Here is a 72,089-nt window from a genome sequence, read left to right on the forward strand (position 1 = left end):
TCCTAATGTTTAGTACTACCGCTATCAGGCTGTGCATTTAGGACTTGCTATCTATTTCTGCATTTCATTCTTTGGAATCAGATATCTATATCTATCATCGCCTACTTGGCTTTGACTTTTCTTTGACATAATGTGTTCCCAGATCGATCACGCATTAGTCAAAGAGGGGCAAATGTAATCACCTAAAAATGGTCATCTAGACTATTAGCCCCCTTCTCAGCATTTTGGCTAAATTAATTTAATCATTTACCTAGACCAAATTGCTAATAATCAATTTATTTGATTATAACTTATAGTTTGACTATGCTATCCTAAGTTCATTATTTGATTAAAAGAACATGTCCCCTTTTAATTAAATAAAAGACCCCATTCTTCTAAACCACTTAAAGTGCACACATAAAGTCTTTTTTCTATTTTACAATTAAAAGAAAAGGCTTGTGAGACTTTTGTCTTATATGACAAGTCAACTTATATTCTATTGGTTGACTTGTGTGTGCACATGGATCACACCTATTTTCGAATTCCACCATTGATCATCCACCATCTTCATCTTGATCTCTACCATCCATACAACTTTAAAAGGGAGAGAGCTTTCCCCCTCAATCGATCCTCATTTTGAATATTGTTATGCTGCAGGTTTTCTAACAGGTTTCTTTGGAGCTTTGTGGAGAACTTCTCTTTCTTGTCTACATTCTCTCATCCATAGCATCATGGCATTCTAGCTTAGCTTAGCTTTCATTTTTACATGTAGCTTAATCTCACATAGCTTAATAATGGTATTGTAACACTCTCATACATGTTTTAGCATAGCTGCATTTTGCATCTTCATTCTAGTTTAATCTTCCATCTTGCATTACATACTTGAGGAACTCCTTGGGACATTTGCATTCTTGCATCTTGTCTTTGGAACCTCCCATTGCATGGTTTACTAGCAAGAAGAGTATCTCTAAGGCTCATCTGAGAGCCTTCTTATTCTTGAAATATACTCTCTTGCACTCCGTGGATAGGGAGCTCTAAGCCGGCATTCGAACATTCCAAACTCATGGAATCGTTTGGATAGAAGGGTTTAGAGTGGGACACTTTCGAGTGTACACCTGTGACTCACTTTCTGTCATACCGGCCTTAGTTAGAGCTTTCTTCATTATTATCTCAATCTTCTTGTGAGATGCTCTCTCTAAGGATGCTTGATGGGCTGATTGGATAATTTCTTCATAAGTCCCAAATTTGTACTCAGCTTGGTCCTTCTCAGAGTTCAACAATAGATCAATATATTCAATTTCTACATCATCACTTAACTCATAACCTAAGGGATCAAGGAATGTCTCCTAAGGTTCTATTGCTTAAATATGAGTTAAATTTGTATCAACCATGACACATATATCATTTTTTAATATTTCTACAATTGCAGGTGCAATTCTAAATTTTTGTCTCATCCCATTCTGAAATGTTTTCATGATCAAATTTTTGCTATCCAAGATTTTATTTGTTGGATGTCTTCTGCATACATCTGTAATCTTTTCCATGGTACATCTCTCACTACTTATAATCTCTGTGACTGATAAGTATGGAAATCTCTTAAGTACATAAAAGAATATATGATTGATCAATGATTGAAATCTAAACACACCATTCTTGGTCCTTGTAATGTTCCCCAACTGGGACATTAATTTTTTAATGCAATTTCTCTTCATAGATCAAATATCTCATTTTTCCTTTTGCACTTCTCTACAATATTTTTTTACCCATTGATCCCTTTCATTTTCCTTTATATTTCTCCATATTTTTCAATGATTATCTCTCAATGTAAGAATTCTATATATAAAGTTTTTTTAATTCTAAGAGTCATGTCTTTTAATTTATTATATAATTATATTAAATTACATTAATGATTAGATTATAACATATATTGTATTAATAATATAACAATTATATTTCTTATATTAATATTAATACCATTACATATAATACATTAGTTTATGTATTATTAATCTAAATTTTATATTTTATTGCTTAATATAACATTTAATTCTCATATTAATATATCATGCACTATTATAATATGATAATATATGATTATTAATATTGTATTGATTATTATTTAATGTTTAATATCATACTTATCAATAATAGTAATAAGGTATTTAAATAAAGTGTATGTATTTATTTAAATATATATATTTATATTGTTCATGCCAATTAGGGCTCATGACAAGTCCATCCTTCTCAAATTTGCTTGTCCTCAAGCAACTAATGTGGTTCATAGCTGAGAGTCATTCTTTTTCCTGCATATGTATTGTACACTTGCAAAGTTTGTAAGCTGGTAACCAATGAAAGAACGTATGAATGAAGACACAAAGTAGACAAATTGATGCATGCAGACACAATGCAAACATGAGGTAGACACACGAATGCAGGAAGACACAAAGAAGACACGAAGCAAACATATTAATGCATTAAGACACGATGTAGACACATAGTATAGATGTTAAAAAAATCATTAGAATCCTTCTTACAATTTGAAATAAGTAAAGGTAAGGAAGTTTTTTACTACTTTGATCGTGAATGTCTCACTCCTTTCCCTTGTCTCAAAATCAAAAGTTCCTGAAAATGCATATTTTTAACAACTTTTCTATAGCTAGTAATATAAAAGGGTGTATAATTCCATAGTGGATGGTAGATTTATTGTTGCTCAAGTTTGGACATGCTCAGCTTGGGGCTCCCTCAAATTTTTATCCATATTGGGATTCTCTCACCCCAATGAGACCAATTTACTCTTCCCCCTATGCAACACTCCCTACCCACTAGGAACATGTTTAATTTTGATATGGATGATAGATTTATTGCTTCTCGAGGTTTGACATGCTCAACTTGAGGCTCCCTCAGGTCTTTATCCATATCGAGATTTTCTTGCCCCAACACAACTGATTTACTAATCCCCCTATGCACACTCCCTACCCACTAGGAACATGTTTAATTGTGGTGTGGATGGTAGATTTATTGCTTCTCGAGGTTAGACACACTCAACTTGGGGCTCCCTTAGATCTTTATCCATATTGGGATTCTCTTGCCCCAACGTGATTGATTTACTCCTCCTTATGTGCATACTCCCTATCCATCATGAACTTAAGCACAAAGGTTTTTAATAATGTCCCCTTCAGAGACCTTTCTTTATAATTCCAATCTTTTTGTTCCTCGAGTTTACAACTTCTAACTTTTCATGCCAATTTTTAGTATCGTATCCACTTGAGATCTCCCTTTAATTTGATCCTGAAATAATAATTTGACCTTACAATGAAAATCTAAATACATTTAAATAAGGAATCTCATAAAGGTAATCTTAAAATCCAAAAATAAATTAATTAGAAGAGTGATGGAATGAATTTCATCTGATGGAGGAAATTGATGGATTGATCATGTTAAGAAATTAGCTCTTTGTGACTATGCTCAGTCTTCAATCCACATCCTCTCTTGTACCAATATGATGTTCCATGATGACATTGTTTCATATCCCCTATGAAGTTTTATGATTTTCTCTCTCCATTTCAAGGGCAATGCCCCAATTTTTGGGATTGCTCCATTTTTAAAATTTTTTTTTCCTTTTTGATCTAATGACAGCTCTACAATATTTGTCATATTTTCCAAAGATATTTTTCCAAGGTAAACATCTTGTAGGAATTTGGATTCTGATATAAGCTTCTTAATATCCATCCCTTTTGAATCTTCTTGGTTGTTTTCTCAAAACAACCTTCTTTCATGTGATCTATAATGATGCATTGTTGTTTCTTATTTATTTCTTCATTTTATTGCTAAAGATATATATCTATATTCTTGTGCAGCTAGTATCGATTTTCTATTGCATTGTAATGTCGATCATTCTTACTACCATATCATTGGTAATTTTAAATAGGGACAAAAAATACACTGCAACCTCTTGTAGAGAGGCTTTGAGGAGTTCAAGCTTCCCCGCACTATTCAAATTTTTCCTTTCTAGCTAATGATCATTTTATGCATTCTTTCTAGGATTGTGTTCCATAATTGATTACTCACTTCCTTCATAGTTAGCAGGTGACCAAGGTACGTATCAGGAAGACTAATAGATTGATAGCCAATCATCTACTGTCTTTGAAACTAGAGATCTTGATTAGTGTTAAACAAATAAATTTTACTTTTACCAAAATTTAAATGTTTCTTTGAGCTTTTAGCACTGTCATCCAACAAGTTTCTCCAAATTCTAGCTTCCACAACTCAAGCATATCCATATAGAAAGGTATCATCAATGAACTGTTGTATAACCTCTAGAGGGATATTGGTAGTAGTTGTACACTTGAAAGTGTTCCACTCTAAACCCTTCTATCCAAACGATTCCATGAGTTTGGAATGTTCGAATGTCGGCTTAGAGCTCCCTATCCACAGAGTGCAAGAGAGTATATTTCAAAAATAAGAAGGCTCTCAGATGAGCCTTAGAGATACTCTTCTTGCTAGTAAACCATGCAATGGGAGGTTCCAAAGACAAGATGCAAGAATGCAAATGTCCCAAGGAGTTCCTCAAGGATGCAATACAAATGAAGATTAACCTAGAATGAGATGCAAAGTGTAGCTATGCTAAAACATGCATGAGAGTGTTACAATCCAAATATTAAGCTATGTGAGAGATTATTGCAAAATAGAAGTTAAACTAACATGCAACATGAATCTAAGCTAAAATGCCATGGTATGAGAGAATGTAGACAAGAAATAGAAGTTCTCCACAAAGCTCCAAAGAAACCTGTTAGAAAACCTGCAGCATAACAATATTCAAAATGAGGATGGATTGAGGGGGAAAGCTCTCTCCCTTTTAAAGATGTATGGACGGTAGAGATCAAGATGAAGATGGTGGATGATCAACGGTGGAATTCAAAAAGAGGAGTGATCCATGTGCACACACAAGTCAACCAATAGAATATAAGTTGACTTGTCATATAAGACAAGTCACAAAGCCTTTTCTTTTAATTGCAAAATAGAAAAAGGACTTTGTGTGTGCACTTTAAGTGGGTTAGAAGAATGAGGTCTTTTATTTAATTAAAAGGGGACATGTTCTTTTAATCAAATAATGAACTTAGGATAGCATAGTCAAACTATAGGTTATAATAAAATAAATTGATTATTAGCAATTTGGTCTAGGTAAATGATTAAATTAATTTAGCCAAAATGCTGAGAAGGGGGCTAATAGTCTAGATGACCATTTTTAGGTGATTACAGTAGCCTTGACACCAAAAATAGTTCCCAAATCAGCCAGTTTAGAAAAGAACCTACCCAAAACATTAGCAACTATGATAAATAGATAAGGAGAAATTGGGTCCCCTTGTCTCAAACCCCTACCAAACTTTAAAGATCCCCATGGAGTACCATTAACAATCACAACATAATTTACAGTTTCCACCATTATTTTGTTCATATTCATAACTTTATAATTAAAAATAATTCTTCTCTGGACCATATACATAAATTCCCAGTCCACCTTATCATAGGTTTTTGAAATACCAAGTTTAAGATCCATACTAGGAATTTTGCTTTTGTCCATTGAGAGGATTACCTCATGTATGGTCACAACAACATCTAGAATCTGTCTCCCTAGGATAAACCCCTTCCGCGGGGTACCAATATAGTTCTCCATCAATTGCTTAGTTCAATTTACCCAAATATTAGATATTTTTTTATACACCATATTACATAGGCTAATAGGTTTGAAATTAGAAAGACTCTTAGGATCATAAACCTTTGGAACAAGGAAAATAAAGGTCTTTTGTAATGTTCCCCAACTAGGACATTAAATTTTTAATGCAATTTCCCTTCACAAATCAAAAATCTCATTTTTTCCTTTTGCACTTCTCTACAATATTTGTTTACCCATTCATCCCTTTCATTTTCCTTTATATGTGTCCATATTTTTCAATGATTATCTCTCAACGTAAGAATTCTATATATATAGCTTTTTAATTCTAAGAGTCGTGTCTTTTCATTTATTATATAATTATATTAAATTACATAAATGATTAGATTATAACATATATTGTATTAATAATATATCATTATATTTCTTATATTAATATTAATACCATAACATATAATACATTAGTTTATGTATTATTAATCTAAATCTTATATTTTATTGCCTAATATAACATTTAATTCTCATAGTAATATATCATGCACTATTATAATATGATACTATATGATTATTAATATTATATTGATTATTATTTAATGTTTCATATCATACTTTTCAATAATAGTAATAAGGTATTTAAATAAAGTGTATGCATTTATTTAAATATATATTTGTATTGTTCATGCCAATTAGGGCTCATGACAGTCCTCTTGATTTTCTCTAGGTTTACAAGAAGTTGCATTCTCAGAATTTCACTTAGGTTGACTTGTTCCTTCTTAACACAAATCTTATAGGCTGCATAGATTAATCCTGCTAACAATTCATCAATCTTGGAACTTGCACAAATAGAATAGGTAATGGTTCTGCTTAGAAATCTTACATCATCTTGTTTGATGGTGTTGATCACCATGGCCTTCCCATTATAAATTGATTTTGTGTAGCTCTCAACCTTCTTCTTAACAAGTTTCTCACCTATAGATACACTGCCTTGTTTGCTAAGACTAGTTACCTCATGAATAAGGTTGGCTGAAATGTCAACTACATTGTCTTCCATCCACAAATTTTCATCATAAATTTTACTTAGTATGATCTGAGTCCACTCTTCGATGTCCACTTCTCGGTAGAAGTGATATTTGAAAAGGTCTAGTTCTTTTAAATGTTCAAATCTAGGCTTTATAATCATATCATAGTAAAAGACAAATTCGATATCTTTGTTCATATACTCACTCCCAATAGTTTCAAACTTGTTATTAAGATTACTTCTTATGTCTTCCAAGTACACTGCATCGTTCAGAGTAATAGATAATGTTGAATTAGGATTTCCTTCGACGGGTTTCACAGAAACAACCTTCAATTTCAGTCTCTCCTCATTCTCAACATTATGAACTATTGACATATCCATGATTTTATCAAATATAAACTTTATCGAAGAAATTATGTAGAGAAATGATAAAATACCTCTTTCCAAAAATAGTGTTTAGTTCAAAATCGTCTTATCAAGTCGCTTCTGTGCTTTATGCTTCTGATGTGGTTGCAATGAAGTGGTAATCAAGTCTATACTCCATTTTATTCATTCAATTTGAACTTGCATTAATTGCATACTTTGCAAACATGGAAAAGCTGTCAATTACATTTTGAAATCAAATATCTGCTCAAAATCTTTGTTCAATCTTCAAATGCTACCCAAGGTTTACCATAGCTTCCTTGCATCATGACAATGCTCCAAAAATCTTTGCTCCATGAAATTCTCTATAAAAACACATTTTTTATCTTCTGCTATAGAATTAACTTTCTCTTAAACAACAATAACTCTTAATTCCTTTGTAACTAGTTTCGATAAGCTCCAAATTGCAAGCGAGCTTAGCTACAATCTAAACTTATCTCAATACACCTTTTCCCAACTTCACTACCCATAATTCTATCTCTAAATGAAGTTTCAAATTCTAGTGTTGTGAACAAGCTTAATTCAACTTAGTTGAATTAAACTAAATTATTGACTTTGATCTTCCTATCTCACCATCTTCTAACTTTTCTTCTAAGATGTCTAATTCTTTTGCAAATGCCTCATTAAGTTCTTCTTAAAGTTCGCTAACTACATTTATTTGTTCCTCATTGTCTTTCTTAGTTTCAAAGTTCCTTTAATGGTTCCTTCGATCATTTATGACGTTTCTTCCATTGTTCCTTTTGTTTCCAAAGTTTCTTCCATTATTTCTTCTATCTCTAAAGTTTCTATCCATTCTACAATACTTTGTTGTATGTCCAAAGTTGTTGCATAACTGACATATTGGAGTTCTTTTAAGATTCTATTGATCAACAGGTGCATGACAATTCCAGGCTATGTGTCCAAAATTGTTACACTTATAACACACAATTTGCCTTCTTTCTTCATAAGGTCTTCCTTCTCTCCATGTCCTTTCATTAGATATTCTTCCATCTATAAGGTTAGTATTTCTAGACATTCTACTATTCCTTCTATCATTATCATATTTAGGTTTCCTACAATCAATTGCTTAATGACCCATACCATGACAATTATGATAATAAGAATCTATAACATGATTAAATGATCTATTTGTGCAATTTCTTTTCATATGACCTATTTCATTACATGAAAAACACTTACCTCTAAATTCATACTTGGTTTCTTTAGGAGATCCCACTTGTTTTGGCTCATCCAATATCTCAACTTCCTTGTCTTGTCCAACTTCTTTAGATTTATCAGAAGATTGACTAGATTCAATCTTATCATCAGATTTATCTTTCTCTTTCAAATCTAATATATTTTTAGGTTTCTTTGCAGACGTGTTAAATAGATAACCAAGATTAGTCTTATCATAGGTAGGTCTCTAATTGACATTGAATCATCAAGCTTTTTTCTACTATAATAAAGCTTTTCAAGTTGTTGCTTGCATCGAGTTAGTGTACCCTTCACAGTAGTGTTGTACTTATGAAGTTCTTCACGATCTTCTTTCAATGTTTCAAATTCAGATGTCTTCTTCGCTAGACTCGTTCTAAGATCTGTGTTTTTGGTCTTCAAATCAGATTCAACTTTGCTAGTATCACTCTTCAAAGTCAACTTTAGATTGATAATCTTCAATTCATGCTTCAAGATCTTGTACTCTGTCTTTAGTTTTGAATAATCATCATCACTAGGTTTAGATTTAATAGATTCAAGTTTGGATTTGAAATGTTCAATCTTGTCCTTCAACTGTCCAATATATACTTTGGAATCTTCATATCTATCTTTCAACTTATCTCTTTCTTCAATAAGGAGATCAATTTGTTCAAGTGCCTTTTCAAGGTTCTTCATCAACTATTTCATATACATAGGGATCTTACTCAAGTTGTTAAGCCTCTTATGAGTAACTATTCTCTGATACCAATTGTTAGAAATAGGAATTATTGAGCGGGGGAGGGGTGAATCAATAATTTTGAAAATTTAGTCACTAACTGAATATTATTTATTATTTTGAACCATACATAAAAAGTAAATAAGTAATGCTAAACAATAACAGTAACCATGCATAAAGATAACTCATAACACCATATTTTGTTAACTAGGGAAACCCTGGCCAAGGGAAAACTCTGGTGGGGATGATACCCACTAGATAATATACTAATATATATGTTCCTTGTTAGAGGATGGACCCTGATAGGAATCAATGAGCAAATTATGTATAGAGAGTCCTTGTTAGGAGACTTTGAATCGCTATTAGGAGATTTTAACCCTATTACGAGTTGTAGTACAATAGATGCAAGATGAGCCCACTGGCCAAATATGCACTTACAATGATAAGAAGAGCTCACTGCCCAAACAAGTAATTAGCCCTTTGGTATATAGGTGCAGTAACTTCTTTCTTTATTGATCTCTGACCTCAGCTAAATCTCGGATCGCAAAATCAACTTCGCATATATCGCTTCACAAAAGTTCACACATCATTTATCCCAATACAATTGCTCAACACAACACTACACAACTGAATTCTCAAGATTTCCTTTGCATAAATACCATGCCTTTTCACAAATTGCTGCTAGGTCAGTTAAGACCATAATATACCTTTTCCAACTTAGAGTAAACATCTAGGATGTCGGCCCTAATTGGTTAAGTAATTATTTTACCTTTAATTCTATTGTAAACAAACAAATAATTCCTTTACCTTTAATTCTATTGTTTTGTTTCATTGGTAAAACGTGAATATCTCTTTTCCGTACAGTCCATATTGATTTTTGAGGTTATACACGTCATCATAAACATGTATACTATCTCCATCTAACTTTGCTAATCATAATATAACGTGAGTAACAAGTTACATAAAAAATAATACATTGCTATAAATCAATTTCATACTTAAAACAATTTTCTGAGTACCAAAAGCTAAGTATCTTTGTTTCCAAGGTTTTCTACAAACATGTACATCATGTGTTGCTATAAATGACAACAATTACATATCTTCATTAGCCAATTGTCAACATTTTACAACTGTAGTAGTGAAGATTTGTGGGTGTCATCCCCACCCCAATTTTACTTTCTCATTGGAGGGTTTCTTGGTAACTAAATATCTTGTGTCATATATGTGTTGAATGTTATTGTTTTCATGCTATGGATGAACATGTTTAGTTTGGTATTTCAATTTATATGCAAATTGTGAGATAGATGTGCGGTGAATGTTTTAATAGATAAAGTTTGAAGGACTGATTCACCCTTGCCCCCCACCCTCAGAATTTACTTTCCCTATTGTCTTTGCAACAACCTCAAATACATTTATCTATAAAATATTGAGAGATGTTAGTCTTTAACACTTAGAACTATTTTAGAGATTTATACTAGTAATTTTTTTAATATAAAAGTAAAATTAGAATATTTTAACATATTAAAACTAATAAACTTCTTCTCATGTGATAAATGATTTAAAAAAGATTCAAATATAACCTTATAAAGAGTGAAATTGGAAAACAAAAAATAATTTACTTCTAAATTGATTTACTTTTAAGACATCTTCAACATATCTAATACACGCTAAACCACGGGGTTAGACAAGTTTGGCCGGTAAGAAATAAAAATAAAAAGCAAAAGCAGAAGTTGGGCACTGAAACTCAAATGCGATGCAACGCAATCTAGATAGGTAATGAGATTTTTTTAATACAACCCCAGCGGCAGATGCTCGAGAAAAACACAGACAACCCTGAGCCAAAAACTAAACCGCAAGAATGACTCAGGACATGGAGATGAAGACGGAGACGGAGACGGAGATGGAGACCGATGCGAAGGACACGCCTGCGCCAGGCAACTCCAGTTCCTCCACGCCTGTGGTCACCCGTAAGTATTTCTCGCTTTGTTTTGCTAGGGTTTCTTTTTACAGATGGTATAACAGTGGGGATTTGTCGAGGCAGATCTGAAGAACGTGGCCGCGTTGATAGAGAAGGGAGTGGTAACAAAGGAGGTCCGCCTCATGTTTCGCGCGATACGGCTCGTGATGACGCTGCGGAGGAAGATTAAGGCCCCTCACCTCGCCACTTTCCTCAACCATCTTCTTCCTCCCGCCTCCGACGCCTCTTCTCGCCTTCTGCCCTATTTTCCTAAGGTATACTTTGCACGCATCCTTCAGAATCGTCTTATTGAACCATTACTACTGGGAACAATTTGGGTTGAATAATGCTAGTATCCTACATATTTATCATCAAAATTTCATTTTCGTTGCACTTGGTTTTTGGCAGACTTAATCATAGGCGTGGTTGGTTGCACATAATCAATTTAATAGCAATGCTATTGTTCTCTAACTTAAGATAAACCTCCACACTCCAGACTTGCTCGTACTGTTGAACTATCTTTTGTAAATCATTTGGGAAGGAGTTTCTCTGGAATCTCCAATAGTACCATTTACCCTATGATTGCAGGAAACTATAACCACTTACCCCCTTTTAGGACTAATTCAAGAGTAACATGTATGTTGCCAGATGTCTAGGCCTATCATGTATATTAATTTTTTATTAATGTAATAGCTTATGATAGGCTACATTACAAAATTGGAAGATGAAGGGATGACATCGAATACAAGAAATACAACTGTCCATATTCTAGTACTTAATACCTATTATATCGTGTTTTTCAGAAATTCTGCTGAACAGTTCAGTGAAACAAGGTTGGAATTGTGCAGTTTTGAAAATTTTCAATAAGAATAGTTTGGGCTTCATTTTATCAACTTGTATGTCGGGGAAGGTCTTGAATCTTTTAGTGAAGGGTGCGCCACAAAATGGAAAATCGATCTTTGACTGGTTAGTTCTTTTTCTGCATTATTGGATGCATTGGTGATTGCATCTTTCTTGAGGATGAGGTGATTCTCTGTACTGCTGCACCCAATTTTTTTTTATAATGGATGACAAAGTTATTAACAAAATTTGAGCATGTACAGAGCACACCTTTTCACTTCTTACGAACCTATTGAGGAATGTGTAAAACAAATCAATATCTTGCCTACTGTGAGGTTGGAAGTATTCTTATAAGTTGAACCTACCACTTCATCAAATTGTTCCATGCCACCTCATTCAAATTATCAAACCCTTGAAATTAAACCTCTAGAATTTGTGTCTGGGGAAGTGGAGGTTGATGTTGACTTGAATAGATAATGTTGGTTTGCCTTTAGAAGAATTGGCATCATTATTTGCAACAAAGTGGTAGCTGATAGTTTCCCTAGCTTTGAAAGACGTATCAACATCATTTGTACGGTTGTCATAAATGTAATCTGTTTTTGCTTGTGAGCTTGTTGAGGTCCTAGGAAGTGGTTTACTTCAGTTGCTAAGGTGCCTTCATTTGTTTCCTTTACTAGTTCTTATCCATCTCCCTTTAAGCTATGATTACCTCTATCTGCTCCCATTACTATCATCGGCATACTCTCTAGCTTTTGCAAGAGTGCCATTCTAGTTCTGCAAATCACTCTTTAAGGTTTAGATGCAGTATTGGGTATAACTATACATGATGTTTTCCCATCTTGATTTTTGGAGGTTCCAACTCTTACAGTTTAGTTTTCCTGAATTTCAAGGTAGCCAACTATTTCATACTTGAACATAGGAATGCAAATATTAACTTGCTCACCAACTCTGCTGGGTATGGAGGATCTGATATTTCTTTCATAACTAAAGTTTTGGACAGATTATTTTGTTTTCTGCTGAACCACCCATTTGCCTCTGCCTCCTTTCCCCACCCCCCACTCTTTTCCAAATTTGATCAGCCTACAAGAACCTTCTGAGGAGCTGAATGCCTATTCTATTCTCACCCGTCATTCCTTCCATCCCACTCATCCAATGAATTTCAGATTTACAATTTTTACTTATACAAACATAATTTGCAAAGATAGTATCTCTGCCACTTGCAAAACAGCATGCAAAAAATTTAATCTTAAAACCTTTCTATCTCTTAGGAAGCAACAATAGCTGTTACCTCAAATGGAACTGCTGGCTAGTTTTTGCCCCCATGCCGCCCATCACAGATAACTGATCTGAGAAATTTTCAATGGGCTGGAATCTGTCACAGGTGGGTTAACACGTCAAGTTCGCAGCTGACCTTCGTGTTATCCCTTCCTACACTATTGCCACATGTCTCCATTCCGTTCAAGCGGTGGTAATGCAGCGTTTTCTCAAGGTTAAAGTCCTAGAATTGCGCTATGTGGCGGGGAGTTAACTTTTCGTGTTATCCATTCCCGCACTGTTGCCACGTGTCTCCGTTCCGTTCAAGCAAGGTAATGCTGCGTTCCTTAAAGGTTAAAGTCCGGCGCTGTTGCCACGTGTCCCAACTTTCACATCATGCATCTTCTCGGTGGCTAACATAAGTGAGCTATGTGGCAGAATGTTAGCATTTTGTTTCTTGTGTTTTCTTCTACCACGTCTCCATTCTGGTCAGCGGTGATAATGCAACATTTTTCTTATTTTGAAGGCCTATAATTTTGCCACATTGCAAGCTGCCATTTTTTTTGGGTTTCTTATGCCAACAAGTGTTATAGGCCCATGCCAATGTCATGTTTCTCAAGGTTTTATGGCGTGCATCTTATTTATGATCAATGACCAATTTTCTTTCGTATTTTCACAACAGATATTTGCTTGCGGATTGTTGAAGGTCAACGGATCAACTCTACAAGTGTGTGCAAGTGGGTTAACACTTTGTGTTATCCCATCCCGACAATTTTTTGATAGTGCCATGATTTGATTTCTTGCGGTCACAACACATTGCCAGGGCCAATTCTTTAATCTTGGGTGACTTTTTCAGCCTTGCATACACGACATCAGTGCAGTTCATGCCTTTTTATTGCTCGGAGGGATCAAATCTGTTAGATTTATTCTTTTATTAGCTGGATGCTTTCATTTTAGCTCTCTCCTGTCACTTCCGAGAGCAAGTTGCACACAAGATTAGATTTCTTTCTGATTTTTATTGACTACTCTCCTCTGTAATCTAACAATTCTAACTCCACTATGGTTGGGGTTTGAATTTGTGTAAAGATCCGAGTTATGCCTGATATATAAAGGCAAAGTTTGTAAATTTTTTTGGGGTTCTTCTCCATTTGCATTTTGCAGTAGCATTATGCTCTGCAATTGTAACTTCCTTTCTCCTTCTATTAGGGCGTGTTTGGTTGCCGGAATTAGACACAAATTGGCATTTGTAATTCCTAAAAAATTCTAATCCTCTGTTCGGGTGTGCAAAATCAGAATTGAAATAAGAAAAAATGAGAAATTGGTATTGCCCATTTACCCCCAAATCTAGGATTTGGCATTCCATCTAAATAGGTGGAATTGCTCCAATTCCCATTTTAATTTCAATTTGCCAAAAACTTGGATTACATATGAATTGAAATGAACAACTTTTAGAGTCTGCTTGATAGATGTGAGGTATGAAGCATCCACTTGGAGGGCACGTTAATTCTTGCGATTTTTTTCCCGAGGGTTTCATTGAAGAAACCAAAGATAGGGGAATGGTAGGCCATGGTTGGGTGCCTCAGCGTTTGATTCTATCTCATCCTTTAATTGCTTCATTGTGGATGGAATTCAACATTAGAGAGTATAAGTTCTGGAGTGCCGATGGTGGCCTAGCCAATGGCGTTTGATCAATTTGCTAACACCAAATTGATAATTGAGTAATTGAGGGTTGGATTATGATTTGTGAGGGATATGACATCATTCCCAGTAATGATGTTGAGGAAAATATAGTGAAGGAAGCCATGACAACAAAAATTGGAAAAGATATATGTCAACGAAGATTAAGGAATACATTAATGAAGTGTCCTTCAAGTCACGTGTGAAAGTATTTGTATCTTACACCATTAGTATCGGTGTCGATGAAGATAATTGAATGTATTTTATTCAGGGTTAATGCTTTCCTATACCATTGATTTACATCTCTACATCATCTCAGGACATTAGTAATATCCGTTGTTGACTTACTAGTGAAAGAAATCATAATTTTTTTTATTGTAATCATTATAGACCAAAATCATATTTATCTGAGCAATATGGAATGCCAATTTAAAATAATATTCTGCATGCCTAGTGAAAAAATCTAGGTGACCAATTTGGAAATTAATTTAATATTTGAAAAGTGAGACTAGTTTATCTGTTTATTTGGAATTTCCTTGCGATTTCATGTTTGTGATGATAAATTTTTGAATTAGGATTGATCTGGCTATAACATAATCCGATTGGGAAGCAAGCAACAATCCATAACTTGAACAACTCATCTTCGAAATCGTTCCACAAGTAGGATATCCTTTCATCTATTTGTATTTTTGAATAGTTGAACTTCTTCATCTTTATTAGTTGAAATAGTTTAAGAAATAAAATAAAAGAAGTAAAATATGTTTATTCTGGTTGGTATTTCAAGTCTAGAAATGTGCAACCAAACAGAGGAAATGTGTATTCTCATAATGAATTCTTGGTGAACCAAATAACCCAAATCAATTTCCCAAAACCATAATTGGATTTCAAATTCCAGAATCCCAAATCAAGGATTTTGAATGCCAATTCTCAGATTTTATTCTAGCAACCAAAAGGGCCCTTAATGAGCGTTTTCCTTTTCTTACCATTAAACTATCTTGTGCATGTTTTGCCTTGCGTTGAATGTTTCTAGTTTATCTTCTAAGTTTGTATGTCGTGTTTAAACTTCGCATGAATGTTGCACTATGAATATCTCTTTCCTCACAACATTTCATTTGTTCTAGCCTGCATACGAGTCCTTGAAAGATAGTTTAGAGTTTAGAACTGTTTAGTTGGGTGTTTTATTGATGTTTAGTGCATTCATTGGCAGAGGTAGTAACCATGTATTAATCTGGTGCATCACCCCCTTTCCCTTCAGCATTTTAAATTCATTCAATCCTTCTCCCTTTTGCTCAAAAGTTTTTAGTTTAGATGCATCCTGATTGTAAGGAAGCCGACCTTCGTTGGAGATTCAACCTCAAACCACAAGTGCCACATTTGAAGATTGTTTCCATGATACCCAAGGTTGCCCAGGATAACATGTCGGGCATGGATGTAGACTTTTGTGTCAACAAGATTCCCCAAAAGACTTTTGTTTTTTTATGAATGGCATAGAAGAGTGTGGATGCTAAAATAAATATCCCTGATTTTTATGTTATTGGTGCTTTCACAAGACTTAAAACACTAAGTATAAGAAAGGTGGAAGGCACTAGGATAAGTTGAATTATGGATAATTTGAAAGGGATACGTCATAGGCCCTTTCTCTTCTAAAAATACAAAAGGCAGATCTTCTAGTGAGGCTTGTGAGCTTCAAATTTGCTTGCAAGGCTTGTAATGTACCAAATATAGAATTTTCTGATTTTCTTGTAAATATCTGATTTTTGTGGTGGTGTTTTGTGATTTGAACAAAAGAAAAAAGATCATAACGGAAACCAAAAGCAATATCTGATTTGTAAACGGTAAGTGATAAAGAGAACCCTTGTATCAAGCCTTTATTTAGAGATTGCCGAAGTTAAGCCCCCTAACCAAGACTAGATTAAATAAGGACCTTCTAATGTTTTAACAAAAGTGTATGGATTTAGATTTGGCATTCACATGTTTATTTATAATTCTTGCTTTCTTCCCCTTTTATTTAATTTGGATTATAAGCCCTGAATGAACTTATTACAATAATAGATAAGTTGTCTATTATTAGTTAATGGTTATCTATTGTAAATATCTAATAAGCTTTAGTTTGCTTTCATATTTTGCTTTCTCTAGAATAGAATGTTTCAATTCTTTACGATCGTTTCCTAAGGAAACATCGTCTTATTCTTTTGTATAAATTGACCTTTCGGTCTCGGTTAATATCAAGCAAGTATTTACCAATTACTTCGTAATATGATATTAGAGCAAATACTTCAAATTTTTTCGAAAAATTTATAATTTCTATTGAATTTATTTGTTAAGATTTTTCGAAATTTTTTCTGATCTTTCAAAAAAAACCCGGCTAGGGTTTCTGTTCGGACAACAAATCATTAAGCTGAAAATTGTGAGCTGGGAAAACCATGAGCAATTTGTTTGCAACTTTCTCTACAACTTGTTTAAGGTTTCAGTTTTGAGAAATTTGACTGTGATAAAAATCGCATTTTTTTTTGAGAAATCCGTTTGAACCAAAATTGGTTTTCCTTGTGCTGCAATTTGGTCTTCAACCGCGGATTTCTATCATCATTTCTTAGCAAGATTGTGCCCTTTTTTGCTACAGACATCCTAGCAAGCTCACACGTAGTCTACAGAGCTTGAAGTCGTGAGTTTTTTGGCACTTTTTGCAACCGTTTTTTGCAGACGGGATTTGGCTCTTTTGTACGCCTGTAACAACGAAATCGTGTTTTTTTGGCTCACACTCCCTCTTACACAGTCGTCTTTGGTTGAGGGTCTCTTTCTGGAACAAAAACTGACCATTTTTATCAACAATCTGCCATTTTTCTGCAACTTCGATCTTCCAAAGCTGCCGACTAGGATTTTGGCTGAAACCCTAATTTTTGGGTTCGAAGTTTTTTTGTTTTTAGATTCATTGTGGGTTTTTCGAGAGCTCAATTGGGTTGTCCTCCGTTTTTCTAGGTGCCTCGTTTTTTGTGCCTCAATTTTCGAGCCAGCGGATCCAAAAACCGACAACATATTCCTTCTGGGTTTTTCGAGCTCTTTTTTGGGTCACTGATTCTTTTGTATTTTTGCCTCAAAGAATGTGCCTTCATAGATTTTCACAAAAAATTATTGAAAAATGTGCCATGGCATCTTTGACAAACATTTTGCTTGAGCATAACTCCAAATTCAATGGTCGAAATTATGGCACCCGGAAGCAGCGGATCATTGCGATTTTTAAATCTCGGAACACCGATCAACTTGTTCTGGGTGTTACGAAGCGTCCGACTTCTTTGGGTCCTGATCAAGATACATGGGATCTGAATAATCGAGAGATAGTGATGCTTCTCAAATTATCTGTGGCTAATGATCAACTTTCTCATATTCCATCTAGCAAGATAGTTGCTGAGATCTAGACACATCTCAAAGGCCTTCATGAGACTTTTGACAAAAGTAGAGCCTTCTCTCTGAAAAACACTATGTTTTCTATTGTCATGGATAAGCGCACTTCGCTCCAAGCACACTTGAATCAGAGTCAGGAAATTTGTTATTAGTTACTTGCCATCGGTCGCAAGATGCAAGAAGACAATATTATGGTTATCACTCTTCGGGGTTTACCAAAATCCTATGAGCATTTTATCGAGACTCTCAACATCACATCTTTTGGTGTTGATTTGAAGTTCACTGATCTCTGCGCCTTGCTGCTTCAGCAAGATTGGTGGAAACAACAGTTCGGTAACAGCTCCAGTTCCACCTCCATAGAGCAAGCCTTTGCTGCGAAATCCTTTTAGAAGGATAAGAGCAAGTTTTAGTAGCCCTCTTAGCATAAGTCTTCTGCTCCAGCAACAGATGGTTCCAAAAAGAACATTCAATGCAACTATTGCCACAAGTTTGGCCACATGAAGGTTGAATGTCAGAAGCGCTTAGCTACACAGTCTAAGCAATCATGTTCGCAACCCAAAGCGAACAGTGCAGAGCACACTGAGTAGGCGAAATCTGCCTTTTACGCCTTCATGGCTAAAAGACCTGCAGATCATGTGAAGTCATTTGCTTGGTACATTGATTCAGATGCCTCTCGTCATTTCACTCACTGCAGAGATTGGTTTACTGACTACTAGCCTTATTCAGACCTTATTTATGGTGGCGGAGAAGAGTACATGGTTGTTGATAAAGGCAACATTCAGATTCAGTATGTTGGGAGGAATCTCATATTCCTTGATGTGTACTACGTTCCAGGGATGGAACTAAATCTACTCTCAGTTAGTCAGCTGCTGCAACATTCTCCCCACTTGGCAGGCACCTTCAATTCACATCAGTGCACCATCACTGATCGGGCGACTAAGTCTATTGTTGCAGTGGGTCTTGAGGATCATAGTCTTTTCCAACTTACTGATTTTGGTGATTCTCAAGACTTAGCTATGTTTGCTCCGCGATCTTCTGTCAGCACACTTTGGCATTAGTGATATGGGCACTTAAATGTGCTATATCTCTCACAGCTTGCTTGGGATGAACTTGTACTTGGATTGCTAGCAATTCAGACTCAACACCTTGGAGTTTGTGACTCATGCCAGGCTGGGAAGCAACATTGCACACCTTTCATTGGTGGCGATTCATGGCGAGCTTCTCAGGTACTTCAGCTTGTTCATGTCGATATTTGCGGCCCTATGGCCACTCCTATTCTTGGATCCAGGTGTTTTTTGTTGTTTGTTGATGATTTCAGTAGAAAAATGTGGGTGTATTTCCCTAAAAAGAAATTTGATGCATTTCCTGTATTTTAGAAGTTTAAACCCTTAGTTGAAAAAGAGTATGGGAAATCTATTATTACTTTTAGATCAAACAATGGGGGGGAATTTTGTTCTAATGCTTTCTCCAGCTTCTTGGATACACATGGCATCAAACGCCAGTTAACCACACCCCACATGCCACAACAGAACAGTGTAGTTGAATGTCGGAACAGGACAATCACCAAGATGGCTTGTTCCATGCTCAAACACAAACATGTTTCGAAGCAGTTTTGGGCAGAAGCAGTTGACATTGTAGTTTATTTGTTGAATCGATCACCCACAGTGGCGATCAAAGGTAAAACTCCGGAAGAGGCCTGGTTAGATCACAAGCCCAAAATCATTCACTTGAAGGTTTTTGGCTCCCTTGCTTTTGTTTGGATCCCTGATGCCTCATGCACCAAGTTCAGAAACTCATGCTTGCTGGATATAGTAGTCTTCACAAAGCCTACCCCCGGATCGATGTTGAGACATCTCGTCTCATCTATAGTTGAGATGTAGTCTTTGATGAGCAACGAGGACCATTCATGCTAGCTTCTCCTGTTCCTGATCTAGCAGACCAGCCTATGATGGCGCATGATTTGGGAGTTCGGCTTCCATTAGGTCCACTTGATGGGAGGGCTCCAGTAGCTCCTATAGCTCCAGTTATTCTAGTGATACTTGTATAGACACCTCCAGCTTCTCCTGCAAGATCAGCTCGCTTTGTAGATGCTTCACCTGAGTTTGATCCTGATTCTTTTGATGAGGATCCTGTTGATCAAGCATCTCCTAGTACTAATGTTGGTCATTCTCCTATCTAGCCTAAGTGGTGGGCTAAGGCACGTGCTAATCTTCGTGATAATGAGCTCATTGATGGGAGCTCTGCTCGAAAAAAGAGCAAAACTATAGATTCTGTTAACTTTGCTCTTATGGCCAACATTTGCAGTGTGTTTGAACCTCAAACATATTCCGAGGCTAAAGGAATTCCAAAGTGGGAACAGGCCATGACATCTCAACACCAGAGCCTATTGAAGAACAACAGTTGGGTCCTTTCTAATCTTCCACTAGGGAAGAAGCCCATTGGCTGCAAATGGGTCTACAAAATCAAATACAAATTAGATGGTACTTTGGATAAGTACAAAGCTCATTTAGTGGCGAAGGGCTTTTCTTAGCGTCAGGGCATTGATTATGAGGAGACCTTTGCTCCTACGACAAAGATGAGCACCATCAGATTAGTCCTAGCCATGACAACACAGTTTGGTTGGAAGGTCCATCAGATGGATGTCAAGAGTGCTTTTTTGAATGGTGATCTCAATGAAGAGGTCTACATGATGCAGCCTCCTGGTTTCAAGGTTGCTAGTAAAGACCATTAGGTTCTCAGATTGGTAAAAGCTCTCTATGGTTTGAAGCAGGACCCTCAGGCATGTTACATCAAGATTGATAAGTACCTCAGTGATCAAGGCTTCAAGAGGAGTTTTTTAGACTCAAATCTATACATCAAGACTATTGACAGTGACATCATCCTTCTGGTCATTTATGTGGATGATTTGATCATCACTGGTAGTTCGGCATCTTTGATTCAGGGAATCAAACAAAATTTATGCTAGTCTTTTGATATGACTGACCTTGGGCTCATGCGTTATAGCCTAGATGTTGAAGTTTGGTAACAGTCTTCTGGTATATTCATCTCTTCGTCCAAATATGCCAGGGCACTGTTAGACAAATTCCATGTGTAGGATTGCAAATCTGCATCTACACCTATGGAGAAATGTCTCAAGTTATCATCAAAGTCTGATTCTCTTTCTGTTGATGATACTACATACAGACAACTAGTAGGCTGCCTCATCTACCTCTTTGCTACTAGGCTTGATATCAACTTCGCAACTAGCTATATTTCGCGCTTTATGAGAGCTCCTAACGCTGATCATTGGATGGCAGCAAAGCGTGTGCTTCGTTATGTGAAGGTCACTTCAGATTATGGACTTCTTTACTCTTGAAGTTCTAATCCTAAACTCAACGAGTTCACAAATTCAGATTGGGTAGGCTCTGTTGATGATAAAAATCTCTGGATATGTGTTCAGTTTGGGATCCGGTGCAGTCACATGGACTAGTAAGAAGCAGTAGGCAATTTCTCTCTCTTCTATAGAGGCCGAATATTGAGGGACTGTTAAGGCAGGATGTGAAGCTGTTTGGCTTCGTCGGATGCTTGGGGATATGCAGATGTCACTAGCAAGACCGATTGCTCTGTTTATTGATAACGAAGGCGTTATCAAGTTAGCATGAAATCCAATCTTCCTTGAACGAATTAAGCATGTCGATGTTCACTGTCATTACAGCTGGTTGAAGACGAGACTATAGATTTGCAGTATGTTCCTACCACAAATCAGATTGCAGACATTCTCACCAAGCCTCTTGGTCTTGATAAGTTTGTCAAATTCAGAGGACAGCTTGGTGTGTAAGATAGATTAACCATTAAGGGAGGGTATTACAATAATAGATAAGTCGTCTATTATTAGTTAATGGTTATCTATTGTAAATATCTAATAAGTTTTAGTTTGCTTTCGTTTTTTGCTTCCTCTAGAATAGAATGTTTCTATTCTTTACGATCGTTTCCTAAGGAAACATTGTCGCATTCTTTTATATAAATTGACTTTTCGGTCTCTGCTAATATCAAGCAAGTATTTACCAATTACTTCGTAATAGAACTTAATCAAATGACTGCAAGTTGCTCTTATAAGTAGCTCATACCTCATCAGGTATTTTACAATTCATACATATGAATTTAATCAAGATTAGATTAAGGACTTTCCTTGACAAAAGTGTATTTAGATCTGACTTGTACATGTTTACTTTTAATTCCTGCTTTCTTCCCAGTTTCTTTAATTTGGATAATAAGTCCTCAAGGAACTGAATCAAATGACTGTAAGTTGCTCTCATAAACAACTCATAGCTCATCAGGTATTTTCAATTCATGAATATAATCTAACCAGCTTTTATCTCATATAAAGCTTAGATTCTATCAGCCACATACCAGTTTTTAAGCATAGAAAAATCTATTACTGCTGTCAAATGGACTGTAAATCTGTAAAAGTAGGGTTCAAATGCATGTACATAATTGTGCATCACTCGGAACCAGATAAACCCAGGGCTTGCAACCCCCCCTCTTCCCAACTTCAAAGTAACTGTCCCTCGGATGTCCCCACACCAATTACTTGCATTACCTGAATACCTCCGCCTCCGTCATTCTGCAGCCATGTCTCTGTCGGGACGGGTACTTGATTTTCTATTTAAAATTGGGTATGTACTATGTTGAATGTTTAATGGTTTTGGTTCATGTTGCAATTTTTCTGTTCATGTATTTCAATTTGGTATGTTATACTGAAACATCATTTAATGATTAGCATTTCAAGTTCTATATGTATAGTATACAAAACCCCCCTACCCATCGCCCACTGTCCCCCAGCCATTCCAAAATTGAGACCCTTTGTTCCCCTGTCCTGGAAAGTTGTCTCGATGTCCTGACGAACCTCAGAGCTGGTGTTTCACTGCTCAGAAATGTACCTAAATGCAATAGCTCCCTCAAAGTTGGTGTGTTGTTCACATGAATGGAAAGGTGGGTCTCACAATGTTGCAACAAATGCCTTCAACAACCTTCAACAGCAATCCAGTTTTTTTCTAATCTGAGTTGCCTTCATGGTAGTGCCTTATCCCTTTAGAACAGGTTGGACGAATGAAATCCTTCAGTCACGGGTTCCTTTGGATTTGCAACTTTCCTTCACTGACTGTAGATAGATAGTGTGCTCTCCTCACAGCTACCAGTGATGGATGCAGTCTGCCTGAGATGGATTTTTCCCTGAATGGCCTTCAGGTATGGACCTCCCTGAAATTAACTCCTTCAAAGATGGCACTCGGAACTAGTGATAGGAATCTGCTCCTATAATTCTATTTATCTTTAAATAAGTTGTACAGAAAACAGCTTTACAGAAATGCCTTGAACATACTTGCCCAGTTTAGTTCAGCTTGTAATCCCTTTGGGGAAATTGTCAAGGAAAGGGGAGGGTTTTTGTCCTAACCTCAAAAAGTGCCGTTGAGGGGTTTTGCCCTCTTGTGCACAGCAGATGAATTGAAAATTGATTAATTGCGACATGAACTGGATGCTTCTAGTGTTCTTTCAAAGCTTGTAATTATGCATTCTTGTTTAGATCCTATGGACTCAAAACTGGGCACCAACATGTGAAATATTTTATTTAAATTTGTATTTTTATTATTAATAATATTTGTTATAATTATATAATAATAATATTATATTAATCTAATAATATCACCCGAAGTAAGCAGAGGGGACATGACAAATGTTTGATATTACGTTAAATCAAGAAACAGCTAGAGTGGGTGCCTTCAATAATGCCCACTACTAAGGAGTTTGTAGAGCTAAATAGCTCATAGACTATTACTTTATGATACTTCTAAATGTTTATCAAAGTCATATTTCCTTCGAATTGGCAATTGTGGAATACCTTTTCCTCCTCATATTGTTAGTACGTTTATGCATTGCTACCTTTTAGGAACTCCAATACTGCAATAATAGGTTTCTCTTAGAGTTATGCAGTCTCCGATGCTCAAATCAATGTTTCTGTTATAGACTTTGAATTCTCCCAAGGAAACCTCATCTAATGCAAAAAAGGTATTGACTTGTAGCAGAAGAACTAGATAGAATCACTTTCATTGAAGAGGCCATACCTCCATATAAATACCAGAGTGAGTTAAACAACTCTCTCAGATCAATGATTATTGCCATGAAAAGCAGTAGTGCAACCAACATGACAAGGCATAAAGAATTTATATTTGAGAAGATATGCCACCTTCATCCGATTACAGGAAGGACTGACATATTCCTCCTACAACAAACAGCAAGAACTCATACATGTGAGCTAGGTGTTGCTAGTTTTCTAATCGAAAGAAGACTCCCTAGCAAGCCTCTATTCAAAATGAGACATTTGCATTTGATGGAGATCTGGATGTCGTGAACATGACAATTGGATCACACAGCTTGAGGTATGTTTTAGTTTAGATATCTCTACTTTAGATCAAAAGATCTCATTTGCTAAACTAAGGTTGGCAAGACATGTTTTGACTTTGTTTGTGTCTCTTAGAGCTAAGTCACAAGGTTCGAGTTTGAGTTTGAGTTCGACAACTATAAAATTCGGATAAAATTCTGCACGGCCAAAAAATTTGAAAAAATTTGACATTAAATTCGTTTTATATAATTTAAAAAAAAATATAATTATATAAGTATATCTAGTAATTTATATTTTTCTTTTGACTCAAATAATACTATTTTTCATATTAAAAAACATTAAACTTTAAAAGCAAAATAAAATCACTAGACTATATCTTTTAAAACATAAAATAGAAATATATATATATTTTATATTAACTTTACAAAACAAAATACTAAATTAAAAAATAGAAAAAGATCAAAATTATTGTATTTGACATATTAATATAAGAAGAAATGAACTAATAATGATAACAAATAGTTTATATACTAGATATTAATGTTTTAATTAAAAATAATATTCTTAAACCTATTAATAATAAATAATCTTAATTTTTTTTAATATTAAAGAAGTAACATAATTATAAATGTAATCTTAAAATATTAAAAAGTAAAAACTGAAACCTAAAAAACAAGATGAAGTATTAAATTGAAAATTTTTGGCGGCCTCCCTCTATTATTTCTTTGCTTGGTGGTGACAGGAAAGCTTGGCAAGGCAATGACGAAGATCGCTTTCAAAATCAAATTCGTTGCAAGTGAAGGGAGAGCTTTCGAGATGCACAATAAGCTCCTACTGTATTGAGATGATCTCGAAGTTAGCTTTAGATTTTCTGCAATTTTGGAGATTTCGATGAGAGGGAGATCGTCTTTCAAAACTTTGAGCTACAAATGGCTTCAACGAACTATTATTTTACTGAATTGAGGGCATTATTTACAAAGAAAATGAGTAGAAAACGTATAAAAAAATGCTTGATAAAATATGTTTTAAAGAAAAGTAGACGTGATTTTTCTTGCCGTACGAATATTAATCGAATTTATACAGCTTTTTTTTAAAATTACAGGTTCGCTGGATTTTGAATTTGAAGCTGAAAATTCGGCGAACCTTGTGACTTAGTCTTAGAGTATTCTATGGCTTTGAAAAAGACTTTTTAATAAAAGTTCCTTGGGAACATTTTAAGCAATTATTTAGGAAATAATTCTATCCAATATGTCAAAAGGAATAGAAGAGTAGGGATTTGCCCTTTTTAAAATAAAAAGGGTACACAATGTACAAGAATATGTAAGTAAATTCCATATAAGGATATTCATGTGGGTAAAACCTAAAGGTGTGTTCGAAAGTGGAAATAATAATGAAATACGTAGGGGGCCTTCATAATCATCCATGTAGGTCTATATTCCTTTCACACTGGGGGACATAGATGGAGCATGCTCACATGTTCATTATCTTGAGATAGATGTTTGTGTTCCTCACTGTGTTGAACCAATTAAACATCGACATAGAAAGATTTATTCTACTAAAAGTCTAAAACTGAAATGAGATCAGCACATTGTGGTAAGTATGGTCGTAAGGAATCATCCTGTTTGAAGAACATCCTTAGAACCTTAATAATCAAGGGAAGAAGGAAGGGCAAGCTAAATTTTATGATGACCTTGCATAACAATCTTTCAGCAATTTTTTTCTAAAAAAGTGTCTTGTAAACATTTTAACATGACTGGTGATGCTGGGAACACAGATCCTCTAGGGCCATGTGAGAAGCTTTTGACTTGGAGCTATGAACTAGTGAGGCCACAAACGGGGACTCTTGTCCCCTTATTACAAAGCTCAGGCCCAAACCTGCGAGCACATTGGATTGATGAAGATACAATCCCACGATGAAAATGTCCTAGTAGGGTATGAATCTCGGTGGGGGCAACACCACCACCACCACTTAATCAACACACTAAATGGTGATTGTGAACAATCTTTCAGCAGTTCATATTTATAAGGGTGAGGATGTTATACATATTCCCTGTTCTTAAAATTTGGTCACACAATTTTATACTCTGAGATCATCAAATTGAAGTTCATTTTTCATGTAGCATTTTTGAAAATAGTGAAGGTTCTTGTAGTCCAAACATGACTGTGCTCTGTAGGCACTAGTCATAATGGCCTTAAATGTAGGTGATTGGGACTGGGAATTGCCCATTTTGAAGTGTTGAAAAATTGTTAAGATTGTTCTAATAGAAATTGCTACTAAGAGGGATACAAAAAACTGCTAAGAGGGTTACATATTCATTCCATATTGCTCTTTTAGAGATTGCATTAAAGCTTTATTCGGGCTGCAGGTGTAGTTTGGTCCTATAATTAAAGGATGGGGATTATTTGGAATGCTTTAAGTGACAAAACTATCTAATGCATGGTATTGCTTTCATTAAAAGGCAAGTGATGTTTATCTCTAGGATTCTCCACTATGTCATATCAGTAGAATCCCTTTAGCATTGTTCATTGTCTTGGCAACAGGATATCATGCCTTTGTATGGAGTTTGAAATAGTTTTTGTTGTTTTTGTAATGCATAGTGACTTTCTATTAGCAACAATTACTGTATCAATAGTTGTGTACTAGACCAACACAAGAAGGTTTTCTCTTTTATGAGGTTTTTCTCTTCTCAATACAACCTTTGTACATAAATTGCAAGGAAACTTTGCGTTCCATGTGTGTCAATTATTCTTCATCAGTTTCAGTTTCTTTTTTATATTTGATTTGTAATCTTTTCTTCATGTTTTTGTAATGCATAGGAAAAAGGCAAGTGATGTTTATCTCTAGGATTCTCCACTATGTCATATCAGTAGAATCCCTTTAGCATTGTTCATTGTTTTGGCAACAGGATATCATGCCTCTGTATGGAGTTTGAAATAGTTTTTGTTGTTTTTGTAATGCATAGTGACTTTCTATTAGCAACAATTACGGTTTCAATTGATACTGTTGTGTACTAGACCAACACAAGAAGGTTTTCTCTTTTATGGGGTTTTTCTCTTCTCAATACAACCTTTGTACATAAATTGCAAGGAGACTTTGCATTCCATGTGTGTCAATTATTCTCCATCAGTTTCAGTTTCTTTTTTATATTTGATTTGCAATCTTTTCTTCATATTTTTGTTATGCATTTGGCTGCATAAGAAATGGAGCAGAGACATTATGCTTTCATTTGAAGGAATATGGAATAACATTTCAGAACTTCTGTTTTATGTTTTTTCATTTATTGCACATCATTCATATGTCTAACGTGCAATTTTGAATCTCTCACTTGCTGATGTCATAGCCATGTCCTGGGGAACTTCGTGTCTTCATTAGTTGCTGCACCTTGTTTATTCTTCTCCCCTTCTCTCGTTACACCCATGTCTGAGGAGTTGTACTTATAATCTTGAAAGAGCCTATCCAGGGTTTCTCATTCATCCTTTTCTTTTCCCCATTTTCATCTTCCCTTTGTTCTTTCAGTTTTAGAGTATGCATAAGCCCCCAAAACCTACAGTATATGAGGGAGTTTCCTCTCACAACTGGGAAGAATTATTGCCAATCCAATGACAATTTTTTGAACTATTGCGCATTTTTTTTTACAGTACATTAAGCAAGTCAGGCTGATTTTTAGTGAAATATCACAGTGAGAAATTTGTCCACTAACACTTTGGATGTTAAATTTCAAACTTTCTTGCACTACTTAAAAGGTTGTTCTGATGGGTGGAAAACGCTTAATGTTAAGGTAATCCTGGTAATTGTCAATGGTGTCAAGTTTGATGCTGTTTTGGCTCATGTTCACAAAGTAACTTGATTACACAAAGTTGGTAGGTAAAGTTGGTTTGAAGATTTCTCAACACCCTAGCCCTATGGTTTGGGATGGAATAAAGTTGCAGAAATGCTAGTTAATAAACAATACAATTGAAGTTTGCTGCTGGTTATAATGTTGGTGAAGTAGCGTTAGATCCTAGATGTTGCTCTTGTGGACATCTTTGGAGTTGTAATTGATAGCTCCTACCTGTCTGATCAAATCAGTCTTCTATAGGAGATGTAACAAATACTGGGTTAAATCTTTGTTGTATGCTATTCATGGCTAGAAGCAATCTTTTAAGATCATAAATCTTCATGGCAAGACGAGTGCTCGAAAATTGAATGTATTGAGAAAATAATTGAAATAATTACTCCACGTTCAGATGAATTTTCATTGTATCATTTGGACCCTCAAGGTAAAGATGTACCAAGTTTGGTTGACTTTTTGTATGTTGTGCAAGTTGAGATGTTATGCGTGTTGTCAACTGTCTTTACCCATCCTCATCCGTTTAGTGTTTTAATTTTTTGGGAGCAGAAGCCTCCATATGTGGGAAGTGAAACCCAAAAAGGATCCATTTTTAATGCTCATTGGCTCGTTTTGGAACTAGGAAATTCTCTTGAATATTAAAATGTAGGTTTTGGTGGGACTGGATATAGCAAATGGAGTATTTGCTCGTGGAGAAATTCCTGGATTCAATTATTGGGAAAAATGCAACTTACTGATGAATTTGTCTTGAAGTGGCAAGAATGCAAACACCTCTCTGTTGGAAACAACAAATTTGTCACGTTCATTTGTGTTGTTTAGTTATGTTCCATATAGTGAATTTTTGCTCTCAACTCTTCCTCATGGGCAATATTTTGAGCTTCTGGCTGGTGGAGAATCATCATGTATCACATTTGCACCCAACAATGAATCCTGAAGTATTGGCCCATGTGTTATTGCTGTTTTGAGATTTTCCTCTGTGAGGATCTCATGTTCATGACCATTTTGAAATACGGAAGGCAGCAAGAGTTTTGATTGGTTCAAGAGAACTGAGAAGTTAGATATATTTTTGAAGGTGTTGTAGATAGTAGAGATTTGCCTTTTCTAGAGTTATCACTTAAAGTGGGTTTCTCCAGGGTATCTTGGTCTCATTCATGGTGATTTTTCTCTCATATGTTGTTTTTTGTTTTATTTAGTTTGTCCAAGTTTTTCCAGTCAATTTGCTTCCAAGTTCTAAGACAAATATATCTATAATAGGTGAGCTATTTGAGTGATATCTTGCTAGTTTAAGGATTAGCCTTGGAAATATATTTTTGTTCAAGATGGATATTCTCAATTTTGTCTTGCCAAGAATCACATAAGGTGCACTTGCTTTGCCTAAATTGGCAATAGCCCCAACTCCTTTGAAATAAGGAGAACAAGTATGTTAAAACAATTAACATTGGAGAACATGCACTGTCATCCATAGTTGGAAAAATCATATATATAAATGCATAGTGGGTACAAAATTGCATTCTCATGCGGAATGCTGATGACAAGAAACAAAATAGTAAATAGTTATTGTCAAACTAGAAGTAAATACATCATTCCAATCACATCTTTCTCTTCCCAACTTTACTAGCATAAATGTGAGAGGGTCTACTCCTAGAAGAGGAACCCTGCATTGGGCGTGACAGTGAAGTCTATGACTGTGCCTCCTCGCTCGGTATCCCTACTGACTCTTCTTGTTTAAGTGTTGTACTTCTAGCTTTTAGCCATTTTTTCATGTTTCTTCTGCTTTTTCTTCATAGACATTAATGGCTTCTTTTCCATCTCTTATACTGTAATTATCTCTAATTTATATAAAATATATAGGCTTCTTGCCTTTTGTTTTTATACAAAAAATATTAAACAATTAATTTAAAAAAAAGAGTTTTTCTTAAAAACTCACTGAGTTCTTCTCTAAAAACTTGTCGATTACTCAGTGAGTTTTCGACAAAAACTTGGCGAGTTTTGTCTGAGCTGAGTTGTGAGTTATTTCACGAAAAACTCCACGAGCTGAAAAAATCGGGGAGTTTGACAAACTCAATGACTACTTGGCTAGTCTTCCAATTATGATATCATCATTTGCTTCCTCACAAGCATGCACATTGAAGAAATCTACATTCAGGTTTGCATTTGAACCTATGGTTTTTCCTTTTCTCACATCTACCTTATAATTTGGAGCTACAAGATTGTAGAAATATACCTAGAAGCATAGAAATGAGACTTGGGAGTCCACAAGGCTGACTTGACTTGGGACTCGGCAAGACTTGGGAGGACTTGGTAAAATCTTGGCAAAATACTAGTTTCTAGTAAGTCTCGCCTAGAGCAATTTTTTGGAGAGTCCTGGGATAGGGTCACTTGGCTTGGGACTCACTACTAGAATTTTGTAGGGGTGTTGATGTGTGTAATAAGTCTACTAATGCTTCTCTTGCATTCAATTGAAAAGTGTAAAAGTTGTATATTAACTCTAGTAATCCATTTGATAATGCGTTTTATAGCCATTACAAATTGTCGCAAAGGAAACCTCTTGTTTAGTGGTTTCTTTACATGTTTGGCCAACAGCTTTAAAGTTCTGTAAAAATTCGAAGCACTAATTTCAGTGGAATCCTCTCTTTCTATTCAAATAACTTCCACTGTCCTTTTCTCCCTATCTGTCATTCTGTTCCTCATCATTGTCAGTTATGTCATCTTGACACTGCAACAAATAAATAGTCTTAATTAAAAAAGTCACCAGTATAAGCAAAAATGAAATTGTTTTTCCTCCATTGAGAGCAACAAACTGTCCTTTTAGCTCATTGCAATGACCAAAAAGGAATACTTCTATAACCAACTGTGATTGCTGAAAATTAACAGCATTCTTAGGGCCGGTGCAAGAAAGTTTCTGATTTTGAAACCAAACAGTAAATGTTTAGGGTTTTTGACACATTGAGTCAGTAGATAAACAAAAAGTTATAAGTTATTATTGATTTCCTATGTTAAACCTAAACCATTTTTTTAATGCGTATTCAACACAGTGAATCAGCAGATGATGGGAAAGTTCATTGACTATTGATATAGTGTGTTGAATACATCAAATTAGTATGATCATATATGACATATGTTCATGTTAAACAATCTTGAATCTACAAATAAATTACAAAAGAACAAAATGTCAAGTATCAAGAGGCAATTTACGTCAGGAACTATGAATTACAACTAGCCTTGTATTTTGGAATTCTTTGCTAACATTGGACTATTGAATCTCCTACGTATCAACATTGCATTTGTCTTTAATAAGTTATTCACTATGAATTACATTCTAGATCAAAAGTGTGATAGGGAAGAAATTTAACCTTTTTGAATTGAGATGGAGTCTAAACTTATGTAGAACAATATGTTCAGGGGTTAGACATTACATTAGAGTTGGAAAGAGATTAGGGAAAGACAGCACATGACAAGGGCAAGGTCTTTATATAAGAAATTCTTAAATGAAACTGTCTCAAGAAGTTTTTGATTAAAGTGGGAAATAGGTTCTTGCAGAATAATTTAAAATAGAAACTCGTCAGAGGGAAGTAGAAAAAACCTTTGTTATTTCTAAAACAATTTAGGGTCCGTTTGGTCCTTGGAAGATGACAGGAATTGGCTTTTTCAAAATCAGGATTTGAATTTTTTTGCATTTGTTTCAAAATTGGCAAAATGGAATTAGCATACCGGACTTCCAATTTTGCCTCAAAACCAGGTTTTCCAACTTCCTACTAGCAAGTAGGAATTGAAAATCAAAACCTAGTTATGTTTTTTAAGGAGTGTAAAAACAATAGATTGGACTACTTTTTGAAATTTTCCTTCAACTCCAAGCTTATGTATAAAAATGTGTCTTCACACGCATCTATTGAGTGAAACAAACGGCTCAAGTGAAATCCCAAAAATCGGAATGAAGATTTGCAAAACCTTGATTCGGCTAAACCAAGGTTTGTAGAAACCTGGTTTTTTAAATTCCATGAACCAAACGGACCCTTATTGAATAGCGAAGATGAGTTAAGGTTTAGGTCTTTTAGAGAGGGAAAATGGATTAAGGTTTAGGTCCTATTTAGGGACATCTTCATGAATTGGATTTGACCTTTATAAATTGACTTACAGTTCTCTATGCTCTTAAAAATGAGGATTGTGGATGAAATCCTAATGCAAGAACAGAGTTAGGTTGTCCAAAGTAGTAGCCTTAAAGAATACAATCTACTTGGTATAGATAATATGGCTTTTGTGTTTTGCAAAGATCTTTCCTTGTTTCTCTTTGATAAGATCCACCATCCGTTTCAATTGTGGTTTCTTCCCTCCAGATCGATAATTCTTTATTTGCCATGGTTGGCCTTTCTTTTCTCTCAACTTCCTCATTTCTTTACTTCTCATATTTTGTGGTTAGTGTTTTTTCTCCTTAAGGCCGATATTGCTCATCTAGCTAATTTCTTTAAATATCTTTTTATCTCTTTGCAACAATTTCTGTATGATTAACTCAGTTTCCTGACTTGTCCAAGTTGTCATGCTATTTTTCTTTGTCATCTTATACCAAAGTCAGGTGCCCTAAAAATGTTAGCCACAAGGACATTTTTTTATTTGTCATGATCAGTATATGGAACCTATTATGATTAACTCAGTTTCCTGACTTGTCCGAGTTATGCTGTTTTTCTTTGTCATCTTGTACCAAAGTCAGGTGTCCTAAAAATGTTAGCCACAAGGACATTTTTTTGTTTGTCATGACCAGTATATGGAACCTATTATGATCTTGCGCGCAAAAGGTGATCAGATAGAAACAACATGAAAACAGAACACGATGTCCAATGGACACAAAGAATAGCTGCAAATAGCCAAATGGAATTACCAAAACTCATAACATCCTCTATGAGTTCTAAGCTATCCTAGACATATCTTCTATGTGAGCCAATCAGGTGGTGGCCAGACTGTAGGTCTAACATAGTGAAGAAGCAGGCTCCATGCAATCCATCTACTGGTTCATTATTATAGAAATAGGGAACTTGTCCTTCATAGGAATTTTATCTAGTTCTTGAAAATTCACACAATTGACCTATTTTTCTTTCAAACAAGGAGCATTATGGAGGAATAAGTACTCACACTTTTTTAAACAACCAATGTATCAAGCAATTCTTGCACCATCTTCTCAATTTCAGTTTTCAACATAAAGGGGTATCAGTATGGTTGAATGCTTGGATGCTGATCACTGGAACTTTGTTTTCATGATCTTGTGAGCATTGATGTGCTTAACTGTAAACCCTTGAGGTTCTGCAACTAGCTTTTCAAGGATTAGGTGCAAGTCCAAGGATGCAGCCGATCCCACCACATTGGTCATTTGTAGAGACTAAAGTTGAGCCATGAAAGCCAAAGGACTTTTTTAAAGTATCTTTTCCATGTGATGTGAACTAATATATTGGGTGGGTCCTAGTTTCATGGCTTCCTGTACACCTTTCTCTTAGCTGTGAATTGCTTTTTAATTTTTGTGAAATCTGGCAGGGTGGATCACCATATGTGAAGCTGTTGAGCTTCCAAAACTGTTGCAGTTTTTGAGCAAAAGTGCAAACATGATCAAATTTCAAATTGTAATAGCCCATTGAAACATTGTCATTTCTACAGTTTCTCTGGCAAGTCAGTCTGCCTTCATTAGCAACTGTCGCATGAAAGATCTTGCATGGGTACACATAAAAACCTGCCTACTTGGCCACTCAAGGATGAAATAAATTATGGCTGTTGCTGTTGCCAGAGTAGTTGTGAATGGTTAAGTGGTGCTCTTGAAATAGCTCAACACTTTCATAGTTTGAGTCTTTAGTTTACCTACTAATCCATGCATATAGAGCTTTTGGTGTAGAGTCCTCACTAAAAATAGTTGGTTTGGGTTGTTCCTCATTTTGGACTTTCTTTGAAGGCAACTTAACATGTTGACACGGCAGGTGACTCAACATGGATTAATATAGTCTTTCTTTTGTACATTAATGATCCATGCATATCTCTCATTAAATTGTGGCAGACTCCTTTTGCTTTGCAAGATGCTTTGTTTTGATGACTGAGGTGCTTGATTGGTGGGTGATCAAGTGGTTTGATTTGGTGTTGGTCAGAATGTTTGGGGGTGATGGTTTGTTGTGGTTATATGGAAGACAATGGGTGGCATATGACAGAAAAATACTGTACTGCTCAAAACAAGCATCTCGCAGGGACATCACCGTCAAATTTAGGGAAATCTGATTTGATTCTATCCTTTGTCCCTCTAGTATGTGGTCCACTTGAAGAATATTTTCTTGTGTTCAAACTTTGTTCCATATATAGTTGTCCACCTGTTTGAATTGTTGGCCTATAGAGACTTTCTAATGATCATTTCATTTGCCAATAAGTATAGTCAAATTACTGTAAATTTCATGAATTTTATTTAACTTGTCCAACTTGGACAAGAGTTAAGAGGACGCAAACAGACAGTTTTATTTTAAATATTCATCCTACTTTTCCACGGTAAGATCTAAGATTAAAGGTCCTGAGATTTGTCACTCAGTTATATTGGGCAATTTGGAACTTGGCGATTCATTTACCGACTGTTGCATAATAGTAATCTGCCCTTTTCTGCCCTATGTTAGTGCTGTTCACTGCTTGGAACTAATTGGATCAATCTGCTTGAATCTGTCAATATTTGTTGAAATATGCCCAGATCTGTTTACAATTATGGGGGTGTGCAGGGAACTTCTAAGTGTGGGTGTTTGGGCTATAGACTCTTTGATATAATTATCCCATTCATTCACAGTCAACTAACACAATATTCCAGAGCTATAACGATGGAGGATTCCATCATGCTCATTTCCACATTATCCTATCCGAGGTATGCTACGAACTATTCTTCAAGGTTTATCCATGCACACCACAAATTTAGAAGGCCACCAGTTTCTCATGGCAATGCTTCACCCAAATCTGAAGTGCCGTCCAAAATTCAATACACGGTATTTTTTAATGAATCTTCAAAAGGGGATATTTCTTGTATGATTAATGTGAAAAACCATAAATGATGACATCATCTCAAAATGAAGTTTAATATTTTCAAATCTATCATAGTTGACTTAAAAAAAATTCATAGTATCTAGTCTATTGTTTGGCCGAGAGACATTTATTGTGGCAGCAAGAAGTGGATTGTAATGGCATGAGCTGACAAAAACCCTTAAATCTGATAGCCATATATATGCCAAATTATAATGTGGTAAACGCTTTTGACCTGGACCTATGAGCTGGCGATGTCACAAATGGGGGACATCATCCCCATTTTCACATTCAACAATATCACCCCAGTAGGGTTTGAATACTGACGACAAGTACATCAAAGCACACCACTACTGGCTATATGTCAAATTATTAATACTTGTGATAAATTAAAATATAATATTTTAATTTGCCGGTCCTGATATGAGAGTATGTGTGGGTCTCGGGTTTGGTAATGCCGGTTCAGATTTTGTTTGTTTGTTTAGGTATGGGTACAGGTTCTTTTATATATATATATATAGTAAACTTGTAGTTTTGAGTAAACAAAATACCACATAATATACAAAAGGAAAAGTACTCATTTCACAATTCATTGATTTGTCAAATGTCGATAGAAAATTCAAATTTCAAATTATTATTAATTACTTATGCTTTTCTCTTTTGGTACCTGAATTATGACAGGAAGAAGAAAAGGATATGGAGGTTGATACTCCCTCAACCACAAATCAAGTTGTTTCTTCCAAGCACAATATTCTTCCAGAATTGGAGATATTTGCATACTTGCTGGTAGTGATTTATTTGATTGACCAAAAACAATATCACGAGGTGAGTTGGGCACAAACTAGTATAAATTGTTGTTTGTGTTCTTTTCTTTTTTACAACAGTTTCTTTTACTGATGCGGATCATGGACAAATTTGCAGGCCAAGAAATGTTCCTCAGATGCCATTTCTCGTTTGAAGCAATTAAGTCGAAGAACTCTTGATGTTTTGGCTGCTAGGTTGTACTTTTATTACTCATACAGCTATGAGCTGACAGATTCTCTTGCTGAAATAAGAGGGTAAGAAGATGGTATTCGAATGCCTTTGTTGTAGAAATTCTAATTTGTAATTTTTGCAGCAAACATTTTCATGTAAGTTGTATCTTGAGTTGCAGTACTCTTCTTGCCTTGCATCGAACAGCAACATTGCGACATGACGAGCTGGGACAGGTATTGCTCACTTGTAGTATATGTTTTCTGTATATGATGATATTGTTGGTGTGAACAATGCATTTAGCTATTTGGTTATTTACCATAATGAAACCCATTAAAGCAGGGGTTTATTCTTGTAGGAAACTTTGCTGAATCTCTTGCTTCGAAATTACTTACACTATAATCTGTATGATCAAGCTGAAAAACTGCGCTCAAAAGCTCCACGATTTGAAGCCCATTCAAATCAACAGGTGTGCATTTACTGCCTTGTAATATTCAGTGGCTCATGCTATGATCAATCCCAATATTTCTCTAACTTGTAGATTTTCATCTTTTAGTTTTGCCGTTATTTGTACTACTTGGGAAGAATACGGACAATACAGCTAGAGTACACGGATGCAAAGGAGAGTCTTTTGCAAGCAGCTCGTAAGGCTCCAGTATCAGCTCGTGGCTTCCGCATTCAATGCAATAAATGGGCTGCTATTGTTCGATTGCTTCTTGGTGAAATTCCAGAGAGGACAACATTTATGCAGAATGGAATGAAGGCAGCTTTGAGGCCATATTTTGAACTTACAAATGTATGTTTTCTAGATATATATGCATTTCCATGATCTGTTAGCTGATATTGGTTTTATATTTGTCATTGTGTGCACTTGTGTGGCACTGTACTGTACTTTTTCATTCATTTTATGATATTTTTTAATCGCTAAGCACTCGTATACAGGCTGTTCGTATAGGTGATTTAGAACTTTTCCGCAGGGTTGCGGATAAGTATTCAAAAACATTCAATACTGATAGAACACATAATTTGATTGTTCGATTGCGCCACAATGTGATAAGAACTGGACTCCGCAATATTAGTATCTCATACTCCCGAATTTCTCTTGTTGACGTTGCTGCCAAGTTGAGGCTGAACTCAGATACTCCTGTAGCAGACGCTGAGAGCATTGTTTCAAAAGCAATCCGTGATGGTGCTATTGATGCAACCATTGACCATGCTAATGGATGGATGCTCTCTAAAGAGACTGGTGATATCTACTCCACAAATGAGCCTCAACTTGCATTCAATTCACGAATAGCTTTCTGTCTCAACATGCACAATGAAGCTGTTAAGGCTTTGCGCTTCCCTCCAAATGCACACAAAAAGGAGAAAGAGAGTGCTGAAAAGCGCAGAGAAAGGCAACAACAGGAGCAAGAACTTGCAAAGCATATTGCCGAGGAAGATGATGATGAGTTTTAGATTAGAAACTTTAGTAAATTCAAGAGTTATATCTGAAGTTTGTGAACAGTTGCAGATATTGTTTTTGAGTTGCACAGATTTACTTGAAAAGATGCAAGCAGTGTTTTGCACTTTCTTCTTGGTCCTGTACTAGATGGAACAAATTTGTTGTGATAATTTTATTTCTGAAGGCCTGCAGTAGTTTAAACAGCGATTTGGATCATAGAAAGATCCATTATGTGGACAGTAGGAATTGTCTGCACACAGTATTTATTTATTTGTTTATGGTTTTTCCATAATTGCTTGCAGGCAGAAGTTAGTTTAATTAAGTTCAACTATAAAAGGAGATGGTGCCATGCTTTTTTCTTGCAGGCAGAAGTTAGTTTAATTAAGTTCAACTATAAAAGGAGATGGTGCCATGCTTCTTTGCTTGCCCAAGCATCTCAGGAGTGTTTATTTTTATGGTGAAATTCGCTCAGTGGTGAATGTTGAACAATGTCTCATAAAATGTACATCTCTTCATTGCTTGCAAAAAAATTATTCAGAATTATTTTAACCATTACAATTGGTGATGATTTTAAAGTCACTGATGCTACCATCCAACATATTTATGATGAAAAATTCATTTTCCATTGATATTCTCATTCTGATTGGTTAGATTTTATTTAGGGAGGTTGTCCACTCAGGTTTTATTTGATAGTTTGGGAAGTGTTTCAGATATTGAAATAAGGTCAACTTACATACACCTCAACTTGAAAAAAAGCCAGCAGTGTTTTGGGCAGTATTCTAGACCTGTACTTGATGGAGCAAATGTGTCTCTACAATTTGATGCCTGAAAGCCCTCATAATTTTAAATATTCAGCTCTTATAATTTTAAATAATCATTTGGAATGCAGAGAGATTCATTTTTTAGACTCTAGTATTTATTGCATTTGTTTTATTATTTTATCATAATTGTCTGTAGGCAAAAATTTAGTGTTAACTAGTTTTTAAAATAAAATTAGGTGGTACTATTCCTTTTTACATGCCCATCTATCTCAGGATTACTTGTTTTTCTGGTGAAATTTGCCCTTTACTAGTGTTGAGCAAATACATCTCATCAATGTATGTACTAGCGTTGAGCAAATACATCTCATCAATGTATCCCCTTATTGCTTGGTCTTTTGAAGATTATCATTTCTACCCATTACAATATCCAAAACATTTAAGACCAGAATTTTATTTTCATCGATATTTTAATAGGGCAGACTTAAATCTTAGGTAGGTTGGTGATTTAGTATTAGTACAATAGCGGGGTTATGTTCTGTAACTTATGACACACTTTTACACTCATGACCTACTCATTGTCGGAGTATCCAAAACATTTATGACCAGAATTTTATTTTCATCATATTTTCGCAGGGTAGACTTGATCTTTGGGTAGGTTGGTGATTTAGGATTAATACAATAGCGAAGTTGTGTTCTCTGTAACTTATGATACACAATTGTACTCTCAAGACCTACCCATTGTCGAATAGTCTTGTGTAAATCTTAGGGAACAGAGTTTCCTTTGGAATCTCCATTGGGTAACATTGTACCCTACAATTTCAGGAAACGAAAGCAACCTCTTGCTTTTCAGAGGAGTGATTCAAGAGTTAGAATGTATGTCGCCAGATTTCTAAGCGTGTAACATGCACATATTCGTTCTTATTTAAAAGAATAGCTATGATATACTACTGGACAAATGTGGAAGATGAAAGATGGCATAGTGATTACGAGAAATCCAATTGTACATCTTCTAATGCTTCTTGCGCATGGCATTATTCAGAAATTCTGCTGAGCAGGGTTTGCATTGTGCAGTTTTGCAACTTTAAGTATTAGGAGTTGGGGGCTTTCTTTTACGCAGTTGTATGTCAGGAAGGCCTAGAATCATGTGGGGAAGTTTGTGCAAGAGTACAGGAAAATTGCTAGATCTTCCTGGATCCCTCAAGTATGCTTTTGATCTTTGTCTTGTTCGTTCTATTGAATTGATATCTTAGATGGGCATGAGGTGTTCTCCTTATAGTTGTGGGAACTTGAGTCCATTGTTGTCAGTAGTAACGCAAATGCTTGGAACATCAGTCAGCCTCTTGCTGCATCGACCAGGTATAAGTATCAATGCTGTTAGAGACTGTTTCTTGTATAATTGAAATTGAGAGGATTTGAGAATGGTTATGTTTTTCTTACGTATGTCCATTTCCATTCTTATTGAATCACTAGTTTATGAATTATGAATTAAAAATTGACCCCATCATGCAAGCTATTGACGTACAATTCAAGGTATTTGTAATGCCCCCCTTTTGCTTTTTATGTGACACTGGGTTTTCATACAATTTTAACTTGAAAAAATGGATTATTGATCCAATTATAATGAAGAATGCAATTAATTCGACTATATGATCATACGAGTGCACACACAAGCTATAATGCCAATGAATGATGATATCAAATGCAGATTACTGGTAATTCTAAATGCAAATGCTCACCATTGATATAATAGATTGATTATGATTATCACCTACGGTGTCAATACTATGTCAGATCTTCAATTGACGGTAAAAAAACATTAATAGTTGTAGGTGGCCTCCCAACATCATGGGAATAATTTATTCATGGAATAAGTGCATGGTCAAAACTCCTTAAATTTGATAGAACGATAAGAAATTGCTTACAAGAAGAATACATACTAATGACTAGAGGAAACAACTAAAACTCCATAAATGAGGATATTTATGTATTAAACACTAACTATTATAAGAAAGGAAAGAAGAAGAATTACAGAAAACAAGAAACTACATATGGACAAAGCAAGCTCTACCAAGAAGAGGAAGGATATATTTTGAACATAATATTTCAAATGTGATCAATATGGACATAATGCAATCAAGTGCCTTGATAGAACAAAATAAGCAGCCTCACTTGCTGAATGTAATGTCCCCTGTTTAACCAGTTCGGATATATGTTGTCGTTAGCCTACTTCTATGTGGTCCCGGGGGCTAACAAGGACATGGACGGGATCTTGTGGCGTTTTGGCCTAGTCGATTTTGTTCTGGGGCCAACTAAGTTCGTTTGGAGGCATTTACAATGTGACTTACTATTTTTAGTAAGTCAGCCAGGCTAGTCGGATGTTAATTTTGATGATGGGGTTGGATGTGTTTTTCTTAGCTCTTTCTAACGAGCTATCATTTGTGGTGTTTCGAGATCATTTGCTATGGAATTTTAATGCCGGAAGTTATTTAATAAAGTAACTTCAATTAAATTAATATTATAAGGTTACTTTATTATATTTTGTATTTATATGTGTGCCCAAGAGTGGGACACCAAATGATCTCCTTGGGACTTTAAAGTGATAAATGGAAACAATATATTAAAATGCAAATATGAGATTTAATCCCACATTGCTTGTGGAGTGGGGGTCGACCCTCTAAGAGGACTTTATATACAGCCATGAGTGGGGTGTGGAGATATGAAGAGATTGATGAATTCAAGCTTAGTTTGGTTGGTTTGGTTGCTGGCTTTTGGAGACGAAATCCTCCATTGGTGACAATCCTTTCGCTCTTGGAAGACAGAGTCAAGGGATTTAAGATCTATTAGCTTCATACTGTGTGCATTCAGCTTCAATTTTTCAGCTACAGGTAAGATTGAAATTGTTCCATTTCCAAAGGATTATCATTGCAGACATTGAACAGCATGGACAGCAGATTTGGAGGTGAGATTTGGAGCAGGTTTGTGGGTAAACAGTGCTGCTACAGTGCGCGTGAACAGTGCGCGTGAACAGTGCGTGTGAATAGTGCGCATGAACAATCCTCATTCTGTGTACTTGGAGGTCATATTTCATACCCTAACCGAGCAGCTATTAGATGGGTTGCTAAACTGGACATCCATCCTCAAATTTCGAACAGCAGCGATCATATTATTTCCAGGTTCTTCTACACCCGATTATAATAGTTCAATGAATGTATAGGTGTCATAATTATAAAGAGTTTTGCATATTCAGTCACTGTGTAACAGTCTTTGCACTACAAACTCAGTCACTTTTGTACACAGCTATATGAAGTTTGTATATCTTGAATAGAGGAATAAGTGTACGGAACATTTACGATCAGTCCATAAGAACTCTTTACATTGCATATTTGTAGTAGTGTTCAAGTGCCAAGATATTTGTCCTTGCTATTCTTCAGATCATATGGTCATTGTTTGGCAGAGAAGTATTATAACATCTGAACAAGAACTCAGAAATTACAAATCAGACTTTGCACACCAACTGTTTGACAAAATGTTGTTGAATCAAAACTAAAAAAATTCAAGGTAGAATTAGTAGGGTATGTTACAGTGGTATCAGAGCTATAAGTCCTGCCATCCTGTGGAGGTCTTATAGGAAATTTGGAACTGGCGGATAGAGGGGAAAGTGTTTTGTCAAAACACTAAAATCAGAGCATTTATGTTTGAGCATGCGACAGGGGCCTTATAATTTCCGCAATACCAGAGCAAGACAAAGTAGGAGTTCAGACCTGCAAAGCAAACAGTTTAGTTCATCCGTACAGGGGGGTATAGAATCCAGTCATACAGACACAGCGGAGGTATTTTTTGATCAAGACAGCAATATGGGTGACCGAGATGACAGGAATACAAGATTAGGTGGAGGCGGGAATGCCGGTCCAGAGCCTGGAGAGGAAAGATTTTTACAATTATTAGAGACCTTGGCACAGGGACAGCGATTAGCAGAACAAAGGGCACAGGAACAGAATCAGAGATTGGAGCTTATGATGCAGATGATGGCTCGTCAAATGGGGTTGAATGCTAACATGGGTGGAGGTAATAATCAGAATGGTAACAATCAGAATGGGAATAATCAGGATGGGACACATAATGGAGGTGAACAAGTTGGGAACAATTTCGGTCATGCACCCCAGCAAGCTAGGACCGTGAGTTCGAGGCCCATGATTCCCACATTTCCTCCTAGAGCTCCAGAGCAGCCCGTACCAGAACCCCAGATCATTGATATACAGGACCAGTTGAGGAGAGATTGGGAAGCCGGAGGTCCAGATTTTACTGCTGCAATTACCTTTAGGGAGTATATGGATGTGCGGATGAAACATATGCCACGTGGACATGACAGGAACCAGAACTATGAGCTACGGAAGAAAGTAGGGAAACTTCAGTTACCATATTATGATGGCTCGGGGAAGTCTTCAGCAAGAGCTTGGGTTCAAAAGCTTGACACATACTTTCAATTGAACCCTATGCCTGAGGAAGAAGCTATTAAGTACGCAGCAATTCATCTGGAGGGGTTAGCACACGAGTGGTGGCATCATGGTATGGTCACTATGGGTCATGCACACATTACCTCATATGTGGAGTTCACGGAGAGACTGATTGAACGTTTTGATAGGAAGGATCCAGAACTCCATTTCAAGGAGTTAGCTCAGCTTAAACAATGGGGATCATTGGAGACATACATTTCAGAGTTTCAGAAACTTGCAGTGTTAGTAACAGATGTATCTGAACGGAGGATATTGGTTCTATTTATGGATGGGTTAGCTGATCCGTTGAGAGGGTGGATTAAAGCTCTCAACCCTCCCACTTTGCAGGAAGCCATTAAGAAAGCTCGTGACATGGATTCCTCTTCAGCTTCTAAAAATAAATTCCTGGCAAAGAGTTTCCCTTCAAGGAAAGATAAGGACAGGAAACCTTTTCATAGAGAGCCTCCGCCACCTAAGGAGGAAAGTAAGAGGTTGGACAATGAAACACTTAATGATCTCAGGAAGAAGAAGCTTTGTTTTCATTGCAGGGAGCCTTGGGATTTGTCACATAAGTGTCCATTGAAAGCAAAAGCTAAGCAGATGGAGTACTTTTCAGCTGAAGAGTCAGTGGATGGAGATTCAGAGCAGTCATCAGAATCAGATGGAGATGATGATAATTCTTCACATGAGGAAGCACGTAGTGATGGCACGATAGCTCAGTTGTCTAGTATACAGGAGGCCGTCACTTTCAGAGTTAGGGGAACTTTGGATGGACAGAGATTTGTGGCACTCATTGATACAGGGGCAACACATAACTTCATTGATGAGAAGTTTGTGACACGCAGAGGGCTACATACAGAGGAGCATAGGGGATTTAAGGTGATGGTTGCCGATGGCTTCAAAATTGACTGTACCAAGAAAATCTCCAACTTGCAGCTTCGTTTGGGAGATTATGACATGACAGGAGATTTCTTTGTGGTCAACATTGGTGATCAGGATATGGTGCTTGGGATGAACTGGATGAAGTCTCTAGAAGAGTTTACATTTAACCTCCAGAAAATGGAAATGAGGTTTGAGGCAAATGGTAAGAAGATAGTGCTCAGAGGTTTGTCAGATGGGAGACTTCGAGTGGTCTCACTCAAACGAATGCAGAGTTTCTTTAGACATGATCAGGTGCAGTGGGCAACAGAGTTCAAAGTAATGCCTGAGGTGACAGAGCAGCATAAACAGGAGTATCCACCTGATGTACAAAAAATAATAACCAAACATACTAAGGTGTTTGATGAGATACCTCCAGGGAGACCCCCAGATAGGGGAATCGAGCATGTTATTGAGTTAGAGGAAGGGGCTAAGCCAGTTATCATCACACCTTACCGCCACCCCAAGAGATATAAGGATGAAATAGAAAAGGCAATCAAGGAGTTGATTGACATGGGGCACATACGACCAAGCAAGAGTCCTTTTGCTTCTTCAGTAGTATTGGTGAAGAAGAAGGATGGTACAATGAGGATGTGCATTGATTATAGGGAGCTAAACAAGAAGACAATCAAGAACCGATACCCTATCCCGCGCATCGATGAGCTTATTGATGAATTGCACGGTGCATGCTACTTCTCTAAGATTGATTTGAGATCTGGCTACCACCAGATACGGGTTAGAGAGGGGGATGTGGAGAAGACAGCTTTTAGATGCCACTACGGACATTTTGAGTTCTTAGTCATGCCTTTCGGGTTGACTAATGCTCCCGCCACTTTCCAGTCCTGTATGAATAGAGTGTTCAGAGATCAGCTGAGGAATTTTGTGTTGATATTCTTTGATGATATACTGATATACAGCCATACTTGGGAGGAACATTTGAAGCATATTGATACAGTGCTCAGTATTCTAGAGAGGGAGTCATTATATGCCAAGATGAGTAAATGCGAGTTTGGGATGACAGAGTTGCTCTATCTAGGGCATATTATTAGTGCAGGAAGTGTTCGGGTTGACCCAGACAAGATCAGGGCCATTTTGGATTGGCCACCGCCGAGGAACACTTCACAACTCAAGGGATTTCTCGGGCTTTGTGGGTTCTACCGCAGATTTGTGAAGGGATTTTCACAGATAGCAGCACCACTTACAGATTTGACACGGAGAGACAGTTTCAAGTGGTCAGAGAGGGCTCAGGATTGTTTTGACAGGTTCAAGGAGCTGATGAGTACGTGTCCTGTTTTAGCCATTCCAGATTTCACCAGGCCTTTTGAGCTGCAGTGTGATGCCTCGGGAGAGGGCGTAGGAGCTGTCCTCATGCAGGACAAACATCCCATCGCATATGAGAGCAGGAAATTACGAGGTGTTGAGAGAACTTACAGCATCTATGACAAAGAAATGCTAGCAATCATGCACGCGCTAGCTAAGTTCAGGCAATATTTAGCAGGGAGCCGATTCACAGTAAAAACAGATCATAACAGCTTGAAACATTTCCTTGGGCAGAAGGATCTTAATGACAGGCAACAGAAATGGGTGAGTAAGTTACAAGCTTATGATTTCGACATAGTCTATGTCAAAGGGAAGAAAAATATTGTCGCAGATGCTTTATCCAGAAGGCCTCATTTGCTTGCTGTTGGGATAGTCATGGATGATTGGAGAGAGTTGATCTTGGCAGAGTATGCCAAGGATAGTTGGGCATCTAGTATTATTGAAGGAACTATTCAGGATAGCCGATACACTGTTGTAAATGATCTGATCATCTACAAGGAAAGGATTTATTTAGTACCCGGGTCTGCTATGAAGCAGAAGATTTTGAGGGCGTTTCATGATTCGCCATTGGCAGGACATCCTGGATTCTTTAAGACATATCGGCAGGTGAGAGAGCGCTTCACTTGGAAAGGACTCAAAACAGAGGTGCTTCAATTTGTTAGAGAGTGCCAAGTATGTCAGCAGAACAAACAGGAACATTCCTTTCCAGGTGGTTTACTACAGCCCCTACCCATACCAGAGAAGAAGTGGGATAGCATTTCCATGGATTTCATCACAGGCCTCCCCAAGGCACAGGGTCGGGATTGTATTTTTGTTGTGGTAGACAGATTGACGAAATTTGCACATTTCTTTGCAATTTCGTCTACGTATTCAGCAACACAAACAACAGAACTATTTTTTCGAGAGGTATTCAGACTACATGGGATACCAAGAAGCATAGTCAGTGACAGAGACAACAGATTTATGAGCCACTTTTGGCAGGAGTTGTTCAAGTTATGTGGAACAGAGCTCACTCCGAGTACCAGTTACCACCCCCAAACTGATGGGCAAACAGAGATAGTGAACAAGTGGGTTGAGGGATATCTCCGAAACTATATTGCAGGGCAGCAGAGGGCTTGGGTGAAGTGGCTACATCTAGGGGAGTACTGCTATAATACCTCTTACCATATGTCTATTCAAATGTCCCCTTTTATGGCACTATACGGGTATGATGCTCCTAATTTCTTGGATTTGTTATTTGGGGACAGTAGGGTGCCTAAGGCCAAGGATCTTTTGCAAGAGTATCAGGACATTATGCGATCCTTGAAGGAAAACTTGCAAAAGGCACAAAATCAGCAGAAGCAATATGCTGATCAGCACAGGGTTGAGAGGTCTTTTGAGGTGGGAGACATGGTGTACCTCATGTTACAGCCGTATAGGCAGTCCTCTCTCAAGAGGAGTGGAACAGAGAAATTGAAACCGCGCTACTATGGACCATTCAGAGTAATCAGGAGAGTGGGCGAGGTAGCTTATGAGTTGGAACTGCCTGCAGACAGTAAAGTGCATAATGTGTTCCATGTGTCACGCCTTAAAAAGGCATTGGGGCACAATGTGGTGCCTTTAGTAGTATTGCCACCTCTCGATGATGAGGGAAAGCTTATCTTGGTTCCTGAAGCTATACTTGACACCCGGGAGAGGGTGCTTCGCAGGAGGACTATCAGGGAGTACCTAGTGAAGTGGAGGAACCTACCTATTGAGGATGCAACATGGGAGGCAGAGCAGGTTCTTCAACATCCAGAGTTGAGATTGCTTGGGGAAAAGCAATTTCAAGAGGGGCGGACTGTAATGTCCCCTGTTTAACCAGTTCGGATATATGTTGTCGTTAGCCTACTTCTATGTGGTCCCGGGGGCTAACAAGGACATGGACGGGATCTTGTGGCGTTTTGGCCTAGTCGATTTTGTTCTGGGGCCAACTAAGTTCGTTTGGAGGCATTTACAATGTGACTTACTATTTTTAGTAAGTCAGCCAGGCTAGTCGGATGTTAATTTTGATGATGGGGTTGGATGTGTTTTTCTTAGCTCTTTCTAACGAGCTATCATTTGTGGTGTTTCGAGATCATTTGCTATGGAATTTTAATGCCGGAAGTTATTTAATAAAGTAACTTCAATTAAATTAATATTATAAGGTTACTTTATTATATTTTGTATTTATATGTGTGCCCAAGAGTGGGACACCAAATGATCTCCTTGGGACTTTAAAGTGATAAATGGAAACAATATATTAAAATGCAAATATGAGATTTAATCTCACATTGCTTGTGGAGTGGGGGTCGACCCTCTAAGAGGACTTTATATACAGCCATGAGTGGGGTGTGGAGATATGAAGAGATTGATGAATTCAAGCTTAGTTTGGTTGGTTTGGTTGCTGGCTTTTGGAGACGAAATCCTCCATTGGTGACAATCCTTTCGCTCTTGGAAGACAGAGTCAAGGGATTTAAGATCTATTAGCTTCATACTGTGTGCATTCAGCTTCAATTTTTCAGCTACAGGTAAGATTGAAATTGTTCCATTTCCAAAGGATTATCATTGCAGACATTGAACAGCATGGACAGCAGATTTGGAGGTGAGATTTGGAGCAGGTTTGTGGGTAAACAGTGCTGCTACAGTGCGCGTGAACAGTGCGTGTGAATAGTGCGCATGAACAATCCTCATTCTGTGTACTTGGAGGTCATATTTCATACCCTAACCGAGCAGCTATTAGATGGGTTGCTAAACTGGACATCCATCCTCAAATTTCGAACAGCAGCGATCATATTATTTCCAGGTTCTTCTACACCCGATTATAATAGTTCAATGAATGCATAGGTGTCATAATTATAAAGAGTTTTGCATATTCAGTCACTGTGTAACAGTCTTTGCACTACAAACTCAGTCACTTTTGTACACAGCTATATGAAGTTTGTATATCTTGAATAGAGGAATAAGTGTACGGAACATTTACGATCAGTCCATAAGAACTCTTTACATTGCATATTTGTAGTAGTGTTCAAGTGCCAAGATATTTGTCCTTGCTATTCTTCAGATCATATGGTCATTGTTTGGCAGAGAAGTATTATAACATCTGAACAAGAACTCAGAAATTACAAATCAGACTTTGCACACCAACTGTTTGACAAAATGTTGTTGAATCAAAACTAAAAAAATTCAAGGTAGAATTAGTAGGGTATGTTACACTGAAGTTGGAAAAGCTAATGTAGGACATGATTAAGAGAAACTTGTTTTCTATTCAACCTTATACAGCCAAGTTTCAAATAAACTCAACCCCTGGGTGATTGAAAGTGGACCTTAATGACATATTACAGGATTTAGAGAGCACCTAGACACTATGGTAGAAGAATCTGACGAAGAAGTAACTATTGGGGATGGTCTTGACTATCTAGTAAAGGGGATTAAAACCTGCACCATCAATTTGAAATGAGGCATATCCCTTCAACTCACCAGAGTATTATTTGTACCAAGGATAAAAAGAAACCTAGAGTATAGAGTAATAGATGGAAAAGTTTTGGCATGGCCAATGAATTTCGATATAAAGAAGGCACATACTACTATAGGAATAAGAAAAGAATATCTTTGCAAACTTCACACTAATTCAAATCAAGACCTAATTTATGAAACTTCAAACTCAAATGAAATATGACATAGAAGAGTAGGGTATCTTCATTTTTGCGCTCTTACCTTCAATAGAGAAAATGGTGACTAGGTTGTCCAAACTAAATCCATCCCATGAAGGAGCATGCGACAATTGTACTCTATGAAAGAATACAAATGAAACTTTTCGAAATAGTATTAGTAAAATTAAAATTGTTTTAGAATTAATTCATTTTGACTTATTTGGACCCATTTCTCTACCCCCCATAGGGGGATTCTTATACTATATCATCTTTGTAGATGATTTCTTTGGAAAGACCTCAATATACTTTCTTAAATGTAAAGTCTGAGTAAATCCTTAAAAGGTTCAAGGAATTCAAAGCCCTTGCAAAAAACATGTCTGGGAAGAAAGTCAAAACACTAAGAACAGATAATGGAAGGGAATATGCTTTAGAAATCTTTGAAGAACCCTGCATGAATGTTGGGATTAAGAGGGAGTTTACTATTGTAGAAGTTGTTAGAGCCATGTTGTATGATTAAAACATAGATACTTCATTTTGGGCCAAAGCATCTAGGACAACTATCTACATTCAAAATAGATGCCCCTATTCACACCTAGACAACAAGACTCTCTCGAAGCTTTCATCGGTGTCAAACTTGACATAAGTCATCTAAGGATATTTGGGTGTCTTGTCTACACTCATGTGCCTAAAGAAAAGAGGTTTAAGTTAGAACTACAGACAAGAAAGGAATATTTGTGGGCTACATTGAATCATCTAAAGTCTATAGAATGCACATTATGTGGACAAAAATTGATTGAACTTAGTAGATGTCATATTTGAGGAAGACATTTCCTTTAGGAGATCCAAGAGCTCTCATGAGATAGAAATTCATGATCCTCCTAAAGATATGGAGGAGGATTTTACTCCTAAGGTTTAGAGGGGGTATCTCGAAGAGAGTATAAATGAAAATTAGACGACTCTAGTAGATGAACCTAACAATAATAAAAAGAGACCACTTCGGGCTAGAAAGATGATTTAGAAAGGTGAAAATTATACAAAGCCCAAAGGAACTTTTAGAGAAAGTAAGAGATCCCACAGATTCTCTAGTTATGTTTCCTTGATAAGTGAGACCATAAAATTAGAACCAACTTGTGTTACAAAAGCTCTCAAATATCAAGTATGGAGAGATGCTATGTCAGAAGAGTATCGATCCATTGTAAAGAATGATGTGTGGAACATAGTACCAAAGTTGAAGGGAAAACACTTTGCATTACTTTCTTGGTTTAGAAGTGTAAATATTTTTGCAAATTTATCTATAAATCCGACTTAGATAATACCTTTTTATATTGTTCAAGATGGTCTTGAATGTACATACTTGTATATGAAGTGTAATCAATAATGTAATAATTATTCTTGAATTATTCTTCTCTCTGCAATAAATCATACAAGACACTAATGTAGAGGAACAAATTTAATTGTATCTTGTGTGTCCTCTAACCTCATCCTTACCTTATCTTTATATTGCACTCAAGAGGCATGTCCTTAGAAAGGACATGTCTCCTCCCAAGTCGACCCAATATAATTAGTGAATATCTTTGCCAAGATTGGCATCTTCAAGGAAATATATTAGTTAGTAAAGACACTAACTAGAACTATGCATAAAAACATTATAATATCTTCCCAAGATAGACGCTGATTAGGTTAGATTAAATAAAAGACAAATCCCTATAAAGGAACTTCATGCTTTATTTAGAACTGATGATCAGTACAATCAGATTAGTATGAGATCAAAGTTATAGAAGTAACAAGAAGTATGATAGAAATAAAATGGAATCACTCTTAATCAAGGAAAATATACTATTGACATTATAAAGAGGTTTGAAATGTTGGATTGTAGAATCAAATTTTTTTTTAGATCCCATTCTTTATAGACAAATATTTGGATCACTATTGTATTTGGTCAACACAAGACCAAATATATGTTTAGTGAATGTTCCAAGCCAATTTACGCATGAACCAAAGGAGATACATCTTGTTGTTGCAAAACACATTCTAAGACAACTTTGAGGTACAACTGGATATGTTCATAAATAGAAAAATATAGACCTAGATCTACATATATACATAGATTCATATTGGGCTGGAAGTGTAACCGATAAAAAAAAAAAACCTAGGATGTTGCTTTAGTTTAGGATCAACTATGGTCCCATGGATCAACAAGAAATAATCACTAGTTTCTCAAAGCTTTATAGATGCCGAATACATCACACCCTTTATGGGAGTATGAGAAACAATATGGATCAAAAAATTGCTTGTGGGATTATTTGGCGAGTCCCTGAATCATGTACTATTACTCACTATGATAATTAGAGTTGTATTAAGATTTCAATGAATCCAATGTTCCACGATAGATCAAAACACATCGAGATTCCTTATCACAATGTGAGGGATATGGTAGAAAGGAATGTGATTTAGTTAGAATATAGTAGTACAAGTGATCATTCATTAGACATTGTCACCAAGTCTCTCTCCAGGGTAAAATTTGAACACTTTTGGAAAAAAAACTTGGTATGTTTGAAAATGCATGTCAAACTTGAGATTGAGTGTCAATTATCATTTATTTATACTAATATATAAAATATTTTTATTGTGCAAAGTCTTTTTTCATGTGTGCGACTCAATGACTTTATGGGCCCTTGTCGACATTATCAAAATGTGATAACTTTTTAGAAAATGAACACTTATACTTGACATTGTAAGGTGACAAATTTACAATGACTTGTTTTACTATCATGATGGATATCATGTGACTTGATATCCATGGAAATATCATGATAGTTAATCTCTCTTGGACATTTTTAGGATATCATTTGAAGATCATAATGATCTATAAGAGATAATCATGGTAGATTTTGTATCCATGGATAAATCATGATTTATCATGGTAGACATCATGAAACTTGGTGCCAGTTTATCATGGTAGACATCATGAGACTTGATGCCAGTTCACATACTATAATTTTGATATGTGTTATGAAGAATGTCATGTGACTTGACATTCTTAAGCACATCTTATCTTCTTATATTACGAGTAAGGTAATATTGTTACGATCTATACTTGGATAGATTTTATATTTTTCCTAGCTAAAAGAGTGTTGAAATAATAGCTTTGTTCTAAAATAGATGATAATATTAATACAATGATCTATAGATAATATGCATGCATGCATACAGATTGTATATATTGATATATATACACACATTAAATAACATATCATTACATTTATTATATTTATCACCCACAATATTCTGATAATTATTTCCAAGTATAAGTATGATTTAACCGATTTGCATTTGATTGACTTGTATTGCCATTTATATTCATCGATGACAATCAATATATGAGAAAATGTTGTCAGTACTACATTAGATCCAAGTCTGCTTATGCATATATATATTGCCAATGACACCACTGGCTATCCAGCCACGAAAAAAGTTTATTTTGTAATGGTTGTCACAACTTTTAAATTTTTTTTTTAGTGTCTCTCCTTTGTATGGGAGACGTTTTTCGTGGCTGCATAGCCATAGCCACCAATGACGACTACCTTAATTAAGATTGTGTTAGTACCGATTTGGAATGACAATATTAAGGTAACTTAATGACGAGACATGTCAATGAATGTGACATGTCTCCACTCACGTGAGGCATGTCTATTCATTAGCACGCCTCTAAGAATTTATATATACATATATCTATTTCTATCGGTCTAGAGGGCAAGTACAAAAATCATAATAGTGCAAGCCCTTTCTAGAGTTTGATCTATATTGTCTATTGAGATCTGAATCATAATAATCAAAACTATAATAATTGTATTTCAAAATTCTTGCAATACTCCATAAATATAATTGCAACTCGATTACGATTTAACCTGCAAAAGAAATTAGATAGTAAGGATGTCATTTAAGATAGAAGGAAAATCAAAAGAGATACATATTCTGATCTACAATAAATCTTGTCTAAATTAACACTCACAATGATGAAAATTATGTATAAATCATATGCTTCAAGAAGATTGTAATGGGCACCTCTGGATGTCCCAAAAAACTAAACCAAATTGCTGAAAGGAATTATGTCAAACAGTTTGCATTCAACTTCTTAAAACCCTTTATAACTTCGGAAATCAAATGTTTATTTGTTTGTTGTGTTTCATGCATGGAATTGGTATCATACAACATAAACAAGAAAGGAACTACAATAATATGCAAAGTGGAAATGAACTGCTGCTAATAAAATGTTATTTTCAGAATTCATAAAACCAAATACATGGCAGATTTATCAACTCACTAATTACTTCAGCAATATTGTCATAATACTCCAGCCCATGCTTACGAACTTGCTGCTGCAATACTTTGTCCTTCAATCAGTCCACTACTTTCGTAATACCATTCCCTCAAAGCGGTATAAGCGTCGGACAAGTAGTGAAGAAGATATGAGCAAAATACCAAATCTGCCTGTAGCCGGAAATGCAACTAAACTGCCTGATAATGAAGCCAAAAACAAAGAATTCCAAAGGCCAAACCCCAAGGGAATGACGTCTAGAATGTTACAAGAGAGGATAGACATCCTCAAATGCCAAGAACTGAGCTGCAACTCACATACCAATTTCTTCTCATATTCAACCTGCCTAATGAAGCCACAGATGCTTCCTTTTATTCTATTCCCACGGGTCCGCTCAACTCATATGGGCAATGTGGGATAAAAGATGTGTAATATAAAACATATATTAAAATACCCCTTATGTCTCCCTTGGGTACACATCACCATAAAATAAATATTAAAGTAACACTTTAATATTTTACAATTAAATTAGACGTTACTTTAATAAAACTTCAGGCATTAAAATGTATTAGCAATCGAACTCCGAATAATGCGAGTGATAGCTTATCGGAAAGCTCTCACTGAGGAGTATCGAATCCAATCACCAAAATTGACCTGCACTGTGTCCTGCCGACTTACTAAAAATAGTAAGTATGCCTGAAACTGAGTAAATCAACTTCGTTTTGGCCCAAACTGGAAATGACTAGGCCAAAACACTCCAAGATCCCATTAAACCCTTCGTTAGCCCTCGGGACCATGTAGAACAAGGCTAACGCACACACACTTGGTCAACTGCTAAAATGGGGACATTACAAAGATTGTATACAAAAAATAGAAAGACCGTGTCTGATACAACCAAAATAAAAAGGTTGAGGCTGTGAGGTCGAAGAGGCGGTGGATTAATGTGAAAGGGAAAAATCTAAATCTCAACCTTCTTTTGATATGAAACTTCGGAAGGTAACTATTAACATGTTGGTTGTGAGTTGGGACTAGATTTTTTAGCCTTGCTTATAATCCTCTGGTTGTATTTGGTATTTCTAGGATTTTTTTCGATAGATACATTTGGTCTTTCTAGTGTTCTTTCTATTGTCATGCACCATTTTTCTTTAGGTATGGGAAATTGTTTGACTTTCAGTTTCTTTCGACTTTGATGTTATGTCCTTCTTGTTGTTCCTGGTACACGCTAGTTTTTATATCGAGTGTTTGATCTAGGTTGTGAGAGCCTATTGTTAAAACTCACATTTTGGTCTACGATCCATTCTTTTTTGAGGGTTTTCTTGTTTCATCTTTAGAAGACCATCTTCCAAAAGGGTTTCGAGTCCCTTCTAAACTTATTTTTGTTGTAAAGAAAAAATAATTTGAAATGTGCTCTACTACTTGAATGGCTATCTCTGATATATACTGTGTTGTTCACGTTGAATGTAAAAAATGATGAATAATCTCACTTGCAAAGATATAGACTATATCAAATGTTCTTGACATTAATATGCTCCGATTTCTCTAACAAGGGATGTCATCTCTTATATATGAATAATCAATAATGCTTCTAATAATGTCATCTTCGATATGAAATATGAAATGCTTGCACCATTGATTGCAATGACAACCTTCTTCTGGTCTTATTGAGTGCCCCATAAGAAAAACACATCTATTATCAAATCATAGGCGACTTGCTAGACTTATATTTATATTTACCACAATCTGTGAAAGGGATGGGGTGGAATGAACATCACCCTTTAGAACAAACATAAATCATGTAGTTCACTGTAATAATAATTTATGGCTATTGTTGTGAACATGATCATAAATGATTGGTATTAACAAGTTGCCCAACCCAATTATAATAATTGACTTATACAACAAATGATAATTAATATGTGCTTGATGCATGTATCCAATGAATCTTCATGATAACAAGTGGTAATTAATCTGTGATGCCCAATCCACATATCTATCGAGCCTCATGATTGCAAGTGCTAATTATGCTTTCAAGCCTCATGACAAGTATCAACTGATAATGATGCAATGATATGTGAATGCAAATATGATATGAAAGCTAGACAATGATAATTTCTTAGGGGGAAAAGGGAATGTAGTGCCTTTCATGTTTATAGTCTGTACCTTGTTGTATTTTGATCTTAGAGATACTTGTTACTCATGTTATTTTTACATTTGAGATGACTTGATGGTTAGATATTATACTTTGATTTCTAGTATCATAGATGTTAGATTACTATGCTATTCAGTTGATCGTATCTGCATGATGATGCCTTTTTGAGATGACAATATGTTTTATGATGATATTTGGTTATCCAATATTTGGACATATCCTTTGATTACATTTATATGTTCAATTTAATGTTATGGTTATTTGCTTCATTCTTGCTTTGTGATGCTTTATGCGAAAGTGAGTGATGTAAATGGATTATTTGAGTATAATTAAATAAATGGTTAAATTAGGTCATTTAACGCATTTATTGCTTCAACTATGTTATTATATGCAATTGCACTTGATCATGTGTTTTAGTGTGCAAGATTTACATCCCTGGCAGTGGTACATGGAGTTAGTGATTTAGCTGTTCATATTTAACCAATGTCGTCCTTGTATGGTCGATGTATCCTATTTTATTATTTAAATTAAACCCTCTAGTGATTTAATAAATCTAGACTCATTTGCATTATGTAATTAGATCCGTGAGCGTGTCTATGCATTTATAGGTTCACATTTGTTGTAAAAGTTGTTAAGGAACTCCGTGATTTTGTTTTAAGGGAATTTTAGGCTTTATTTGATTTAATTTAATTCTCGACAACTTTTTCGTAGATGAATTTCAATTACTTGGAATAGCCTATTTTTGTTTGGGTTGAATTAGGGTCTAACTACGTGACTTGGTTATTTTCCCTAATCCATTATTCACTCGAAAAGTGAATAAGTATCTAGAAGCAATTTAACTCCTCACTTCTCACTTTCTGAAATAAGAAATTTGAGATCAATTTCCAAATCTTCTTTTGTAGGATTGCATTTCTGTTCGCTATAGGAGCGACAGGTGTGAGATCGATCTTGTTGGATCTAACTCGGGCAGACCTTTGATTGCTACAATTTTTGGCAACTTCCGTGGGATTTTTATTTTATTGTTCAGATTCCTATTTTTACCCTTTTGGCTGTCAGATAGGGCTCTCTTGTTTTGTTGTTTCAGCTCTCATTTTTGGTAGTTTTTTATTAAGAGGTTCAGATCTAGTGTTCCACTCCATTTATGATTGCTAGCTCTACCCGGTTGGATGGGTATGAGCATTTCCCTGATTTTTGGGATGGTGGTTTGGGGTTTCACACTGTTATGCTAGCCATTTTTGCATACGGTGTTCACACCCAATTTTTTTTTGGATTTTTGTGGCTCATTCATCCTTGTGTTGAATGAGTTTTAATTTCATTGATTTTGGTCAACGTTGGGTTTTTTTTGAGATTTTCACCTTGATTTGGTGCTACCCAATTTTCTTGGGTTTTCTTGGTTGTGGATGTAGATTATCTGTAGGATGTCAATTTGACAACTATTGCATATTTATTTTGCATTGGGATGCATGCCACATCCGTACCCCCAATCTTGTATTCAGTTGAGTGTTGTTATGCTTGTGTTCTCATCCTGCCCTTGTTTGTTATGATCCTCGTGGAGTTGGTGTGCCCACACATGAACACATGCGAGTGCATTTTTCAGTTCTTGCAAAAACTGAACTCTTGGGTGATTCTAGTAGACTTATGTTCGTTGGCATTGGATTGGGAAAATGCATTTCCTATGAGCACTCATTGTGTGATGAGCATGAGTATGTACGATAGGTAGTGGAGGGGCCTCTCTCGCAACCTTAGTGACTATTTCTCGAGTTGGTGTGAAGGAGTTTCTAAGTGATAACTAAATAAATAAACTAGGTAACAAAACTAAGATAATTAAAATGTGATGCCTATATGGTTTATCTGATGGTAAGTGTCTAACGGTTTGACTTTGAGAACACTCAATGATGACCTCCAAGGGAGTACCTTGAGAGTGTTTCTGCACTAGTGTGATGGCCTCTAAGAGAGTACCTTGAGAGTGTTTCCACACTAGGTTTAGCTTGGGAGTACCAAGCATATTACTCTCCACTATAGTCCCTACATAGTTGACCCATAGAGCATCTGACCAGGACTTGTAGTAACTACATTGTCTCATGATCTTGGTTTCAATCCTATCTAATGTCTGGCATGAGTGTTATCCATGGACGTTTTATTTATGTGTGTTTGTGTTTGGATCATTATCTCCATCATCACGATAGTAGTGGACCTATGGGCTCCACGTGGTTGGGAGGCGTAGCTACCTATACCATTGCTGGGGACCAATGTACAGAGACAATCTATTTCCAGTTGTGATCAATGCTTGATGTTCACTTGGTATATTTGAGTTTCTGGAGTATGTTTCCCTTGTGATTTATGCTTTAATTGGAATGCTTAGATATCATGTTTAGATGATGTTAGTTTCATTGATGCATTCCTTTATTATGATGTTTTAGCATATGGTTAGATGATGTGATTCACTATTAGTAGGAGTATCTATGCTTTGTTGGATTAACATGTTAGATCTTCTTGTTCTTATGATGTTATTACATTGTAGTAGTGACACCCTCATAAGACAACTCCAACTATTTGTGTAGGAATAAAATTTGGATGAATAGAGTTTTAGAATAATGCACATGAAAGAGACTTTAAACCCATATTTACACATACATTTAAATTCTTATGATATAGAAAGTAAATCTAGATGATTAATATTGAAATGAAGAAATAAAATTGTACTTACCTCTGAAAAAGAATTGGCTGAAAACACTGTCAAACGATCTCAGAAATTGTTGATTTTTATGATCTTAAACTGAGATTGTGAGCTCTTCAAAACCCATAAATCTTTTCTTTTTATGAGGGTACGTCAACTTTGACCCAGATAGTGGGGCACAATCTTATCCCAGGGCACAATTTTACCCCAATCAGTTGAACTTGACCTGCATTGCTCTTACAAAATTTCTATTCATGGATCTCGCAAGTTTGATGAAAAGGGTATCTAAATCTGTACTTTGATTGATTGTCCTATATTTGTACTTGCAAGAAAAATGGTTTTGTTCATTGGATGGGGGATTTGCCTTGGCCAAACCTTAGTTTGGAATAATTGAAATATAGATAAACAAAGTAAATGGAACTATTCACCTTGCTTATGTTGAAATCTTTGTGGAGGATTTGAATCCTTGAATCCACAAGTATGGATGCTCCAAACGAATGTAGAAATGAATGTAGGATGTCTCAAGTCAATGATATTAGATCTTCAACACCAATCTTGAATGGATCTTAGCATAGGAAGAGTCTTGAACGAATGTGGATGGATAAATCTTCAAAAAGAGGGCTCCATAGAGATTGAATCCTTCAATGGCTAACAATGGATCTCCTTGATTAATTGAATGCTTGAACTCCTAAAGGCTTGAATGCTTGAATGTATGAACATGAAAGTGGATGCTCGATAACATATTGTCCAATATCTTCTTGTCTTCTTATGGTTAGAGAAAATGAGAGGAGGCTTCCTTATATAGTGATCTAGGGCACAAACTCCTAGAGAGGTCGACATATGAGAAATAAATTTCCATTGGGCCCTTACTCCTAGAAATGGACCTAGATTAAATGCTATTTAAGAGTTTACCATTTTTGGAGACCAAAACAACTGACTCGGAAGTGAGAAAATAATTCTTTCCAAAACCCAACATCTGGAAATCATAGAACCTTGAAATTTGGACCTTGGGTTAGGGTTGAGGTCAACCTTGCCCTAAAAGGTCAACCTTGACCCTGAGGTTAGAAATCTCAGGATCTTAGTCCAAAATGCTAGAAAAATGTAAAAAGAAAGTGGAAAAGGTGGCAGAATCAGGGGAAAAAGCCAAATCTAAGTCAAAGACCCATTCAAGGCATTTGACATGACCCCAAACCACTTACTCAGAGGGCTAAACACTCTTAATATGGAAGCACTTCCATTTTAAGATGATACATTAAGCCCTTACTTTAGTAAGAGTATGGACTTGATGCAAACTCTTGGTAAAGAAGATCATAATGAAAAGATAATCTTATTAAAATCAAAGGGACAAAGAGATCCTTAAGCTCCCAGGGACTCAAGTTTTTGTCAACTCCAAGATTACAATAAGATAGACATCACTAGAAAAAAGAGAGAATAGGCAGAAAGGAGTGGCTAGCTCATCTAATAAGATGTGTGTATCTCATTGTGAACCACAAAATGAATAGGATGACCCACCAATAAAGAACATGATAATCACCCCATAAATTTATGCATCTTCTAGTAACTTTGTGCATATTATAGTGCATCTTTTGATGGCTTTTATAAAGTACCCATGGATCCATATTCTCATATCACCATAGAATACAAATGTAAAATGCACATCTCTTTAGGATTTTGCAACTTATCTGCATTACCTTATGAGAATTTAGCATATTTGAAATTGGAATGCATGTCTCTTTAGGATTTAGAAACTTATGTGCATTACCTTTCAAGATTTAGCATGCTGAAAAATAAAAGGTTAGAACAAAAATGCATAATATAGAATGAGGGAGGTTGTATATATGCTCTTCTCCTTAAGATGGAAAAAATACATACTATTTTGATAGTTAAGGGAAGAAAAGAACAAGGATAAATCCTTCTTCAACATCAAGACAATATCCATAGACAACACCCAATCCAAGCCAAGAAAGTCACAGGTCCTATGAGGCCTTGGAAGGGACAAATGCAAAGAGATATCATGCAAGAAGAGAAAAAGTAACCCTTGTGAGGGATAGCACACTATTCAACTTCCAAGGTGAGAGATATATCAACCATGGGAACCCAATATCAAACAACAAAAGAGGTTATGATTAAGGACATAGATCCTCAATGCAAACCAAAATTTTCATGTATGATTGGATATCACATAATAGATAAATACTACTTAACCAAGGAAAAGTGAATCCTGAAAAGACAAAGAAGGAGATTGATAAGTAGGAGATAATTTCCATAGCAAGTCAAATTGTGATATTGCTATCAGGATTTAACTGTGTGATTTTTGAGTCAAACTCTTTGACCCATATTTCATGAGTAGTGATTCAACATGAATCCATCTCTCATGAGAATACATGGAATTCTTAGCACTCATTGGATCTAGGTGATGCTCACAGGGGTGAAGCATCGAGACTTTTCAGGTGGTCACTCGTCTTAGTACTACTCTAGCCTGAGTGCTCAGGCTAGAGTAGTACTAGGATGGGTGACCTCCCAGAAGTCTCGGTGCTTCACCCCTATGAGCATCACCTAGATCCAATGAGTGCTAAGTGTTCCATTTATTATCATGAGAGATGGATTCATGTTGAATCTCTACTCATGAAACATGGGTCAAAGAGTTTGACTCAAAAATCACACAGTTAAATCCTAATAGCAATATCCTAAAGAAGGAGATGGCATCCTTGCCCCCCAAGCATAGGAACAAAGATGGAAGGGGACATGCTATATAACTCACAACCTTATACAAGACAACGAGCCCCCAAAGATTAGGCTAACATTGTTTATATAATGCGAAGTTCCATAATAGGAACATAAATGTTATTTAGAGAAAATAGGATTGAAATACAACTTATTGCCACATGATATATAAATAATCTTACTACCAATGAGCTACCTAATCTTATAATGCAAAATTTTACATTCATTAGTAGAGTGATCATGAAATCTATGATATAAACAAAAAGGAAGAGTCTTCAAGTGTGGACTACATTTCTTTTTTTGTTTAGGTCGAGTAATCATCTTAGAATGAAGGAGTTTAGGCAAAAGAACTTCTTGGTCAAAATCCTTCATAGGCTTATCATGTTTTGAAGTGTTATTTGAGATGTTGTTAACATTGATTTGTTGTTGAGGATTAGATCCCAATCCATAAGAATGCTTATGCCTCCCATTCTGTAAGGGCATTTGAATTCCCTATTTATGCTTACCACATGCTTGACCATTGAATCCTTGTTTAACTAGGAAATGATAACCATGACCATAATAAGAAGCCATATCAGAAGGAGTCAATAGAACTTCATTAGTCACTATGTCATCATTAGTAGGTTTGACAGTTTCATTGTGAATAGAAGTAGTGACAAAGTTGTTACAAAGAGCTTTAGAAGTAAAAACTCATTGTTCAAACTCTCTTTGTGGCTTCATAAACTCAAGATCAGAAACCTTATACTCTCCAATAAAGGTAGGATTAAAATCCAAGGTTCCCCAATCATCACTAGGAAGAGCATTAGAGGAAGAAGGATTACTATTAGAAATAGGAGTAGTGTGGTTTTGACTATTCAAACAAGGATTTGGCACATCATCCACATGAAGTGTATACATCATGTTGTTATGTATAAAATTGACTTTACAGTGAAGGATGGAAGGGATAACATGCATCTCATGCAACCAAGGTCTACCCAAAATAAGGTTATAATTGAGAGGTCTAGGCATAACATGAATAGGTGTATTTAGAATGACCGGGCTTACTTTGATAGGCAAGGTAATGATTCCCAAAGTGCTCTTAGAAATGTTATCAAAGCCATGTATATGAATATTATCAGGTTGAATAGTTGAAAGATTGGCATGAATTTCTTTGAGCATGTCCATGCTACAAACATTAAGCCCACATCCATTATTAATCAAGGTCCTACGAATGATACTTTTATTGATAGTAACAACCACCATAAGAGAATCATATACTTCTTTAGAAGGTAAATCCTTTTGAGTAAATACAATGTTAGGAACACTTGGGGTAGTATGCATGCATTGTAAGAAGTTATTGATGTTCTCTTGATTAGGAGGTGGAGTAGGTAGAGTTGCTAGAGATTTTTGCAAGGCTTCATAGTAGGTAGCTCCCATAAAGAAATATTGGCAAGGGTATTTTGCAATTGGTTTATTAAATCATACTCCTTGCTAGGAAGACATGGTGAAGGAGGAAGAATGGGTTGAGAAGTTGGAAATGAAGTAGAAACAATCGAATTAGGTTGAAGGTTATTCCTTGTACAAGATGTATCCGCTATAGAATATTGGTCATGAAAAAACTCTAAAGATTCCATAGGTTTACCTTTGATAGTAATGTGAGGAAAACCTTTGATAGTCAAGAAAGGTTCTAGATAAACCATGTTAGTTGTCTCAACACTACAAAAAAATTCATAAGAAGGAAGCAAAGAAGACATCCTAGGAGGAGATGAGGTTGGAACTTGATTCTCCATAAGATCATCACTAAGAGAATTAAAGGAATTCATATCATTCTCCACTAATGCCTCATCACTAGAAGGAATCCCAAATGAAGGTAAAGCATTTATAATATCTGCATAAGAGGAATGTGTGTTAGAAAAAGAGTTATCATCATGTATGAATATGCCATCCATTAATAAATCACCCTCTTGCATCAAAGCTTCTTCACAAGGAGGGGATAAATCAATGCCCTTATCCAAGGGTTTATCCCAAAAAGTAGATTCATTCACAATGATTTCATGAGGAATAAAGTAATCAACATCCAAATCCAAAGGTTCATCCCAAATGGGAGGATTATCATCCCTATCAATAAGGCATTTGAAAAAACTTGAAAATAACTTGTGCCACATGATAAAAAGTAAAGAAATGCATATAAAATAAATCTAGATATATCCAAATGCATTCAAATAAAATTTATAAAGATGAAAAGGAAATCAAACGCTACAAACAGAATAAGGGCATCTAATTCCACAAAGCAATGTAAATGTTTTTGTATATTTAATTTTTTTTTTGTAAATTATTTATATTTTTTGAAGTATAAATGCAAGAAATCTAATTAACATGCAAGATTTAACATAAAAGACAAATATAACACCAAAAAGATAATGTAAAAGGAAATCTAGCACCACAAAACACAATAGGGCATCTAATTCCACAAAAGAAAAGAGGGTAAGCGTATCAGATTCACCAAAATGTAAGATGAAAAATATGGATGAATAGAGTTTTAGAATAGTGCACATGAAAGAGATCCTAAATCCATATTTTACACATACATATAAGTTCTTATGATATGGAAAGTAAATCTAGACGACTAATATTGAAATGAAGAAATAAAAAGGTGCTTAGCTCTGAAAAAGAATCAGTTGAAAAACCTATTAAATAGTCTCAAAAACTGTTGATTTTCACACTCTTCAACTGAAACTGTGAGCTCTACAAAAATGATAAATCTTTTTCTTTTCTGAGGGTAGGTCGACCTTGACCCAGATAGCAGGGCACAATCTCACCCTAGGCACAATTGTACCCTAAAAAGTCAACCTTGACCTGCACTACTCCAACAAAATTTATGTTTGTGGATCCCTTAAGTTTGACAAAAAGGGTATCCAAATTTGTACTTTAATTCACTATCCTGTACCTATACCTACAAGAAAAATGGTTTTGTTTTTTGGATGGGGGGGTTTGCCTTGGTCAAACCCCAATTTGGTATCAACCTTGAAATATAATTGAAATATAGATAAACAAAATAAATGGAACTATTCACCTCGCTTATATTGAAATCCTTATGGAGGATTCAAATCCTTGAACCTACAAGTTTGGATGCTCCAAATTAATTTAGAAATGAATGTAGGATGTCTCAAATCAATGACATTAGATCTTCAACACCAATCATAAATGAATCTTAGCATAGGAAGAGACTTGAATGAATGTGGATGAAGAAATATTCAACAAGAGGGCTCCATAGAGATTGAATCCTTCAATGGCTAACAATGGATCTCCTTGATGAATGGAATGCTTGAATGCCTGAATGCATGAACATGAAAGTGAATGCTTGATAATAGATTGTCCAATATCTTCTTTTCTTCTTATGGTTAGAGAAAATGAGAGGAAGCTTCCTTATATAGTGATCTAGGGCACAAACTCCTAGAGAGGCCGACATATGAGAAATAAATTACCATTGGGTATTACTCCTAGAAATAGACCTAGATTAAATGCTATTTAAGAGTTTACCATTTCAGAGACCAAAACAACCAACCTGGAAGCGGGAAAATAATCCTTTCCAAAACTTGACATCTGAAAATGATGGAACCTTTAAATTTGGACCTTGGATTAGGGTTGAGGTTGTTGTTGACCTAGGTTAGGGTTGTGGTTGACCTTGACCTGAGGTCAAAAATTTTAGTCTCTCAATCCAAAATGCTAGAAAAATGCAGAAAGAAAGTGGAAAAGGGGGTAGAATTAGGGAAAAAATCCAAATCTAAGCTAAGGACCCATTCAAGGCGCTTGACATTACCCCAAACCACTTAATTGGAGGGCTAAAAACTCTTAATATGGAAGTTCTTCCATTTTAGGATGATGCACTATCTAGTTAGCAGTTTAGGATGTTATGCACGGGGGATGCTAGGGCCTTTGAGGTCTCATGATGCTATTAAAGTTGGGAGGAATTGTGCATGAGTTTAGTTGTTCATGTACATTGTGATGTTTCTTTCTAGATGGTTTTCATATACTACTATGGATTAGATGGTTAGCTATGTTTTTGTTTGGTGTTTCATGCTTTCGATTGTCTAAACCTCGAGTTTGTGGATCTAGTACTCCTCGGTGTAGTGGTTCTAACTCTATCCTTTCCCTTTGAATGTTCATCAGAATGTTTATTATCATCCTTGGATGACAGTATGTCAACATTGGGTGATATTGATAAAGTATCGAATTCCTTAGGGAGAAATATCGTGCAATACTAGAAAGTATCATACGATAGTGTTGTATTCGTACGATATTGGAAGAGTATCACATGACTTTAGCCAACTCTATCATGCAACCCCTAATAGTATTGCATGGTAGTGGTGAGAAATAAAATGCAATACTGGACAAGTATCACATGACTATTTGAAAGTATCGCTTGGATATAGTGAGAAATATCACATGACTATAGTGCAAAGTATCACATTGGTTTGTCAGAAAAACTTGCTTGGGTGACCAGCGAACACTTTTTCACTTGACTAGAAGTTTTTGAGAGTTGACTTGGCTATCCTTTATAGATTTCTTTAACTCTAGTGTTTGACCTTTCGAATTCATGATCTCTTAGATTCGAATGCATTTTATGACCTTGGTAGCTTTGTCATTTTTGGTTTTAGTGTCACTTGGAGATTTTTTGGAAGCTTGGATTGGTTCATTTAGTCTTCTGTTGGGATCTTATGATCAGTTGCATGTTGATGTTTTTGTATTCCATACTTTAAAAAATATATTAAATATTGGCTTTTATTTATCCTAGTTCCAAGGATCTCTGGGTGGGGCATCATATCTAGTATGAGAGCCCATGTTACAACATTGTGATCTTTGTTTTATGCTCCCATTATGATATTGTTTTCTTTGTGTAAATTGTTATCTCATTTTAGCTTATGCTTGTGACTCTTATGATTGTCACGTATGTTTTTGACCCTTATCTTGTTACTTCCTTAGTGATGCCTCCTACATGTAGACCTTGTGGTAACCGATAGAATAAAAATGAGGAAGAACACCATGGGGAGGAACATCAGGATGGTAGGGAAGAGCAGGGTAACAATGATCATGGTGGCATTGGGGAATTGATGTCTTTTCTACAAGAGATTATAGCTTAGTTGGGACCTTGTGTTGAGGAAAACCAACGTGATTGTGACCAAGAAGAGGGATCTCATCATGGAGATTCCCATATGTGAAAACATAGGGACAAAGAGGAACATGGCTGTGAGTGTGAGCATTCTCATACACCACCTGGCAGTAGAGGATACTGATGGAGAGGCCATGGTCACGATGATGATGACTTCACCCAAGTGGAGATGATGCAAGAACTTCAAAGGTCTAAACTACCATTGTTTTATGGCCAAGGGATGAGACTCAAGTTTGAGACTTGGTTACTCAAAATGGGGCCTTGCTTCTCCTTACTACCTATGGAAGCAACATGATGGCCCGTTGTGCTATCACGTAACTGAGAGACCATGGATCTATATGGTGGAATATGGAGAATGAGGAGCTCCATATTAATGTGGAAAATCTCACTTGAGAGATCTTTTAGGAGAGATTCAGAGAGAAATTTCTGTCTCTATATTACTGTGAGGTTTTTACTGATGAATTTCATGAGCTCAAGTAAGGGAATAACTCGGTGGATCAGTATGAGAAGTAGTTTATTGGGTTGAGGTAGTACTTGAGTTACCATCATGATGAGGCACTCCTCACACTATTTTTTTAGGGGCCTTAGGGACTCTATTATTGGGGATGTCTGTGTTCACTAGCCATTTACACTTGCACTTTTCATAGAGAAGGAAAGAATTTCTAAGAGCAATGTGGCTAGGGGTTTCAGTGGTAGATCAGGCTATTAGAATCAAAGTTCACAGTGTTTAGGGTAGAATGTGAAAAAACCTCAGACGTAGTCCTTAGGAAAGGTCCAAACCTAGTTAGCACCCTCAAAAGGTGGTTATTGTTGCAGAGATCAACAATGACAGAATTGGCCTAAGGATGGACATAATTCAGGTGCCTTAGGGAGGAAAGGGGGTGACTAGAGCTGAGTCTAGCAGTCTTAGTAGTGTCACCCACCTCATAATAGTCAACAAGGTTCTAGCAAAGGGAGTGCACCCTATTCTAATGCTCCCTGGGGTGGACGTGGTTTTAGTATCAATTTCGGAGGAGCATGTTTCTCTTGTGGTCATCTTGGCCATAAATTAGTGGAATGTCCTTCAAAGACATCTTTGGGACCTAGCAAAGGTGCAACCATGTCAAAGCCTGCCATGGGAGATGTAGGTAGGAACTATCAAGTTTTTGCAGCAGTTGATAACCATCAAGCTAAGCACTAGAGTACCATAGTTGAGGCTATAGGTACGTTGCATCATATTTCATCTTTAGTATAATTTGACTTAGGTGCTTCAAATTCTTTTATTTTACCATCTCTTGTTCAACAATGTGGCCTAGTGGCAACATGTTAGGTCAATAGGTGGCAAGTTGAGTTAGCCATAGGATTCAAAGTGGATGTGGACTCCTTGGTCAGTAGGTGTGTTTTGGACTTGGGTATCTTCACCACTATAGTGAATCTTCACATCTTACTTCTAGGACCATATGATATTGTGTTGGGCATGGATTGGTTAGCCGCCCATTAGGAAAATATAGATTACCGAAATAAGTTAGTGTAGTGTGTTGATGACACAGGTAGGTAGGTAGAGCTTGTGGGGTCAAGAGACCAATCTCAATTTGGATGATCTCAGCTGATTAGTTAAAGTGGAGTGTGCAGAAAGGATTTCAGATGTTTGTAGTCTTTGTTAGTGATCTTGAGGAGGTTGAGAGTTGTACAGTGACACTTGATGATCACCTACTCCTTCGTTAGTATGCAAACATGTTTCCTAATGAGATATTGGTTATGCCACCACAATGTGACATTAGTTTCCATATAAATCTCATATCAGGAGTAGAGTCAATTTCATGAGCTCCTTACTGCATGACTACTTAGGAGTTGAGTGAGCTTAGATTGCAGTTGGAGAAATTTTTGGCTAAGGTCCAAATTCATCCTACTATATCCTCCTGGGGTGCATAGTCATCTTTGTGAAGAAGAAATATGGATAATTAAGCTTATGCATTAACTACTGACAGTTGAATAAGGTGACGGTGAAGAACCAATACCCTTTGCCGAGGATAGATGACTTGTTTGATTAGATGAAGGGAACATGAGTGTTTTCAAAGATGATCTTAAGTTGGGATACCATCAACTTCATATTTAGGAGGCTAACATTCATCAGACAAATTTTTGTATATGTTATGGGCATTATGAGTTCACGGTTGTACCCTTTGGGTTAACCAATGTGCCATCGATGTTCATGAGTCTAATGAATAGGCATTTTACGCATACCTTGATCAATGTGTCATTGTATTCTTGGATGACATATTGATCTATTCCAAGATTGTAGAGGAGCATGAGGTCCATTTATGCCAAGTGTTGCAGTGCTTGAGAGATCATTAGTTGTATGGCAACTTGAGTAAATGTAGATTCTTCCAATTAGAGGTGAAGTATTTGGGGCATATCATCATTTGTGATGGTATTGCAGTGGATCCAAATTAGATCCAAGATATCATGGATTGGCCAATACCCACTAATATTTCTGAGTTTCATAGTTTCATGGGATTAGCAGGTTACTACCATCAATTTGTGAAGGATTTTTTACGTGTGATTCATCCCATCACTTCTCTTCAGTGGAAATGGAAGAAGTATATTTGGTCAAACTAGTTTGAGGCAACATTTAATGCTCTTAAGGAGCATTTGATCAGTGCACTAGTCCTTGTAGTGCCTGATCCTATAGGTTTGCACAAATGCTTTGTTGGAAGGTGTGGGTGCAATATTGATATAGGATGCTCATGTGATTGTATACGAGTCTAGAAAACTCAAGGACCATGAGATTAACTACCCCACTCATGATTTGGAACTTGCGGCCATGGTGCATGCTCTTGTACATTGGAGGCATTTCCTTTTGGGACATAGGTTTGAGTTGCATAGCGATCCATCATAGCTTGCAGTATATCTTTACTTAGCCAAACTTGAATACATGACAACATCATTGGATGGAGTTCCTTTGTGAGTACAACTTTGATGTTCACTACATTAAAGGAAAAGAAAATGTCATTGTGAATGCCTTTAGTAGGAGATGGCATGAGATATCAGTTTTTTCATTAGGAGTGGATTGTGAGGCTATATCTTGGAGGCTTTTCCTAGTGACAGATGATTTTAGGAGGAGATGACAAAGATTGAGTCTAGACGTACCCTTGCCGAGAGGTTTTCAGGTTAATTTCTTGAGTTTGATGGACTGCTATGACACTTGGGGCATATTTATGTACTCGTGTCTAGTGATATTTGTACCTTGATTTTTTTGAAAGTGCATCATGCACCATATTCTGTACATTCTAACATCAAGAAGATGCATGTTGATCTTAGACAATTGTACTTTTGGGCAGGGATGAGGTGTGATGTTGCTGATTTTATTTCTCAATGTCTCAAGTGTCAGAGAGTGAAGGTAGAGCATCAGCATCCGATAGGTCTTTTGCTATCACATGTCATTCCAGAGTAGAAATGGGATACCATATCTATTGATTTCATCACTGGGTTTCCTATTTCATCACAATGACATGATTGTATCATGGTGACAGTGGACAAGTTGTCCAAGGTAGCACATTTTTCACCCATGAGGACATCCTACACAACTTCTTCTATAACACATGTTTTCTTGGAAGAAATTGCTTGGTTGCATGGAATCCCTCGTTCAATTATATCAAATAGAGATCCAGTATTTACTTCAGCACTATGGACATCTCTCCAACATGTTTTGGGCACGCAACTCAATTTTAGTTTGGCTTACCACCTAGAGATCGATGGATAGACATAAAGAGAGAACCAAGTTCTAGAAGAAATTCTTTGCATGTATGTGATGGACAGGTAGGTGAAATGGGAGGATTATTTATACCTTGTTGAGTTTTCTTATAACAATGGGTATTATAGTTCTCTTGGCATGTCACCTTTTCAGGCCTTGTACGGTAGACCTTGTCATACCCCTTTGAGTTGGGTTCTCTTGGAGGATTGAGTACTTTTAGGTCTAGAGATGCTTTAGGATATGAAGCAACATGTTGTTCATATTAGAGAGCATTTGGGTATTGCTCAAGATAGGTAGAAGAAGTGTGTAGATGCTCATAGGTTGGATCATCACTTTTCTGTTGGTGACAGGGTGTTTTTGAGAGTGTGTCCAAGGAAGAGCCCATCCATTATGGGAAAGGCTCTAAGTTGGTGCCATGTTTTGTCAGACCATTTGAGATCCTCAAGAGGAATAGTCCTATTGCTTATCAACTAGCATTGCCACCTAGCCTATCATACATCCATGATGTTTTCTATGTTTTTTCTTTGAGGTAGTATATTCGTGATGTGACCCATGTTCTTGATTGGGATGCTTTGTAGGTAGAGGATGGGAAAATTTCTTTGGAGCCCATCTATATCCTTCAACATCATAGGTTGACCCTAAGAGGTTGGGACATAGAACAAGTAAGGCCCAATGGGACCTGAGCAATGAGACTTCTGCCACTTGGGAAGATGCTACACAATTGAGAGATTTGTACCTCTCTCTTTTTGTAGGCTTCTAGGAGTAAGCCTATGCCTAGTGGGAGAGGATGTAGTACCTCTCGTGTTTGCAGTCTGTACCTTGTTGTATTTTGATATGAGAGATACTTGTTACTCATGTCATTTTTACATTTGAGATGACTTGATGGTCAGATGTTATACTTTGATTTATAGTATCATAAATGTTAGTGTACTATCCTATTCAATTGATCATATTTGTATGATGATGCCTTTTTGAGATGACAATATGTTTTATTATGATATCTAGTTATTTGGTATTTGGACATATCCTTTGATTATGTTTATATTCTGGATTTTATGCTATGGTTATTTACTTCATTCTTTCTTTGTGATGCTTTATGTGAAAGTGAGTGATTTAAATGGATCATTTGAGTATAATTAAATAAATGGTTAAATTAGGTCATTTAATGCATTTATTACTTTAGATATGTTATTATATGCAATTGTACTTGATCATTTGTTTTAGTGTGCAGGATTTACATCCTTGGTTGTGGTACATGGAGTTATTGATTCAACTGTTCATATTTAACCAATGTCATCCTTGTGTGGTCAACGTATCCTATTTTATTGATTAAATTAAACTCTTCAATGATTTAATAAATTTAGAATTATTTGCATTATGTGATTAGACTTGTGGGTGTGTCTATACATTTAGAGGTTTGCATTTGTCACAAAAGCTGTTAAGAAATTCTATGATTTTGGTTTAAAGGAATTTTGGGCTTGGCTTTATTTAATTTAATTCCTAGCATCTTTACCTTAGATGAATTTCAATTACTAGGAATAGCCTTATTTCATTTGGGTTGAACTAGGGTCTAAGTAGGTGACTTGGTTATTTTTCCTAATCCATTATTCACTCAAAAAGTGAATAAGTATCCAAAAATGAATTTTATTCCTCACTTGTCACTTTCTGAAATAGGAAATTTGAGAACAATTTCCAAATCCTCTTCTATAGGATTATGTTTTTTTTTGCTATAGGAGCAACAGGTGTGGGATCATCACAAGATTGATCTCGTCAAATCAAGCTTGGGGAGACCTTGAATTGTCGTGATTTTTGGCAACTTCTACAAGATTTTAATTTTATTGTTCAGATTCCTAGTTTTTCCCTTTTGGCTGTTAGGAAGGGATCTCCTATTTTGTTGTTTCAACTACATTTCTGCTTCTTTTTTTTGTAGCTATTTATTAGGAGGTTGAGAACTAGTGTTCCCCTTTATTTCTAATTTTAATCTCTACTTGGTTGGATGGGTATGAGCATTTCCCAAATTTTTGGGATGGGGGTTTGGGGTTTCACACCATTATGCTGGTCATTTTTGCATACAGTGTTCAACCCCAATTTTTGTTGGATTTATGTGGCTCAATTATCCTTGGGTTGAATTTATTTTCATTGATTTTCATTAATGTTGGGTTTTTTTGAGGTTTTTTCCTTGATTTGTGTGCTACCCGATTTTCTCATATTTTCTTGGCATGGTGTTGATCGTGAATGTAGATTATCCATATGATGTCAATCCAACCACTATTGCATTTTATATAGCATTTGGATGTGTGCCACATTCATCCTCCTAATCTTATATTTGGTTTAGTTTTATTATGCTTGTGTTCTCATCCAACCCTTCTTTGTTATGATCTTTGTGGAGTTGGTGTGCCTACACACAAACACGTATGCATGTATTTGTTGG

General features: G+C 36.2%; 1 protein-coding gene across 1 annotated transcript; it reads left to right on the forward strand.

Annotated features, from left to right (window-relative positions):
• Positions 1–10,737: 10,737 nt before the first annotated feature.
• On the forward strand, positions 10,738–38,058 carry LOC149542855 (putative 26S proteasome non-ATPase regulatory subunit 3). Its single transcript, XM_089797754.1, has 8 exons — positions 10,738–10,964; positions 11,039–11,229; positions 36,032–36,175; positions 36,272–36,408; positions 36,504–36,558; positions 36,681–36,791; positions 36,879–37,118; positions 37,265–38,058. Exons 1-8 carry the CDS (start codon positions 10,856–10,858, stop codon positions 37,778–37,780), a joined length of 1,503 nt encoding a protein of 500 aa, XP_089653880.1. The 5' UTR covers positions 10,738–10,855; the 3' UTR covers positions 37,781–38,058.
• The last annotated feature ends 34,031 nt before the right edge of the window (positions 38,059–72,089 follow it).

The sequence above is a fragment of the Cupressus sempervirens genome, chromosome 8, assembly GCF_028749045.1.
Source record: "Cupressus sempervirens isolate cs-2001-9-10 chromosome 8, ASM2874904v1, whole genome shotgun sequence".
Taxonomy (NCBI): Eukaryota; Viridiplantae; Streptophyta; class Pinopsida; order Cupressales; family Cupressaceae; genus Cupressus; species Cupressus sempervirens.

Excerpts from the sequence above, each read along its gene's own strand:
- LOC149542855 (XM_089797754.1), top strand. The coding sequence starts at position 10,856 with ATGACTCAGGACATGGAGATGAAGACGGAGACGGAGACGGAGATGGAG. Across the intron at positions 10,965-11,038 it reads CTCCACGCCTGTGGTCACCC|ATCTGAAGAACGTGGCCGCG; the intron begins GTAAGTATTTCT and ends TTGTCGAGGCAG. Across the intron at positions 36,792-36,878 it reads AAGCCCATTCAAATCAACAG|TTTTGCCGTTATTTGTACTA; the intron begins GTGTGCATTTAC and ends TTCATCTTTTAG.